Raw genomic sequence first — 72,089 nt, forward strand, 5'->3', positions numbered from 1 at the left:
AAGGTCTCCAGTGAGGTAATGCAGAACCTGCCTAAAATAGAGTCCAGAGTTCCAGTACAGGCAGGTCCTGACAGGAACCTGCTCAGCCTCACTTAAGCTCTCTTGCATGGCTGCCTGTAAAGCAAAGGAGCTTACAAAATCCTTCTGCTGACATTCACAGCCCTTCACTCCTCTGCTCCTCACTACATTTCTTCACTGGTCTCCCTGCTCCTCACTACATTCCCTCACTGGTCTCCCTGCCCCTCACTACATTCCCTCACTGGTCTCCCTGCCCCTCACTACATTCCCTCACTGGTCTCCCTGCCCCTCACTACATTCCCTCACTGGTCTCCCTGCCCCTCACTACATTCCCTCACTGGTCTCCCTGCCCCTCACTACATTCCCTCACTGGTCTCCCTGCCCCTCACTACATTCCCTCACTGGTCTCCCTGCCCCTCACTACATTCCCTCACTGGTCTCCCTGCCCCTCACTACATTCCCTCACTGGTCTCCCTGCTCCTCACTACATTCCCTCACTGGTCTCCCTGCTCCTCACTACATTCCCTCACTGGTCTCCCTGCTCCTCACTACATTCCCTCACTGGTCTCCCTGCTCCTCACTACATTTCCTCACTGGTCTCTTTGCCCCTCACTACATTCCCTCACTGGTCTCCCTGCCTCCTCACTACATTCCCTCACTGGTCTCAATGCCCCTCACTACATTCCCTCACTGGTCTCCCTGCTCCTCACTACATTCCCTCACTGGTCTCCCTGCTCCTCCCTACATTCCCTCACTGGTCTCCCTGCCCCTCACTACATTCCCTCACTGGTCTCCCTGCCCCTCACTACATTCCCTCACTGGTCTCCCTGCCCCTCACTACATTTCCTCACTGGTCTCTCTGCCCCTCACTAAATTCCCTCACTGGTCTCCCTGCTCCTCACTACATTTCCTCACTGGTCTCTCTGCCCCTCACTACATTTCCTCACTGGTCTCTCTGCCCCTCACTACATTCCCTCACTGGTCTCTCTGCCCCTCACTACATTCCCTCACTGGTCTCCCTGCTCCTCATTACATTCCCTCACTGGTCTCCCTGCCCCTCACTACATTCCCTCACTGGTCTCCCTGCCCCTCACTACATTTCCTCACTGGTCTCTCTGCCCTTCACTACATTCCCTCACTGGTCTCCCTGCCCCTCACTACATTCCCTCACTGGTCTCCCTGCCCCTCACTACATTTCCTCACTGGTCTCTCTGCCCTTCACTACATTCCCTCACTGGTCTCCCTGCCCCTCACTACATTCCCTCACTGGTCTCCCTGCCCCTCACTACATTTCCTCACTGGTCTCTCTGCCCTTCACTACATTCCCTCACTGGTCTCCCTGCCCCTCACTACATTCCCTCACTGGTCTCCCTGCCCCTCACTACATTCCCTCACTGGTCTCCCTGCCCCTCACTACATTCCCTCACTGGTCTCCCTGCCCCTCACTACAATACCTCACTGGCCTCTCTGCCCCTCACTACATTCCCTCACTGGTCTCCCTGCTCCTCACTACATTTCTTCACTGGTCTCCCGCTCCTCACTACATTCCCTCACTGGTCTGCCTGCACATTCCTGGTCGTCTCCTCCGCTCCTCTCAAAGCCTCCGTCTGTTTAAACCATCCACACCCACTGCGCTCTCTCGACTTAACCCTTTCTAACTTGCTGCTCCTTCCCTCTGGAACTCTATCCCTGAATCCCTCCGTAGGGAAAACTCACCCACTCTCTTGAAGAAAAAGCTCAGCTGTTACCTTCTGGAGCACTAAAACATTATTTTGCCCAGTCCTGCGCTTAAGGGCAAATGCCCATACCTGGTGCCTCTTACCTTCCAATTTGTGCCTGTATGTTACCCAACCACTTAGATTGTAAGCTCTATGGGACAGGGACCTCCTTCCTACTGTGTCTCATACCACATGGCACTTATATATATATATATTTATTGTATTTATGTATTATATCACATGTCCTCCCTGTATATAGTTTTGTATTCTGTAAGACTGTACAGCGCTGCGTACCCTTGTGGCGCTTTATAAATAAAGTTATACATACATACAGTACATGCACATATACAGGCTGATAAAAGCTCCGCCCCTCAGGCCCCAGTCAGAAGCTTATTGGCAATAATATCCTGGTTATCTATTGGGCATGATGGGCTCTGTAAGTCTTGTTGCCCAAATGTTGGTCCCCAGATGAACCACGCACAGGCTTGTAAAATTGGACAAACATCTACCCATTTGGGGACCTTGCCAAACAGGTGGATCTTTAATGGCCCCCATCCCCTATCTGTTTCCCCCACTAGAGGCGCTGCCTAACAGAGCCAGATGGGGAAATAATAGTATTTATAAAAGAATTTAATCCTATTGACCAAACAAGTTCTACAAAAACACACGCTTTTCCCATGGTTGGGATGGGGGCATCAGACACACAAAAGGCCCCAGTGTTTGTGATACCAAAAGACAGTTCCACAAACAAATAACCACTAGAAGCAAGTGTGACAGAAGCCCAAGTATTCAGGGGGGTGGGAATGATAAATTATAATGTATATGAATGGGGGGAGATGAAGCAGCCTCACCTTTCTATAAAGGATTCCAAAGAGATTATGGATAAACTGATGGGCCGTGCAAAAGAACTAGTAAAACCTGGGGTCAGAAATAATAGGATAATGGAAATAAATGTGGAATTTTGCCGCAAATCCATGATTGATGGGAAAAAATTCTCTCATCACTGTGTTTAAAGGGATTCTATCATGATATTTATGGGGCTGTTTATCTCTAAATGACACTGTTACACAGCAAATAATTCCCTCTGCCATTTAACCTTTTATTCTTCAACCAACAAATGTATTTGTAGCTGTAATATTGGTGTGTAGGCGCCATCTCAGTGCCTTGTGCCTGAGTCTGAGCTTTCAGCCAGCGCTACCCATTAGAACTGCTTTCAGCTAACCTATTGTTTCTCCTACTCCCATGTAACTGGAGGAGTCCCAAGCCGGACTTGGATTTCTTACTATCGAGTGCAATTCTGATACCTACTGGGAGCTGCTATCTTGCTCCCTTCCCATTGTACTGCTGATCGGCTGCTGGGGGTGAGGGGGGGATATCACTCCAACTTGCAGCGCAGCAGTAAAGTGTGCCTGAGTCTGAGCTTTCAGCCAGCGCTACACATTAGAACTGCTTTCAGCTAACCTATTGTTTCTCCTACTCCCATGTAACTGGAGGAGTCCCAAGCCGGACTTGGATTTCTTACTATCGAGTGCAATTCTGATACCTACTGGGAGCTGCTATCTTGCTCCCTTCCCATTGTACTGCTGATCGGCTGCTGGGGGTGAGGGGGGGATATCACTCCAACTTGCAGCGCAGCAGTAAAGTGTGCCTGAGTCTGAGCTTTCAGCCAGCGCTACACATTAGAACTGCTTTCAGCTAACCTATTGTTTCTCTTACTCCCATGTAACTGGAGGAGGGGGGATATCACTTTTTTTTAGTAGTATGTGCTATTGGGTAATCCTAAATAGGAAATGGCCATTTTAAGAATTAAACAAGCCAAGGAACACATACGTGCTAGGCCCCATCAGACAATGAATGGACAGAGCATACCCCAACTGTCCCGCTTTCCGTGGGACAGTCCCAGTTTTTATAGTGCATCCTTCTGTCCCGGATAGTTCAATGAATGTCCCGCATTTCCGTAATAGATTACGGAAATGCGGGACATTCGTTGAACTATCCAGCACAGGCACTCCGGCTTCTTCTGTTGCTCTGCTCCTTATGCGATGGCGACAGGCCCTTTTATAAGGTTGCACCCCATGTGTACGTGTGACGTCAGTATGCACGGGGTGCAACCTTATAAAAGGGCCTGTCGCCGCTGCAGAAGCAGAGCCGCAGAAGAAGCCGGAGCCTTTAGGGGGAACTTTGTATGGGGGCTACTGTGTATGGGGGCTACTGTCTATGGGGTCAATTGGGGGCACTATCTATGGGGTCAATTGGGGGGCTTTCTATGGGGGCACATGTACGGTATATGGGGGCTATTTGGGGCACTTTCTATGGGGGCATTGTGTATGGGGGGTACTTTCTATTGGGGCATTGTGTATGGGGGGTACTTGCTATTGGGGCACTGTGTATGGGGGCTACTGTCTATGGGGTCAATTGGGGCACTGTCTATGGGGTCAATTGGGGGGCTTTCTATGGGGGTACTGTCTATGGGGGCACGTTCTATGGGGGGTACTGTCTTTGGGGCACGTTCTATGGGGGGTACTGTCTTTGGGGCACTGTGTATGGGGGGCACTGTGTATGGGGGCACTGTTTATGGGGGTACTGTGTATGGGGGGTACTGTGTATGGGGGTTACTGTCTATTTGGTCATTGGGGGCACTGTGTATGCACTGTGTATGGGGAGAAAAAACTGGTACATAGTTATAACTCACTTATAACTAATTGCCTTCTCTCTATATTTGTATTTTATATGTAGGAGTTGCTATATTGTTTTCCATAGGTAGTACAGTATGAGGGTATAGCACATTTTGCGTCTGATCCCACCATTTCAAGTATATAAAAGTAGTACTTTTTTTTCTTTAATGAGGTGTGGTAATTGGGGCGTGCCCACAAAAGCGGGCGTGGTCAATAAAATTTCCTGCGCTGCACGCACCAAATCTTTTTGTCCCTCTTTCCATTTTTCAAATGTTGGGGGGTATGGAAGTGAGTGTTGCTGTTTATTGCATATAAGGATGATTTTACCCTGCAGCCTAAATGATTTACTGAGTAAATGATCCCAGAACAGGCTGCTTGTTAGTTATGAGGAATCAGACTGGTACAGTGCATGGCTATATTTCCATTACTCTGTTACTCACCACTCTCTTATTTCCATTATACTGTATAGGTCCCAACTGTCCTGCTTTACACGGGACAGTTACAGTTTTTGCCCGCTATCCCGGATACTTACCAAAATGTCCCGCAGTGCCTTTAAATGTCCCGCTGGTCTTTGGGTCTTCTCGGATTTGTTCGGCTCCTTCCGTCACCGATGTGTTCGGATCTTCGCGGCTTCTTCCTGCACATTTGTTTTTGGCTCTTTCCGGCTCCTCCAGGCGCTTCGGGTCATTTCGGTGCTTTTCGTCATTTTCTGAATGTCTGCAAGTCTATGGCATAGCAAGCCATTTCACTTCAAATTCAGAATGAATAGGGTGGGTGCCGGTGCTGCTCAGGCCGTGGGTCACAAAAGTTACGCTGGTGCCGCTGTGCCTTTATCTACTACTCTACAAGCTCTACTTACTGCTCCATTTTTTAATAAACCAAGCTTGGTGAGTCCCTGACTGTAACAATGGTGTTTATTAATAATTAATATGAATTATTTATTAATTAATAAACACTCATGTTACAGTCAGGGACTCGCCAAGCTTATTTTTTTTTAAAAAAAACTAAGATATAACTAAGATAATAATAAGAAGCCAAGAAGACGAGCAGTTAAAGGCAAAACAGGACATTTCAGTAAGTATCTGGGACAGCGGGACGGTGTACAAAAATGGGGCTGCGCGCAGCAAAATATTTTGTCCCTCTTTCTCATTTTCAAATGTTGGGAGGTGTAGGGACCCATAGGGTTAAGCTCCCTATGGTATTATCCCTTATTTAATCTCATCTGTACTGTTATAGGGCAGAGCCCTCTAATCTCAGATTACAGTTATTAGGCTACCCCCTATAGGTTTAGCCAGGTTGAACACTCCCCTTGGCAGACTATATAGTGTCTTGCACAAGGGAGTGTCTTCCTCTCTGGCTGCTGTTGTCTCAAGGCTTCACGTAATTGAGCCTGAGGCATAAGGCCCCAGTAAGGAGAACCTGCCATTTCTAAAGTCGGGGACAGGGCCCCGTGAATGAGAACAAGCCAGCACAGTCAGTTATATGTAATAGCGCCCTCTAGGAGTGGTGAGCATAGATAGCTTATTTAGTAAGGGCAGCACTAGCCCCATCAAAGGAGACTGTAAGGGTTTAGTCTAACCCAGGCTCTGTATGCCTTGCTGTAGGGACCACAGTTAAGACGTAGGATTCAGGCAGTTCCTCACCCTGAACCATAGTTGGCTGGAGGGGATCCGTTCCAGTAAAGGGCATCCATTCCTGGTATACAGCTAATACTCTGCATATCCTCCAAGTGGGCTATACTGTTCCTTAAGTGTCACATCTGCTGTTATTCTCTGTGACCATCCAATCTGCTGTGTCTGGGAGTATAAACCCTGCTGCACTATTAAGTTGTGCCTTGTCCAATAAACTTGTACTATAGTTCATGAGCAAGAACCTTTCTGGCGTCCATTATTCTATCTGCACCACACAAGCTCTATTTGGTTGTAGTTCAACAACACCCTCAGCTCCAATAGTACCTCCCACTTAGCGGAGGCTCACTCCTGTGTATTAAGGTCGCATGTAACACATGCTCTATACCTATCACTAGCCTGGGTTTTGCCATATCCTAGCCAAACAAGTGTTACAGAGGTATGACAGAGCTCTGCTATTAACTCCCACACTACTTCCTGTTAGAGCTGCATTATTTCTGGTCAGCTGATCTCTGAGGGAGCACACAGCTCATCCCAAAATGGCGGCTCAAGGGAAAAGGTGCAAAAGCCCGTTGCCTTTATACAAAATAGAACAAAAGTCCTGCACTTTATCTCCCCATTATTGTTATAGACAAATACCCAAGCAGCGTTTCAGAGCTTCCCACCCCTTTGTTAAGCTACAAATGTTCAAAACATTGCCACATTTTTCCAGCTCCTCCCCCACACCCACCCCTCAGTGGGACCTAATGGGTTAACCCTTACCTTATCCTTTTCTACATACCCCCATATCAATAACATATGTCCTAGTGCAATAGAACCAGGTACAGTTTAGATGACTTATAGGTAATTCAAAATCACGTTATGAATAACCATACATCACAGCAGTAATGTAAAATATGAATTAATATAAAAAATAATTTATAATCCATAATGATATCCTATAAGATTTTACCGGAAGCTTGATGAACGCAGGAAGAGTCTTTTAATCCTTTAGGCATAAATGTAATATAACAAACTAAGTACAGTTCTTAATTGGAACATAAAATAAGTTATTCTAAGGTGCCCGGCCTATTATCTTTAGTGAATTTCCGCGTTTCGCCATTGGCGGATTGTTTCGTGCAACGGCTGAAAAAATTCGCCACGGAAAAATTCGTCGCACATCCAAAAATTGTCGCCGGCATCAAAAAAGAATTGTCGCCGGCGTCAAAAGAATAGCTGCGCGACTAAATAATAGCCGCGCGACAAAATAATAGCCACGGGCGACGAAACAATAGCTGCGGACGACGGAACAATAGTCGCGCGACAAAATAATAGCCAGAGGCGACAATTTTTTTGGTCACACGACAATTTCGCCATTTCACTCATCACTAATTATGATATATGACCCAATGTTGGAGGGTTCTGATGTTGTGATGTTCCTGTTGGAAGTATCTTCTCTCCCACCCTCTCCCCTCACAAATACAAGTAAGGCTTCGCTTTATACAGGTTTAGATCATATTCCACTTAAAACCCACCCATTTGCCAGTAATATATATTATATTGTCAGGGATTGGTTACTATGGACATGGCTATGTATCAGCACAACCTTGTATGTAGGAGGTGTTACTGCACCACAGACTCACTACTTGTTGTGTAGCAAAGTCTAACAATAGCCTACAGGGATGCGGGTTCCCCTTGTCTCTCTCTGTTACAGAAGGCAAATTCCTATGACAGGCAAATGTACTGAACTCAAAAGACCCAATACTTGAACTGAAAGGTATGAATTGAGAATATGATCTAAGTGCATTTGTGTGATTCAGTTGAAAGGGCTGGAGGAGAACTGGGATATAGAGGAAAGAGCAAGATTTGCTGCCCTTGAGCACTGGGATATCTCCCTACGGCACGGCCAGAAACCTGTCCCAAATCCAGTTAAACCTCGTGAAAAAGAATTCAATGTTTTTTACGCTGCCAGGAAATGTGAATCTGTAGGAAATTCCTGTAAGTCCTGTTTTTGTTTGCTCAAAACAAAAGATAAATAGGGAAAATTAAATACATTTAATGGAAAATATTTTCAATAAAGAAGAGATAAAAAGCAAATTTCCTTATACAATGTTAATAAATATTTAATTTTCAAACAATTTAAAGGTCAATTTTTATATTTGACTTTTAATATATTTGACCATATGTTCCTGAGTATTCTCAATGCATGGTATGGGATCTGTTATCTGTTGTTTTTTTATCCAGAAAACTCCAAATTACAGTAAGGCCATTTCCCATAGACTCCATTTTAATCAAACAAATCCATTTTTAAAATTGATTTCCTTTTTCTCTGTAATAATAAAACAGTACCTGTACTTGATCCCAACTAAGATATAATTACCCCTTATTGGGGCAGAACAGCCCTATTGGGTTTATTTAATGGTTAAATGATTCCCTTTTCTCTGTAATAATAAAACAGTACCTGTACTTGATCCCAACTAAGATATAATTACCCCTTATTGGGGGCAGAACAGCCCTATTGGGTTTATTTAATGGTTAAATGATTCCCTTTTCTCTGTAATAATAAAACAGTACCTGTACTTGATCCCAACTAAGATATAATTACCCCTTATTGGGGCAGAACAATCCTATTGGGTTTATTTCATGGTATTTCAAGCACTGAGATCCAAGTTATGGAAAGATCCCTTATCCGGTCCCATTCCTATATCTTCGATTACAGCTCTTCCCATTGGGTTGTGCTGCTGAGGGATAAGGAATATATGTGTATCTGTGAGTATGGGATGAAAATAAGATACCTGGGGTAGAAGGGTCCTGTTCTGCCTTCTGACATTGGGATTCCGATCAAACAGGTCCGGTCACTTGATCTGGCCACTTGGCCACTCCCCCCAGGAATGGTACATAAGGAGGAGCCAGGTGGGAGGGGAGGCAGGTACTGCAGGGGGAGAAGAAAGAAGCCGGACATTAACTCGACCCACTGACAGGTAGAGATGATCCTATTCCCCTTACAATTCTGTGCTCATATCGTGTATATAGCTGTTTGTATATAGGTACTGGGGTATTTACTGTAATGTATATACTGACTGATACTGACCTGCCATGCTCTGGGCACCATACAATTATTCACTCAATAACTTGTATCCTCATCCCCCCAGTGAGTGATATTTACGTGGGGATTATGGGCGCCGCATGTGAATATTGATCTATTGGTGGGAATTGTATTTGGGCAAATACTGGTGTATAGATAATTAGTTACTGATGGAAATATCATTATATTCATATCTGTAACATGATATACAAATGGAAAGAGTCAGTACTGACCAATGAACAGCTGAATATAAACATATCTATAGTAAGGGAGTAGAAGAGGGTCAGGGAGTAGAAAGAAGGGGGAGGATAGTTATAGGGTTAATTTAGGTTAAAACAAGACAACTGTCCATCAAGTTCAACCTTTCCCTCTGGTCCCCCAGCAGCACTGACCCACATGTACAGATGGAGCGGAGGCTATCCCAAAACTTAACCAGTTACAAATTAGCCAGCCTGTGTTATCTCGCGTTATCTCTCTGCAGTCACCAGGAAAAAAATCCTCCTTTGCTTGCAATATTGCTTTTGGACAGCAGGTGGCGCCTGGAGGAATGTGAACTTGCACAGCGAGGGATTCAGCGTTTCTTTGAAGACTTCTCCTGCCTTATCTTTTGTTAGAGCCTGATAAGAACAGGACATAAATTACTGCTCCTTGTATACTCTGTAGATCTGGTGTGAAATTTGAGAGAGGAGAGGGGGAAGGCTTGGGGGGGTGTGGGCTAGTGCAGAAAAGAGTTTGTGCCTGACCCACTTGCAGTCCTCAAACTATGAAAATAAAGTACAAAAACATCCTACTTGCAGCTTTGAAGTTTTTCTGGCCTACACCTCTAATAAACTCTGCAACAAGAGGAGTATCCTGGGGGGCTGCAATTAGGGTATCATTTCACAGTTTCACAGTTTTTTCCTGTTATCATATTTTTCAGTGTGGCCTACCAATATGTAAGGTATCAGACAGGAATTTTTAACCAGCTGCTTCAAAAAGGTCTTGGTAGCCTTGTGGTTATGGTGTTTGCCTGTGGTGCGGTAGGTTGTGAGTTCTAATACCGTCTGAGCTGAAATTTTAAAAGCTATTTTTTATAATATTAAAGTGTATAATAATCATTTATGATGGATTAGCACAACATTTTATATCACATACACATATGTGTGTTGTAAGTCCACAACGTCAAAGAATATTGTTTCATTATTTAATGCAAAGCCATCAACGTTTCAGTTCTGGTCTCGTTGTAAAGATGCTTAACCACACAAGAAAATATTTCATAAAGTTTCAAACTTTAAAAAAAGCATGTGACATTCCCAGCCAGTCAGATGGTCCAACTTTCTACCCTCCTTTCCCCTGTATCCCCAGCCTAGGCAACCACTATGCTCAGGTGACATACAGTTATAATAAAACTCCCAATATTGATGTATTGCTATTACACCTAAATAAAAATAAAACTCCTATCTAAAACTTTAGGGCAGGTATTGGACCCCAGGGAATATACGTGAGTATAAGCCGATCCAAATATAAGCCGAGGTACCTAATTTTACCTAAGAAAACTGGAAAAACTTCTTGACTCGAGTATAAGCCTAGGGTGGGAAATGTAGCAGCTACTGCTAAGTTTGAATAATAAAAATAAAAACCAGTAAATTACATTAATTGAGGCATCAGTGGGGTATATGTTTTTAAAATATTTATTTAAAAGAAAAACCATAAACTAGCTCTGTAAGCGGAGAAGAGGGTCAACAAAAACAATATGAGTACTACCCCAGGCTCATTGCACATTGGCACACTGGCAGCAGACGCAGTCCTGGACAACACGTAAGGGGAAATAAGTATTGCTAGTGGGAACCTAGGCCGGGGCACTGGAGGGTCTGGTTGCGGGGGGCCTAATTTGCACACAAAGGAGAGAGGGTGCTAGTCTAGAGGGACCCATGGCACCCGACTCAGGTATAAACCGAGGGTGACTTTTTTAGCACATTTTGGGGGCTGAAAAACTAGGCTTATACTCGAGTATATATAGTAAGTATATAGTTGCAACTTGTAGACAGTTATGTAAGGAATTCTTACATGGGGCAAATACTGGAACCCAAGGAACATTGCGCAATATAATAAAACCAACAAGTGCTCACAATGTTTACAGCCGGGGTGCACACTACAGATAACAGCAGTTTCACAGCAGCATTAGGATCACAACTATCTACAGTGTGACCTGTTTGCCAGTCTTGTATTCCATAGAAAAGCCGTGTCGTGTTAATGTAACATAGTGATGTTGGGCAAAACTGTGCATCCATCTTTTAGAGCCACAGTCTAGAGAAACAACTGCATAGAGCAGGAAAGCATAGAGCATTATAAGTTGTAAATGATGCTGACCCCTGTGCCTAGTTTGATAAAATGCATCCTTTACAAAAAGTTGGGAAAAAGTCCATAGAATGGTTAATCTATGGGAGAAGCACCTGCTGTATACACACATAGATATCATTTGGATTGTGGCCAAGACCAATACTGGAGATAGTTTATTTATTTAAAACTGATATTACAAAAAACTACATTCTGAAAAACGTAATTGCTTTTATATAGTTTCCCAAAACACGCCCCATTGTTTTGCACCACTTATATTTCAGGAATTTTCCCTTCGAGAGATGGAGATGCAAAAAAATTAGAGACGCGCTTAATGCCCTTTTGCGAATGCCACGTTGGACTCATTGGCGTTCTATAGACTAAATTGTTTACATTTTATAATACTGTAGTTTTTGCATGTGCGTGTCCCTTCCTGATTTTACTGGTAATGTTTTAGGTTTATATTTCTTTACTGAAAATAAAAGTGTTTACCTACTACACTATAGCGTCTATTTTAACGCAAAAAGGCATGCGATAAAAATGAACGCACTTTAGTGAATCAACGCTATAATGTAAATGGCACACTAAGCATTTTTTCTGATTGGAGTGGATGTACTCCAAAAGGCCTGTTTGCACACACAGGAGGGTTGATTCACTAAAGTGTGTTAAAATGTGCGCGATTTATAGCGTGCGTTAAAATTTTTATTGCGTCTAAATTTTCACGACTTAACGCACAATTCACTATAAGCATACTTGCGGCAATTTACATGCGATGCTGCATGCTGTATTTTAGTCGTGAAGACTATCTTCGTGCGGTATTACCTCAACGCACATTAACTAATGTGTGTGCTACTTTTCGCATGCATGCTAATTAATGAACACGCGGTATTTTCCGTATACGCGCTAAATAACGCACGCGCACTGCGATAAATACCACATACGCACTAATTAATGCACATGCAGTGTGGTACTTTTCGCGCGCACACTAATTAACGCACGTGCGGTACTTTTTGCGTGCACGCTAATTGTTGCTCATGACTTGACGCACACGGCAATTACTACGCAACTTGATGCACGTGGCAGCATAAAACTGGCGCAATTTTGCGCAGGGAGAGCACAAAAGTGCTATTGAAAGCTATTTTTATGGAAAAAAAAAGGATGGAGAGCACTATGGGTGGGAAAAAGGTGGGCAAGAAGAGGCTGCACCTACCGACTATAGTGTCACCCAGCTCTGGCAGTGACACGGAAGAGAGGCCTGTGTACCTGGGTAGCCCTGACGCTGAGGGCACAGACAGGGAGCGAGGAGCTTCCCCCCCTCATCTGGACCCTCATCTTCAAAAAGGAAGAGGCAGGAGAGCAGGCTGCGTAACATCAAATTCAGCGAATTTGAAAATGAGGCACTTATAGAGTGGGTGGTGTCAGTATATGAAAAAATAATTGGCAAATATGCCGTGAAGACACCCACAGCCCAAAAGAACCAGGCCTGGAAGGACATTGCGGAGCGCGTTAACAGCGTGGGGGTCTGTCTCCGACCAACACTGCAAAAAATGCTACCAGGACATCAAGAGGGTCCTTTAAAAAAAGCTGGCAGAGGCCTCCAGATACAGGTAAATATCTTACATTCATCTTTCTATTTAACACTCGCTCATCTGCTTTTCTACTCAACTGGCTTTTCCTTTTGGCTTACTGACTTTCCTTCCTTTTTGCCTTCTTTCCTGCTTACTTTACTTGTATGTAATGTATGTATGGCCGCCTATTATTATGTGTGTAGCTTATGTAGTACAACATCAAATTAGGCCAGTAAATAGGGGGGGCATTTAAGAACTATTTTGCCAAATCCTTAGGTGTCCGTTTGCTAAAGTGGCTTAAATTAAGTGGGAGATTTTAGACACAGAATAAATGGCAAATATGTTATGGGCACTTTATTAAACGGGGACAAATATAATATTGCAATTATTCTGGCAACAAAACATTGGATTGGCAGTTATCCCACTCGCCAGAAAATACGCTACGTACTAATTAGCGCAAGTTTTACTATTCAGCAAAATGGGCTAAAGGCAGAATATTTGCAAACATGTAACCCATATAGCATATTGATGTGTTACTGATAAATGTAAGAGTGTAGGGGAAACTACATGAAAGTATAGAATACTATATCAAGGAAGGCAAAATAATTAGACATTACTCAGTTCAAAAGTAGAAAAGTAACAACTTTTATTTTAAGAATAACATTTTAGAAAATTTTGGAAAAATAGAAAAAATAAAACTTAGGCCTTGCTGGCCTTGATTTTGTCCATGTCCCGCTGGAGCTAGGCCAACTGGGCCTTGATGGTGTCCAGATCCTCCTGCATTGACCGAAGTGTGGGGTCAGTCCACCCAGGTGTTGTTTGGGTCCCCACATCTTTGGTCTGTCATCTTGCAGGAGGACCTGGTGCCCAGTCTTCAGCCTGGGGAGAGTCCGGGGCCTGCGGAGAGAACTCCAGGGCCTGGGGAGAGTCCAGGGGAGGATCAGAGGACACAAAAAAGAACAGAGGGGGCAATAAAAAAGGCACATGAGGATCAAAGGGGCAATCAAAGGGCACATAAGGATCAAGGGGGCAATGATAAAGGCGCATGAGGATAAATTTCCTTTTTTTTCAACAATAAATGTGTACTATATTATTCTTCATGGAAAAATAAGACATCCCCTGAAAATAAGTCCATATTTTGGAGCTCAAAAAAAAAAAAGACAGTGTCTTATTTTCGGGGAAACAGGGTAGCAGCAACTTGCAGCATTTTAGTAGGGTTTGTGTCAGAGCCTTAGTATTGTTACACTTGAAAGTAAAGGGAATTGATTGGGGCAACAATGAGTAACAAAAAGTGACTGTGTTGTTATGGCTTGCTTATTGGAGCCAACACAATAAAACCATTTGTATATTTTCTTTAGATCTGGAACTGGAGGAGGCCCTGGCAAGTGGGTGCATTTGACCCGATTTGAGGAGCTGCTGCTGCCTTTCCTCCACAGGGAGAGCGTGACTGGTGTGTCTGGCACCTTTGAAACAGACAGAAATGTTGGCCAAGGTAGGTGTAATGACAGTAATTCAAGTGTATTTACTCTTGCAGAGAAGTTTAAGATTAAGGTTGAACAATCTTTTCTCCAACAGATTCATCTTTCTCTCCACCTGGGCCGAGCAGACACAGACAAACGGCGTCTGCTCCCATTCCAGGTATTATTCATAACAAATTTGGTTCGACCTGTGTTTTGTGTTAGGCTTGTGCAGTGGCATAATAATGAATTGTGTCTGTGTATATTGCAGCTGTTTCAGTTCCAGGAGTGCAGTGTATTGCTAATAAGATAGGGGTGTTATTGGTCAAGTGTGTCTTGCTGGGTTAGGTGCAGTCAGTTCATCTTGGACTTTTGGACAGTCAATCTTTTCAACTTGATTTAACCTTTTTGCCTCATTTGGAATGAATCAATGTCCACAAATTTTTTTGGACAAATAAACTTGGTCATGTTTGAACAAAACTGACAATCAGTGTCCATGAAGTTTGTTTTGCATCATGAAGATAACCAAAAATTAAATAAAGTTTTTTCTTCTTTTTTTCAAAATGTGGATGCTCCTCATCTGGGCTCCACTCCCCATGGCGCCATCCTGAAATGCAAGGCGAAACATTTAGTGGGGAGGCAAGTGAGAGAGGGTCACACGTCGGTGGCAGCGACGTGGCCTTCTTCTTGGATAAGGAGCCGGCCAACATTCCCCAGCAGCAGCAGCAGCAGCTCCAAACCCAGGCCACAGGAGAGAACGTGGCCCCCAAGGAACCGCTAAAAGACACAAAACCCTAATCAGGAACCACAAAGCGCTGATGCACAAATTAGAACTGGTGCATACCGACTTGTGTGTGGCCAGTAATGCCTACAATGAAGGTCAGGCACGCCAAGCCACACACGAGTCGGCAATGCTAAGCCTCCATGAGGCAGACACGGCCCGTAAGGCGCAATACGAGGCTGCCATGTTGAGCCTGCAAGAGGAGAAGGTAGAGCTTAAAAGGCAACAAGTGGCTCTGTTGGCTATACTCAAATTCACTCATAAAACAACAAATTGCTGCCCTCCAGCAACAGGGCCAAAAGCCAACAGAGCCAACAAGCTCAACCAGTGCAGCTCCCACTCCTGCAGGTTCAACAAGGCAGCTTCACAAACGAAAATAAATTGTGCAGATTAGGGTTTTGTGGAACCTATCTTATGTTAGGCCTATGGGTTTTTTTTCTTTTGTTTTTTTTTTTTGTTTGTTTGCGGGTGTTAAAACTGGTTAAAAAACACGATTTGGGAAGTGTTCCCTGCAAATAAAGCTTTTTTTTTTTTTTTTTAAACGTTGTTTGGTATTTCTTGTGTATGGGATTAAAGATTGTAGGTACTTACAGGCAAAGTAATTGGTAACAATTTGTCCCCGGACTTGACTCCCTTGGGCATCCGCACGTTGGACAGGATCTGATGGATGGACGGGGTCCTCAAGGTCATCGGCCACATGCCCTGGTAAGCCATGCCAGTTTGCAAGATTGTGCAGTACAGCACATGCACCGACAATGTTGGCACCTTTGGAGGGGCTGTACATGAGGCAGCAGAACCACCTTTTTAGGACCCCAAACGTCCGCTCAATCACAGACCGCGCTCTCACTTGGTCTGCTCGGTTAAAAGCACGCTGTGAATGGGTGTTATGAGCCACTGACAGCACGGGTAGCCAGCATCTCCTGAAATAAAATAAGATGGAATAAGATGGTGCAAACAAATAAGCTGTTTCCAGTCTCCCTGTGTCAAAACAGGGCCCTTTTGCAGCAGATGTGACAGTGTGAGACTGATAGGTGACACTACAAGCAGCTACTTTGACTCTCCCAGTGGCAAAAGAGGGCATTTTACACATTGCATAACAAGCTTATGGCAGGCAGGGACTGGCAAATGTGGGCAAGTTGTGCTAGATAAGTGACACAAATACTTACCTTACTGTGAGGCATTTGTCCTGTCTCAAAAGATTGGTAAAGTGCGGACTGCCTTATGGTGTAAGCATCATGAGAGGAGCCGGGGAACCCAGACACGATGCTCAAGATGTTCATCTTGCCATCGCACACCACTTGCACATTGAGGGAGTGGTATCCCTTTTGGTTCCGAAAAATGTACTCCCTGTGTTGGGGGGGTTGAACGCCACATGGGTGCAATCAATTGCACCCAACACATTGGGGATGCCACTTACCCCATAAAAATCCCTCTTCACGGCGTTCCACTCGTTTCCGATGTTGTGGAAATGAGATGAAATTCCTGGACACCAAGGGGATGGCGTCCAGGACCTGGCCAAGGCACCGTGAAAAGGTGGGCTGTGACAACCCCCCCATAAACCCCCCCCGACCCTCTGGAAACTTCCAGTGGCCAAAAAGTGCAGGGAGCACAGCAGTTTTACCATCCAGGGCACAGCACGGCTTAGGCGAGTCAGTGGTTCAAGGGAAGGCTCAAGCGGCTCATACAGGCTGGATATCGCTGCCCTATTGAGCCTGTACCGCCTGACTACTTCATCCTCACTTAAGCCCTCTAATGTGGCCCTTTGGCAAAAAAGCCGAGGTCACATCACTCGGGAAGGCTGGGAGTCTTGCTGCTCCTCCTCCATATCCTGCAAAAACCCAATTGCATACTCCATTTTGATTGTAACACTCAAAAGTGAAAAATGTGCTCTGCCCAAGGCCTCCCCCAATCAGGCGCTAAAATACGCACACATTCGCGCACTAATTAACGCACTTAACGCTTTATGTGCTTTTGTGAATCATTCGTTTGCATTCTTTTCATTTGCTAATTACCACATTGCGTTAAAATGAACACATGCGGTTGCACGCAAATTAACGCATGCGATGTGCGACTTAACACACGGTAATACTGTTGTGAATTGCGCGCTAATTTTTGCGTCTATTTTAACGCAAAAAAGCATGCGATAATAATTAACGCACTTTAGTGAATCAACCCCATGGAGTGGATTTTATACGTTTGAATTTATGCACCACAATCTGTTCCATGTGAGTGCCCACAGTCTGATGCAGCGCCGGCCAGTGCACTTAATGCAAGGAGTGGTTGGGTGCAGAGCCACTCAGATCACTTTCTCTGTGCATGCAGTTGCTATGTTGTCCAGCAGCAATCTGGTACCTAGTCCCGCTGTGAGGTGGCTGAGCCGATGCAACCCACCCCCACTCCCCTGTGGCGCATCACTAGTGCAAAAGGCACAATAGTGCTCTCTGCACTAGAAAAGCCAAAATTCCAGTTTTAAGAGCAGAATTTTGGCTCTAAATGTTACGAGGAATGGCTTTTTGCCACCCCTGGTAAGAGTTTCTCATACACTTCATGGCAGCAGCACCCCCTATTTACTGTCAGACGCTAACAAGAAAAGCACTGTACAATATATGGCACAGCCACAGTGGCCCCCTCTCCATTCACCTCCTCCTATCTGTAATCCCCCAAATTGTCTTGTCCTGCATAATCTGTGGTGCCTAATTAAATCACTCACACAAATCAAACAATAATTAATTAATTAGTTTTATCTTGCTTTATATCTAGACAATTCTTTTATGTAAAGCATAAAAAAGTCCATTGTGCTTTTTTCATAATTTTTTGTCTTGAGAAACTAAATATAGTTTTATTTGGAATCAAACTCTAGACTCGCAGTCCAGCAATTCACCAACCTTACTTGCTGAGCTATTGCTCCCTTCCCAATCAAGACTGTGACCTTATCAGCATGGTAAAAGAGTGAAGAAAAACATTAAAACTAGTTATATGCACGATATGAAGGGAACCCCAGTAAAGCAGAGTGTGGTATCTCCTTTAACTGGTAATTACGTGATTGTATATTCTTCATTCAAATGGCACATGTAAATTGTACATATACATATAAAAAAGGCATGGCACCAATAGGCATCTGACTGTGGTGCCAAGTGCTATTTATTGTAAACTCACAAGCCAGGGCTCAAGCTGTGGGAGATCAAAGAAGCAGCACAGCAGCAGTGCTCATACTATTTCCCCTCCTGAGATAAGCATTGGGTGCAGAGAAACTAAACTCACTGGGGACACCTAGTGGCCACTCTCTTTATAGCTGTGTATGTAAAACAAAGGAATTGCACTGTGATATCATGGCTGGTTGTAACTAGACACATTATGGGAAGGCCTCCGCTTCATGTATATATGTATTTATATAGACCCCAACAACCCCAACCCTGACAGTCTAACCTCATACTTTAACTCTTCCATCCCCTGTACCAGTTTAGTTGCAGTCTCTGCACTTTCTCCAGCTCATTAATATCCTTCATAAGGACTGGAGCCCAAAACTGCCCCCATACTCCCTATAACTGCCCCCCATACTCAAGGTGAGGCCTTACGAGGGACCTATAAAGGAGCAAAACTATGTTTCATCCCTTGAGTCAATGCACTTTTTATACAAGACAGCACTTTATTTGCTTTAGTAGCCACAGAATGACACTGCCTGGAGATGAAAAGTTTGTTATCTAGAACAACCCCCAAACCCTTCTAAATTATAGAAATGAGGAGAGATGGGCAGAGAGGTAAGTGGACCCTGTGTATAAGGTGCCCCTTTATGTCCCACCTCACTACTAAACCCAAAGGGCTGGCAGAATACTGAGCAAGACTCACTGAGTAAGACTCATGGAATGATGCACCGACCATTACAGCCTCCATAATCATAAAATGGGAAATCTAGAGCCCAATTTGGAGGGCAGGGGCTGCTTTTATAAAGCCGCACAAACCCCCAGCTTCTGTAGCCAGTGAGTAAGGAGTTGCTGTTTGTTACAGCAGGGGGTGCCCCCAATGTACAGAAATTATATCTCAACTCAAAGGCTCATAAATAAGGTATCTAGGTGCTGTCTCTCTATTTATCACTGTCTCTGTATTTATCACTGTCTCTCTATTTATCACTGTCTCTCTATTTATCAGTGTATCTTGTCTCTCCCCCATTAGTATGAAGTGTTTTGTGGTCCTGCTGGTTTGCATCTCCATTGGGTGGGTCCATTCTCGCACAATCTTTCAGAAAGGTAGGAGAATATTCTTGATTCAGCACCCAGATATATCCCTGTGCCCTAATGTGCGTATGATAAAATATCGACTCCTCTTATTGAGCCAAGAATGAAGCAACTGTGGCCCAATGTGCAGGGTTCCCATTATAAATAATTAGCTCCACCCCCTACAGCGCTTAATAGGCCCCCATAGCGTCAGTAATAATATAACAGCCGGTGACTGTGTGTGCCTGGCATTGTTCTAGAAGGAAAGTCACTAATAGTATTTTATTCTTTAGCAAATACTCTGGTAAAGGGTGATGTATCAGATTGTATCAGAGATAATCACATGATGAGACACTCATGTACCCACACTGCAAATATGTACATTGCTATAGTATTCCCCCCTAAGTAATGTCTGTACATACAGGCCTTGTGTTTGTCCAACCCCTCCCCTAGCCAAAATGACCCATGTTCTGATGCTTATAATTGAAATCAGTGCTGTCCCTGTGTGTGGCCCCCACCTGTCTGGCTGCTTTGATGGCTTACCTTTCTGTAAACTTTAAATGGTATCAGTACAGAGACTAACTGCCCCCCTGCATGGTTCCACCTCAGATTCAGGCTGTAACCCCCCTGTATTGTTTAAACATGTAATCTCCATTTTAAGTCCTGCATTGTTCACAGGGCCGGAACTAGGGGTAGGCAGAAGAGGCAGCTGCCTAGGGCGCAACAATTTGGGGGGCGCCAGGCAGGAGCCTCTCCTGCCTAACCCTAGTGCTACTTTGTCATTGCCTCCGCCACTTGTCATTAGAGCCGGAGGCATTGACCGATCTAATCGCCCCACCCCCCCCCCTGCACCACCTCCTGTGCTTTGGCGTGCATGCGCCGTTTGGGGGGGCGGGGAGGTGGGCGGAGTTGGACGACCGGGTTGCCTAGGGCGCCCGGTCGGCTTGGCCCGCCCCTGATTGTTCACACCTCAGGCTCAGACTGTAAGCCCCAGCATTGTTCCCCTGTTCACACCTCAAACCTCAAAGACAGACTGAAGGAGCAGTGCCAGTATTGTGCCATTGTATGTACTGCCTTCCCTATTCCATACACACAGGCAGCATAGGGCATGCAGAGTATGGCACAGACAGGTGGCATAGTGCAGGCAGAGTATGGCACACATAGGCAGTGTAGAGCAGGCATAGTGTGGCACACACACATACTGTGTGTGCCATACTCTGCCTGCACTATGCCACCTGTCTGTGCCATACTTTCCCTGCCCTATGCTGCCTGTGTGTGCCATACTCTGCCTGCCCTATGCTTCCTGTCTGTGCCATACCCTGCCTGCACTGTGTCAACTGTATGTGCCATACTTTTCCTGCCCTATGCTGCCTGTGTGTGCCTTACTCTGCATGCCCTATGCTGCCTGTGTGTGCCATAATCTGCCTGCCCTATGCTGCCTGTGTGTACCAGACTCTGCCTGCCCTATGCTGCCTGTGTGTGCCATAATCTGCCTGCCCTATGCTGCCTGTGTGTGCCATACTCTGCCTTCCCTATGCTGCCTGTGGGAATTTGTTAGCATTTGGAAATTGTCATTATATGGTCCTTAAGGTGTGTAATTAGGTGCTATCCACAGGGGAGGAGGAGGCATATGGATTTAGTTTATGTTTAATATGACATAATATAATTCTTTCACATACTAATGAAGGGTTATATCCTATAACATATACCTATACTAAGCCCCAAATGTTTGGGTTTCTGTTGCATTACCACCATTAATATGGGTAAAAGCTCTTGTGATAACATGGGTGTGGTTTAAAAAAGGGGAGTGGTCAAAACTAGTTTCCATTATCGACCCTCCACCATGTAGGCCAGAAAAATTCCTGCCCTCTGTACCACAGACGTTGGACAGCACTAATTTATATAATAACATAGTAGCCATAATTCCCAAGACAAATCAGTCCTTTATCAACCAATCACTGCATTGGCTCCAGCACCACTGTCCCCTTGTAGAGAAGCCATCTTTTATATTGGTGTCTCCATCTGTGTTGAGAAGAACCAGAAGAAACAGATGAAACCCCAATGTTTATAGTAACGTATCCCACTGATCTGCACATCAATAAGGACCTGCTTGTAATGAATAATGACATTTTGTTGGCAGATAATATTGCAAGATCGGGAGAAGCCACACAGAGCTCAACATACAGACCCGAGTACAACGCTGCCGCCGCTATTGATGGTAATACTGACTCTAATATGAGGTACGGCTCATGTTCCCTCACTGGTAATGACAACCCGGCTTGGTGGCGGCTGGGCCTGAAGAAGAGGTACAAGGTGGACAAAGTGCTGATAGTGAACAGAGGGGACTGCTGCAGCGAGCGCCTGTTGGGAGCCGAGGTCCGGGTTGGAGATTCAGCCGATAATAACAACCCAGTGTGAGTCCCATACTCATCTGTCATCTTCCTTCCATTGTTGCCTTTACTTACTCCTTCAGTTTGTGCCCAAGTGAATTCATTGTACAAGAGCCAACTCTGTGCCTGGGGTGTAACTGCACCACAATGATCAGCAATAAAACTCATGTACACACTGTATCAGGCACTGTATCTCCTTAGTACTCAGCCTGGGGGTTAGACAGCCAACCATTATACAGTAAGGGTTAGAGAAAGCCTGACACCCCTGTAACTGTCCTCGGATCCTTGAAAGACTTTAAGAACATACCACTGGTACAAAAATAACTTTCTTTATTGGTAACATCATCAGGATAGGGAATCAGGAACAAAGATGATCAGTTTTATTAATATTGTTGCGATATACGTGCAGTAAGTGCGCATAGAATGCGGTAGAATGTGGTAGAAAGTGGTAGAACTAGGGGCAAACATACAAAAGAAGTATTCAGTATATTCTAACATATAATCAATAACATTGTCATTAGCAGCATTAATCAGAATACATAAACAAAGATAGCTCACCTATTTTCGCCTCATAGGATCTTACGGGCAGTTTCTTTACTCTGACATACTCTCTGAAGATTCTGTCTCTAAGATGGCTGCTGGCTGTCTGGCTAGGTTCTAGAGCTCCCAGAGTGAGGCTGGGTTCTGATTGGACTAGACTGTCAGGTGACTAGAGTACTCAGATTGACCCTGTAATGACCTGTGCTTAGCTGGCTATATTAGCTGATGCTGCTGGCTGTTACTCTACACACAAATGAACTTTAACAGCAGGACTAACTTTTCTGCTTACAATACAACAGAGCATATAAAATTATATATTGTTCTGTACTGCAAATTTGCACTAAGTTGCTATAAACTTCTCTTACATTAACAGTCACAATGAATTATGCAGCTCAAATGTTAGGTTGGCTTGGGCGGGCAGCTACACTCCCACCAAATTACCTTTAATTTATGCATTCATTGTTGAGTTGGTTTGCATAGATTAAGGGAATTTTACTTATTATTATTATTCTCGATAAGAACGACCAGTTTTTGGATAGGACGTTCTAGGATGAGTGGAGTAGTGAGACGTTCTCCTCTCTTACTTAATTTGGAATCTCCCATCTGTAATTTCACTCTTCTTACCAATCCGTCATTGTCTTTCTGAACTTCAAGAACTTTAGCAATTCTCCATCGATTTCTGGGTATGTCCTCTTCTTTAACGATCACTATGTCGTTTATTTGAACATTTCTCCTAGGAGTATGCCATTTTTGTCTGAGAGTGAGATTAGCTAGGTACTCCCTCCTCCATCTGTTCCAAAATTGTTCGGTCAGATATTGCACACGTCGCCATCTCTTTCTGGCATACAAATCTTCCTCGAGGAACTTGCCGGGTGGTGGCTGTATGGGAGTGGACTTTAGGTGAAGCAGATGATTTGGAGTCAGAGGATCTAAACTTGTTGGGTCATTGATATTATCAACTGTCAATGGACGACTGTTCACAATGGACATAGCTTCATAAAATACAGTCCTCAGAGAAGCATCATCTATTCTTCCAGCACTCTGCTTTAGTACTGAACTCAGAACATTCCTTGCGGTTCTTATCTGACGCTCCCAAACACCTCCCGTATGGCTTGCATCTGGAACATTCATGTGAAAGTCACATTGTCTCTCTGCCAGAAACATGGTTATCCTTTCTTTGTCTACTTCTTCTAAAGCCTTTCTCAACTCATTCTTAGCTCCAACAAAGTTAGAACCTTGGTCAGATCTGATTTCTCTTACGGTGCCTCTAATGGCTATGAAGCATCGAAGAGCATTGATGAACACATCAGTTGACATATTCTCCAACATCTCTATGTGGATTGCTCTGGAGCTTAGACACGTGAAAAGTAGACCATATCTTTTGTGCTCCTTACGATCTTGCTTGGTGTAGAATGGACCAAAACAATCCATGCCACAATAAGAGAAGGGAGGCGATGGTTCTACACGATCCATGGGTAAATTTGCCATTCTTTGGTCTTCTGTCGGCCTTCGAGTCTTCCGACACAGTACACACTGTTTTATGTGTTTAGCTACAGTTTTACTGCCATTCACAATCCAGTAACCACCATCTCTCAAGTAGCTCAAGGTTAGACCTCTGCCTTGATGTGAGGACCTTGTGTGATGATGATCAATTATCAGGCTTGTAAGGGTAGAATCCTTGGGAAGAATCGCTGGATGCTTCACTCTGAAAGATAAAGGTGCATTTTCCAATCTTCCTCCCACTCTTATTATACCATCCTGTAGGATAAGATTAAGTTGATGCAAAGGGTGGTTGTTGGGGATCCTTCCAGGTTCTTGACTGAGCATCTTTAATTCTTCTTTGTAAAATTTCTGATGAATGAGTTTTATAACTGTATCCTCAGCTCTCATTCTTTCTTCAACGTTCAAGGGTTCAAACTTCCTAGTTCGTCTTGCCAGACGCTGAATTCGAGCAACTACATTTACTACTGTAGTCCAATTGGAGAATCGTGATAGTCTTTCGAGCATATCGTCCTGGCACTTGGTTGTTGTGTTTAAGGCTTGAATGACCTTCACTTCAGGATCACACATTGATAGCTCTAGGCAATTTTTGATGGGTACTATTTCCCTTTCCCATAGGAACTTTGGGCCTGTAAACCAATTTGAGTCCTTCATTTCTGAAACTTTAAGACCTCTTGAAGCATGATCAGCTGGATTCCTTTCTGACTCAATGTAGTACCACTGGTCTGGATCAGTAATTTCTCGAATTCTTTGAACTCTGTTCGCCACAAAGACATGAAATCTTCGAGCTTCATTATTTATGTAGCCTAGAACCACCTGTGAATCTGTCCAAAAGTACTCTTCATCTACCTTGAACTCTAATTCGTCTCTCAGGAACTTGCTCACTGAAGCAGAAACTACGGCAGCTGATAGTTCCAGTCTTGGTATTGTGAGGACATTGGTAGGTGCAACTCTGGTCTTGGCCATGACAAGGGAGCAATGTACCTTTTCATCTCTTATCACCCTGATGTAGGAACATTGGCCATAACCGTAACTACTAGCATCTGAGAAGTGATGCAGTTCAATTCTCTCATACTTTCCAAAATCGTGGGGTGCAAAGCACCTTGGTATTCTGACTCCGTGCAGATGTTGTAAATCCTTGATCCAACTCTCCCACCTTGGCCTCAGTTCTTCTGGCATAGAGTCATCCCAACCTAGCTTCTGTCTGCACAGCTCTTGGAGTATTCCTTTTCCTCTGAGGATTACTGGGGCTAAGAAACCCAATGGATCATACACAGAAGCTACCGTGGAGAGAATATTGCGTCTTGTTGCTGGTTTCTCTTCAATAGAGACCTTAAAGAAGAACTCATCATTTTCAACATCCCATCTCAGGCCAAGTGCATTCTGGACTGGAAGATCATCGTAGTTGAGGTCTACGTTTTCCATTGCTGATGCACGTTCAGATTCACAAATGGATTCCAACACTTCTCTGCTGTTTGAGATGAACTTGTGAAGGCGCAGATTTCCCTTTGCGCACAACTCTTGAGTTTCTTTCACTAATTTGATTGCTGAGTCAGCTGATTGCAGGCTTACAAGTCCATCGTCAACATAAAAGTTTTTCTTAATGAAGTTTGCTGCTGATGGATAGTTTCCTTCATTTTGATTGGCAAGGTGTTTCATACCGTAATTGGCACAACCTGGGGATGATGCTGCTCCAAACAGATGAACCTTCATGCGATATTCTACAGGCTCTGTATTAGTGTTTCCATTCTCCCACCATAGGAACCTCAGGAAATCTCTATCTTCCTCTTTCACATGAAACCTGTGGAACATCTTTTCAATGTCACACATGACAGCAATGGGGTATTTCCGAAATCTACTGAGAACACCAGACAGCATATTTGTGAGGTCTGGTCCCGTTAACAGATAATCGTTCAATGCAACACCATCATACCTTGCTGAGCAGTCAAACACCACTCTTATCTTGTCTGGTTTCTTCAAGTGATAGACACCTTGATGTGGAATGTACCAAACCTTCCCCGGGTCTGGTTGATGGTCGGCTCTTTCTGCATCTCCGTCTTGTATGATGCCTTCCATAAACTTGGAATAGTCGCCTTTGAACTTTGGCTCTCTTCCCAGCTTCCTCTCTAAACGTCTTAGTCGTACTAAGGCAAGATTCCTGTTGTATGGAAGGTCAGGGCGTTTTTTGAAAGGTAAGGGCATCTCTAGATGGCCTTGTTGGTTTTGCTGAATGCCTCCTTCCAAGATGTGTAGGAAAGTTATGTCTTCTTGAGATATACTCTTTTCCTTTGAGCTGGTGTCTGCAAAGTCGGACTCAAGAATCTTGATCACTGCAGCAGGACTTGGGGTTAGTGACGTCTTGACAGATATGCGATGACATAACCCAGTTACTTGTCTTGAGCTTGCAGCCTGTTGTGGTCCTCCAATAATGCTCCATCCCAAATCAGTTTTGATGGCATATGGTTCATCATCACCTCCTGTTATTATTTGTCGTGGCATCAATGCTTTAGAACAGTCATAACCTATCAGGAGCCCCACACGGTACTCCTTCAGAGGGGGTATTTCATGAGAGATGACTGATAGGTGCTTCCACTTTTTGGCTGTTTCACAGGTAGGTATGTGTTCACGATCAAGGGGTATGAAGTCTCTTGTATAGACCGGAGGTAGATCTATGGTGACATCTGAGCAAAGTCCCTTGACTTTTACTCCTGTGACTCTTTGACTATCTTCCAATGAGTCTTTTCCCATAATCGTTGAGAGCTTCAGCTTCACTGGCTCCATTGCCACTTGCAATTTCTCACAGACCTCTTGGTCAATAAATGTGTTACTGCTTTGTGTGTCTAGTAATGCATAAGCAAGTACCTCCTTGCCTTCTGTTCCTGGAGATGAGATACACACCGGGATGATCATTGACGTATTCTTACTCTCACTTTTAACCATACAGCAAGATAGTGTGGATATGATTTCTCCCTCAATGAGTGTACTGTGTGTTGAAGCTCTATCCCTTTTTGGGCGATCCTCATGTAACGGGGTTGGGTGACGTCCTTTACAAATGCCACAGGTGGCTCTTCTTTTACAGTCCTTGGCACTGTGTCCCTTTCTTAGGCAACCAAAACAGAGTTGGTTATCCAGTATGAATCTTTTCTTCTCCTCTACCGGCCTTTCCTTCATTTGTTGACATTTGTAGATGGAGTGGTTCTCTCCACAGAACATGCATTGAAGAGGTGTGTGACTCTCTGTCCGTGCTTTCTCTCTATTCAGTACATCAATGACCTTAGTCTTACTCTCATTGGTATCATGGTCTTTAGTCATTGTATCGACTGCAAATGAAGTGACCTTTGCACGTTTTATTTCTCTCGTTGGCTTTCCTTCCAAAGGTTTCAGAATGTGGAGGGATGACACTGGATTGCATGCTATACGTGCTTCTGAATTGACAAATGAAGAGAACTCTTCAAAACTGGGATACTCCTTTCCTTGGTCTAACTGTTTAGTTACATGACGATTCCATCTTGAGGTCACCCAATCAGGCAGCTTAAGTAACATTTTCTGATTTTCTTCACAGTCATTCAGTACTTGCAAACCCTTTATGTGAGGAATGGCGTTGCTACATGCTTGCAGGAAGTCACCATACTCTCTAAGCCTAACATACTCTTTAGAGCCTATCTTTGGCCAACTGTTAAGTCTTTCTCTAAAGGCTCGCTGTACTACAAAGGGATGACCATACCGTGTTTTCAGCTTCTCCCATGCTTGTTTAAAGGCTTCTTCATCCTTCCTGTAGAAGCTACCTTCAAGAGCACTCTTTGCTTCTCCACTAACATACTTCTGTAGGTAGAACAACTTGTCTGCTGGATTGGAGCAGCGACGTGCAATAAGTGCTTCAAAGCTTGTACTCCACTCTATGAACTTCAATGGGTCTCCTGAAAATACAGTTGGTTCAGGAGTTGGAAGTCTTGTAAGAACCATTGTCTCATGTATTGCTTGAGCAATAGCTGCAACATTTCCTTGGTCACTATGATGACTAGTGGGGATAGAAGGACAGGGATCTGTTCTCTCACTATACACTGACTTAGATTTCTTTCTGTTTTCTTCAGTGAGGATAGAAGGACAGGGATCTGTTCTCTCACTACACACTGCCTTAGATTTCTTTCTGTCTTCCTCAGTGAGGATAGAGGGACAGGGATCTGTTCCCTCGGGAAGTACTGCTCTGGATCTATCACCATTTTCTTTTATTTCCTCTTCAGCATATACTTTAAGTTTAGCTTCTATGACCTCGATGTCTCTTTGGTTTTTCAACTTTTTTAATTGTTGACGTTGTGCTTCGATAACAGCTTCCATCTCAATCTCAGCTCTTTTAGCGGCAAGTTGTGCAGATGCTTCTACTCTTTTGGCTGAGGTACTGGTGCACTTAGATAAGTGGCTAGAATGTTTGCTAGAAGATGCTACTCTTGAAACTGTGGACCCATATACGGACTTTGCATAATCCCTTTTATAAAGTTCTAGTAGCCTTGTTCTCTCTGTCTCTGCGTCAAAGTCGTTTTCAATTGATCGTATTCTCATAAGCCCTAATAAATCTGCTGTTATTGCAGTGCATGTATCGATCTTCCTTTTAATGTCCTGGGAGGGTACTGTGTGAGACCTTAGCTCCTCATATGTTGTCTTCATATCTAACTCGTGTTTCTCTACAGCATCCATCATGTTGGATAATTCATCCTCTGTACACTCTTGTTTTAGCTTCATGCGAACCTCATTAGTGTGCGTTTTCCATTTTATGTACATTTGGTTGAATTTCCTTTCTCTGTGTGCAGCCTCTTGTTGCATATATTCTAGCATTTTTGGGGTAGGTCTTCTCTCACGAGATGACTGTCTCAACTGGCTTATCTGCTCTGAGACTGCTTGAGACTCCCTAAGCTCAGCTTCTAATTTCTCTATCTTAGACAGGTACTCCTTTATGTCACAATTTATCCTTTCTATCTCTTCAGGATTTATCTCTGACTTTAAGGTTTCCCTCAACTCTAATACTTTCTGCTGTAGGGAATATCTCTCACTATTTAACACTTCCCCCTCTATCAATGGCATTGAATCACTATAAACAGACATTTTGACCTGAAAGAGTTAAGGTTAAACACAAAGGAATAAATAACTTTATTCAAATTCACATAAAGTCCCTATATTGCAAATATCTCTGGATTCTTTCAAAGTTCTTATTACCTTTTAGTCAATACCTCTTAATGTGTCAAAGTCAGCACATGACCATCAATAAGGAATAAACAGGATACCTTGACCTTAATGTGAAGAGCAGGATACAGTGACTTGGCTTGCTGATTCAAATTAAGCGTCTCTCTATAGAATTTAGGAATCACTCAGGATCAGTCTTTGCAGAAGTAGATGCAAGGTAAGGGACTTTGGCTTGCTTGCAGTTGCTTACAGGATGCTGACGGTCTGTGTGTTTACTTGCAGAGATGCAGCTGTGAATGTCTGTGGCTTGCTTGAGTTACTTTCCGAATGCTGTCTGTGACTTTACTAGCCGAGATGCAGCATTCAGGATTGTTGCTCTGCTTGTGTGCGATGTCTCTAGGTGAATTGCAGCATGTGGTTGTTTCACTCTGGTCGGTAACACACTTGTCGATATGTGCGCTCTCGCTGTGGCAATGCTCTGACTCTGAAGGCCGCAGGAAAGGCATACATCTACTTGGGTGCAATACTGGGCTCTATTTGTACTTCTTCTGTGGTATTTTGTCAACTCTTTGGCCACAGAAAGGGCAGGTTAGCTTTACAGTGCTGTTTAACTTTTTAGTGCACTGTCTCTTTAAGGGCTTGAAATTACACTCTGAGGCACACTTGATATGACTTCTGCTGTAGCTCTGATGAGGTGCGTCTTCTCGCCTCCTCAGAGGGGAATAGTTCTACTGTAACTGTCCTCGGATCCTTGAAAGACTTTAAGAACATACCACTGGTACAAAAATAACTTTCTTTATTGGTAACATCATCAGGATAGGGAATCAGGAACAAAGATGATCAGTTTTATTAATATTGTTGCGATATACGTGCAGTAAGTGCGCATAGAATGCGGTAGAATGTGGTAGAAAGTGGTAGAACTAGGGGCAAACATACAAAAGAAGTATTCAGTATATTCTAACATATAATCAATAACATTGTCATTAGCAGCATTAATCAGAATACATAAACAAAGATAGCTCACCTATTTTCGCCTCATAGGATCTTACGGGCAGTTTCTTTACTCTGACATACTCTCTGAAGATTCTGTCTCTAAGATGGCTGCTGGCTGTCTGGCTAGGTTCTAGAGCTCCCAGAGTGAGGCTGGGTTCTGATTGGACTAGACTGTCAGGTGACTAGAGTACTCAGATTGACCCTGTAATGACCTGTGCTTAGCTGGCTATATTAGCTGATGCTGCTGGCTGTTACTCTACACACAAATGAACTTTAACAGCAGGACTAACTTTTCTGCTTACAATACAACAGAGCATATAAAATTATATATTGTTCTGTACTGCAAATTTGCACTAAGTTGCTATAAACTTCTCTTACATTAACAGTCACAATGAATTATGCAGCTCAAATGTTAGGTTGGCTTGGGCGGGCAGCTACAACCCCAACCATTGGCTGGGAAACATGATAATACAAGTATTGGCTGACTTGCCTCACTGTTCTTCCTCCCCAGGTCCAGTTGCCAATTAAACCTTCTGTTATTCTCTTTTCTCTAAGATGCGGCACTGTAACCGACGTCTCTGAACTATACATCACTGTCTCCTGTCATGGGAAGGAGGGTCGGTATGTCTCTGTGGTTATTCCCGGGCGTGAAGAAACTCTCCAGCTCTGCGAAGTGAAGGTCTATGAGTCAGAAATTCCCTCTATTTCACTGTTCCGCCTAATTCGTATTGGTTAAAGAAGTGGTTAAAGAAGACTTTTGCTCATTAACCTGAATGAATCTGCTGTGAAACAATAAATACAAATGCAGGTTCAGATTGTGTAATTTGTGTGATTGTGATACAGACAATTCTAGTTGGTTTGGTGTTTCTCCTTAAAGGGTAAGTTCATCTTTGTACAACTGCCCATCCACCTATGGCCCCACCCCCTGCCCTGCCGGTACAGACTTTATAAAGAGGTGACAACCCCAGTGTTTATTAAACTTTCTACTGTCTTAATGTATCTTAGAAGGGCCTCCCAGGCTCCTCTGCTGAGTGGGAGAAAGATATTTGGGAGATGCACATATACAGGCCGATAAAAGCTCCTCCCCTCAGGCCCCAGTCAGAAGCTTATTGGCAATAATATCCTGGTTATCTATTGGGCACGTTGGGCTCTGTAAGTCTTGTTGCCCAAATGTTGGTCCCCAGATGAACCACGCACAGGGCTTGTAAGATTGGACAAACATCTACCCATTTGGGGACCTTGCCAAACAGGTGGATCTTTAATGGGCCCCATCCCCTATCTGTTTCCCCCACTAGAGGCGCTGCCTAACAGAGCCAGATGGGGAAATATTAGTATTTATAAAAGAATTTGCATCCTATTGACCAAACAAGTTCTACATTAACACACGCTTTTCCCATGGTTGGGATGGGGGCATCAGACACACAAAGGGCCCCAGTGTTTGTGATACCAAAAGACAGTTCCACAAACAAATAACCACTAGAAGCAAGTGTGACAGAACCCCAAGTATTCAGGGGGGTGGGTGTAGTAACCTGCTTGTGTAGACCTTTTGGTTAATGATGATATTCCTGCACTTTCCCCATTATTGTTATAGACAAATACCCAGGCAGTGTTTCAGAGCTTCCCACCCCTTTGTTAAGCTACAAATGTTCAAAACATTGCCACATTTTTCCAACTCCTCCCCCACACCCACCCCTCAGTGGGACCTAATGGGTTAACCCTTACCTTATCCTTTTCTACATACCCCCATATCAATAACATATGTCCCAGTGCAATAGAACCAGGTACAGTTTAGATGACTTATGTGTAATTCAAATGTCATGAATAACCATACATCACAGCAGTAATGTAAAATATGAATTATTATAAAACATAATTAATAATCCATAATGATATCCTATAAGATTTTACCAGAAGATTGATGGAGGGAGGGTACTCTCTGGGAACCCTCAAAATCCAAAAGTAAACATGGGTATTAATACAGGAAGAGTCTTTTAATCCTTTAGGCATAATTATAATATAACAAATGAAGTACAGTTCTTAATTGGAACATAAAATAAGTTATTCTAAGGTGCCGGCCTATTATCTTACATGACCTGATGTTGGAGGGTTCTGAGGTCTTGATGTTCCTTCTGGGAGTCTCTTCTCTCCCACCCTCTCCCCTCACTAATACAAGTGAGCCTTTGCTTTATACAGGTTTAACAAAGATCATATTCCATTTAAAACCCACCTATTTGCCAGTAATAGATATTTATTGTCAGGGATTGGCTACTATGGACATGGCTATGTATCGGCACAACCTTGTATGTAGGAGGTGTTACTGCACCACAGACTCACTACTTGTTGTGTAACAAAGTCTAACAATAGCCTACAGGGATGCGGGTTCCCCTTGTCTCTCTCTGTTACAGAAGGCAAATTCCTATGACAGGCAAATGTACTGAACTCAAAAGACCCAATCCTGTGGTTTATATAAAATGACATTGACAATATCTCTAACATAGAATTTCACAAATAAAAACTAATACTAACTGTAAATATTCATATATACATGTATGAAAGGATGATTTCAACCTCTATCTTGCAAGGATACCAAAATCATTCGTCTTCCCCAAATGCCCCCTGTCACTCCTTATTCCCTAGTAACTAGGGGTTATATGGTTAATCAAGGTTAATAGTTATATAAAGTTCATTAGGGCTCTATGAATTCTAACAAGTAATCATTATATTATTAAATAAGTGAGATTGTCTGGTTAGGGCAGATTTGGGTTCTAAAACTTTGGCCCCAATTCAGAAAGGCAGTTCCCCTGTTTACAGTGCAAACAGTATTCCCATATTATCAGAACCTCGTATGTTACACACACACATATCCAGGGAGTAAATGTGCCATTAATGGTTACTATACAGGCCTCACAGAGTATGCAGCCTCCCTTATTATGTACCCTTATGGGTTACTGTGTGTAGGTGAGACAGTATTATTATTATTATTATAATTATTATTAACATTTATTTATAAAGCGCCAACATATCCCCCAGCGCTGTACAATAAGTGGGTTACATACATTGGACATACAGAGTAACATATAAAGCAATCAGTAACTGAGACAGTACAGGATAAGTCAATATAAATCTACTTCTGGTACCAGTAATCTGACATTACCAGTACCAGCCCATTCCGTTGCTAATAGAGGCCATACGCCCACCGAGGGGACAATAGGCTTCTATATTTCCAAAGGCAGGAGGAATTTTGGATATATACTTTATAAAGACTTGAACTGAAAGGTATGAATTGAGAATATGATCTAAGTGCATTTGTGTGATTCAGTTGAAAGGAGTGGAGGAGAACTGGGATATAGAGGAAAGAGAAAAAAAACATTTGCTGCCCTTGAGCACTGGGATATCTCCCTACGGCACGGCCAGAAACCTGTCCCAAATCCAGTTAAACCTCATGAAATAGAATTAAATGTTTTTTACGCTGCCAGGAAATGTGAATCTGTAGGAAGTTCCTGTAAGTCCTGTTTTTGTTTGCTCAAAACAAATGAAAAATAAATGGGAAAATTAAATACATTTAATGCAAAATATTTTCAATGGAGAAGAGCTTAAAAGCAAATTCCCTTATACGATGATAAAAATTATTTAATTTTTAAAAAATTTGAAGGTCAGTTTTTACATTTGACCTTTAATATATTTGACCATATGTTCCTGAGTATTCCCAATGCATGGTATGGGATCTGTTATCTGTTATTTTTTATCTAGAAAACTCCAAATTACAATAAGGCCATTTCCCATAGACTCCATTTTAATCAAACAAATCAATTTTTAAAATTGATTTCCTTTTTCTCTGTAATAATAAAACAGTACCTGTACTTGATCCCAACTAAGATATAATTACCCCTTATTGGGGCAGAACAGCCCTATTGGGTTTATTTAATGGTTAAATGATTCCCTTTTCTCTGTAATAATAAAACATTACCTGTACTTGATCCCAACTAAGATATAATTACCCCTTATTGGGGGCAGAACAACCCTATTGGGTTTATTTAATGGTTAAATGATTCCCTTTTCTCTGTAATAATAAAACAGTACCTGTACTTGATCCCAACTAAGATATAATTACCCATTATTGGGGCAGAACAGCCCTATTGGGTTTATTTCATGGTTAAATGATTCCCTTTTCTCTGTAATAATAAAACAGTACCTGTACTTGATCCCAACTAAGATATAATTACCCCTTATTGGGGGCAGAACAGTCCCATTGGGTTGTGCTGCCGAGGGATAAGGAATATATGTGTATCTGTGAGTATGGGATGGAATGAGATACCTGGGGTAGAAGGGTAGAGGGGACCTGGGTGGGAGATCCCAGTGAAGAGCAAGTCCAAGAGTAGGGGGGACATTAAAACATTACAGTAGAGTTTGTGCATATCAGTATAAATTAGCAAACAGTTTGCACTTATGATCCCCACAGGCACTTTATCCCCCGATAACCTCTAAAACCACAGAGTAAAGAAACATCTTCCAGTTCTTAAAGGGACTATCAGGAATGGGACCCAGAATTCAGAACAGGCGCCAAGGGTCCGGCCACGGTTCGCGCTTCTGCCTATAACAGCCGCCTCTCACGTCGGGAGGAGCCCTTCGCTACTGGGATGTCGCCAGGACTTATAGTGAGAGACCCAAGGAGAGAGTTCTGAGCAGGCAGGGGAACCAGAACCGTGTGGCAGGAAGAAGGGGAACGGGTCAGTGTAGTCAGGGCACAGGCCGGGTCAGCACCGATCAGCGCAGTACAAAATCAGAATCCAGAAGAATAGTCAAAACAGGTAAAGGTCGGTTTATGCAGCAATACAGGAATAGTCAGGAATGGGCAGGAGTCAGAACACAGCAAAACAGTACAAAGAACCCACCCAGGAACTATCAGGAATAGACCCACGTTGGGCAATGAGTACAATGCAGAAAGAGCTTTAAATATTCAAAATTTGCGCCAAAAAGATGACGCACACATAGAGGACATAGATGGCGAGTGTCCCTGCCGCCCCCCCCATACCACCAGGTATTGTTACAGGGACATTCAAATTATGCCTTAGTATATGCCCCCCCCCCAAGCTCTAAGGTGGCCATTAATGGACAGATTTAAACTGCTAATTCGGGTCCTTCATACCAATGTAGCAGCTCATCTGCCCGTGTATGGGGACCCCAGACTGGCCTACCCTTTCTCCTGTATAAATGGTCTGGGGAGAAATCCTATCACTTTGATTCAAAATGACAATAATGAAATACATTCCTACAGGGCAACCTAAGGGCAAAACCAGTGTAACTGTCACATATGTCTACTTATCCTGCAAAACAGGAATCAGAAATGGCACTTAAATGTAATTATAGGTGTTTGTATGTATAGGAATAAAGCCTACATTCCCAGATCTGTGGGGAATGCTAAGCAACAGGTTCCCCCTTTCCTTGGAACCCCCAGCTCAGATGCCCCAGGGGGGGGGGGGGCAGTATTACAGCTGTCAGTGATCATCATAATCACAGTCCTGTTCTGCCTCCTGATATTGGGATTCCAATCAAACAGGTCCGGTCACCTGGTTGGGCAACTCGGCCACTCCCCCCAGGAATGGTACATAAGGAGGAGCCAGGTGGGAGGGGAGGCAGGTACTGCAGGGGGAGAAGAAAGAAGCCGGACATTAACCCAACCCACTGACAGGTAGAGATGATTCTATTCCCCTTACAATTCTGTGCTCATATAGTGTATATAGCTGTTTGTATATAGGTACTGGGGTATTTACTGTAATGTATATACTGACTGATACTGACCTGCCATGCTCTGGGCACCATACAATTATTCACTGAATAACTTGTATCCTCATCCCCCCAGTGAGTGATATTTACGTGGGGATTATGGGCGCTGCATGTGAATATTGATCTATTGGTGGGAATTGTATTTGGGCAAATACTGGTGTATAGATATTTAGTTACTGATGGAAATATCATTATATTCATATCTGTAACATGATATACAAATGGAAAGAGTCAGTATTGACCAATGAACAGCTAAATATAAATGTATTTATAAAGCGGCACAAACCCCCAGCTTCTGTAGCCAGTGAGTAAGGAGTTGCTGTTTGTTACAGCAGGGGGTGCCCCCAATGTACAGAAATTATATCTCAACTCAAAGGCTCATAAATAAGGAATCAAAATACTGTCTCTCTATTTATCAGTGTATCTTGTCTTCTCCCCCATTAGGATGAAGTGCTTTGTGGTCCTGCTGGTTTGCATCTCCATTGGGTGGGTCCATTCTGGCAAAATAAAGCCGAAAGGTAGGAGAATATTTTTGATTTAGCATTCATTTTAAATTTTTATTTATATAACTCTGTAAGGAACTCCTTCTACCCAGATATATTCCTGTGTCCTAATGTGGATATAACAAAATAATACTGACTCCTCTTATTGAATACCTAAAAACTTTGCAACTGTGGCCCAATGTGCTGGGTCCCCATCATAAATATTTATCAAATATTTCAATATTTAATCCTTAATTAGCTCCACCCCCTACAGCGCTTATGAGGCCGCCGTAGCGTCAGTAATAATATAACAGCCGGTGACTGGCATTGTTCTAGAAGGAAAGTCACTAATAGGGAGCAACTGCCACACAAAGCTCCACTTATAGACCTGAGTACTCGGCTGAAAAAGCCATTGATGGTATCAGAGATAATCACATGATGAGACACCCATGTACCCACACTGCAAATATGTACATTGCTATAGTATCCCCCCTAAGTAATGTCTGTACATACAGGCCTTGTGTTTGTCCAACCCATCCCCTAGCGAAAATGAGCTGCCCCAAACCCCGGTTCTGATGCCTATGGTTTAAATAATAACATAGTAGCCATAATTCCCAAGACAAATCAGTCCTGTATCAACCAATCACTGCATTGGCTCCAGCACCACTGTCCCCTTGTAGAGAAGCCATCTTTTATATTAGCTTCTCCATCTGTGTTGAGAAGAACCAGTTCCTACAGATGAAACCCCAATGTTTATAGTAACGTATCCCACTGATCTGCACATCAATAAGGAACTGCTTGTAATGAATAATGACATTTTGTTGGCAGTTAATATTGCAAGATTGGGAGAAGCCACACAGAGCTCAACGTACAGACCCGAGTACAACGCTGCCGCCGCTATTGATGGTGATACTGACTCTAATATGATGGCGGGATCATGTTCCCTCACTGGTTATGACAACCCGGCTTGGTGGCGGCTGGACCTGAAGAAGAGGTACAAGGTGGAGAAAGTGGTGATAGTGAACAGAGGGGACTGCTGCGGCGAGCGCCTGTTGGGAGCCGAGGTCCGTGTTGGAAATACAGCAAATGTGAACAACCCGACGTAAGTCCCATACTCATCCTTCATCTTCTTTCCATTGTTGCCTTTACTTATTCTTTCAGTTTGTGCCCAAGTGAATCCATTGTACAGGAGCCAACTCTGTGCCTGGGGTGTAACTGCACCACAATGATCAGCAATAAAACTCGTATACACACTGTATCAAGCACTGTATCTCCTTAGTACTCAGCCTGGGGGTTAGGCAGCTAGGTATTATAACGCAAAGGTCAGTGCCACCCTGATATCGCAATCATAGGCTGGGAAACATGATAATATACTGTAGTTATTGGCTGAATACTTCACTGTTCTTCCTCCCCAGGTCCGTATGCCAATTAAACCTTCTGTTATTCTCATTTCTTTTAGATGTGGAGCCATAACCGACGTCTCCAAAGAAGCCATCACTGTGGTCTGCCATGGAAAGGAGGGTCAGTATGTCTCTGTGGTTATTCCTGGGCGTGAAGAATATCTCCAGCTCTGCGAAGTGGAGGTCTATGGGAAAGAATATAGAAAACCAAACCATGACAATTCAGATGACTCAGTACTGGAAGACATAGGCAATTTATTCAATTAGAGGCTGAAGAAGACTTTTGCTCATTAACCTGAATGAATCTGCTGTGAAACAATAAATACAAATGCTGGTTCAGATTGTGTGATTTGTGTGATTGTGATACAGACAATTCTAGTTGGTTTGGTGTTTCTCCTTAAAGGGAATAATGACCTTTGTACAACTGTCCAGCCTAGGTCAGTAAACACATTTCCCAGTAAAGAGGTTCAGGACTAATTCATAACTGTGCCTCCCTCTGTTCTGCCTCATTTCCATATATTTGATTGGTTGGAAAGATTCAGCCAATCAGAGAAAGGATATTTCCTGCACACAATACAGGTGGAGGTGTGTGCGACCCCCTGCCTTAGGGGGGGGGGCAGAGAGACTTTTACCCTCAGTCATGCACAGCTTATGTAGTGTGTATCTGGAAGGCTGAATATGTTAAAGAAACTTGTCTGAAGGTGAACTTCCCCTTTAATAGCCAAGTAGGATTCTCTGAGTTTCTGACAAGGAGTGGGGACTATAACTCAAGTCATATTTATAAAAAAATATATTTTGCAGTAGAGAGATATATCTATGATGAAAAAGAAATGAGGGGTATCTGGCACCTTAACTGGGAGCTATTTACTGGGTCTCCCATCCACTTCCCGGCCCCGGGCCCCTCTTCAGAGAGATCTGCCAGGTAAGTTCCATATAGTGACATTCAGGGAACCCTACACATTAAAGAAGCTGTCACATGATTGGCTTCTGCTTCTTTAAAGAACAATTTGATAGGCCAGAACGTGATTGGTAAGAATTGTCTGGGCAAAGGGTGACGCTTGATGGTATTTTTTTATTCCCAACTATAAAAGTGCTGAGGAGAGGGCTGGGGTAGCAGTTAAACGGCATTTGTTCCCTCCCTTGTGAGCGAGACATGTTTAATGTTTGTTAGGTGACTCCTCCCCCACATACTTAGCCTATGATGTCACCACCCATCCACCTATGGCCCCACCCCCTGCCCTGCCGGTACAGACTTTATAAAGAGGTGGCAACCCCAACTTTCTACTGTCTTAATGTATCTTAGAAGGGCCTCCCAGGCTCCTCTGCTGAGTGGGAGAAAGATATTTGGGAGATGCACATATACAGGCCGATAAAAGCTCCGCCCCTCAGGCCCAAGTCAGAAGCTTATTGGCAATAATATCCTGGTTATCTATTGGGCACGATGGGCTCTGTAAGTTACATAGTTACATAGTTACATAGTTACATAGGGTTGAAAAAAGACCATTGTCCATCAAGTTCAACCCATCCGAGTAAACCCAGCACACAACCTATACTAACCAATCTATACACTCACATACATACACTATATATATACAACCAGTAATACTAACTGTAGATATTAGTATCACAATAGCCTTGGATATTCTGCTTGTTCAAAAACTCATCCAGGCCCCTCTTAAAGGCATTAACAGAGTCTGCCATTACCACATCACTAGGAAGGGCATTCCACAGCCTCACTGCCCTCACTGTGAAAAACCACCTACGCTGCTTCAAATGGAAGCTCTGTTCCTCTAATCTATAGGGGTGACCTCTGGTGCGCTGATTGTTTTTATGGGAAAAAAGAACATCCCCCAACTGCCTATAATCCCCTCTAATGTACTTGTACAGAGTAATCATGTCCCCTCGCAAGCGCCTCTTTTCCAGAGAAAACAACCCCAACCTCGACAGTCTAACCTCATAGCTTAAATCTTCCATCCCCAAGTCTTGTTGCCCAAATGTTGGTCCCCAGATGAACCACGCACAGGCTTGTAAAATTGGACAAACATCTACCCATTTGGGGACCTTGCCAAACAGGTGGATCTTTAATGGGCCCCATCCCCTATCTGTTTCCCCCACTAGAGGCGCTGCCTAACAGAGCCAGATGGGGAAATAATAGTATTTATAAAAGAATTTCATCCTATTGACCAAACAAGTTCTACATTAACACACGCTTTTCCCATGGTTGGGATGGGGGCATCAGACACACAAAGGGCACGCAAGTGGGAAAGAACCCCAAGTATTCAGGGGAGATGGGAATGATAAATTATAATGTATATGAATGGGAGGAGATGATGCAGCCTCACCTTCCTATTAAAGGGTTCCAATACGATTATGGAAAACGGATAGGTCGAGCAAAAGAACTAGTGAAACCTGGGGTCAGAAATAATAGGATAATAGAAATAAATATGAAACTTCGCAGCAAATCATGCCTGATGGAAACAAATTTACTCATCACTGCATTTAAATATCATGATATTTATGGGGCACTTTTTATCTCTAAATGACACTGTTACACAGCAAATAATTCCCTCTGCCATTTAACCTTTTATTCTTCAACCAACAAATGTATTTGTAGCTGTAATATTGGTGTGTAGGCGCCATCTCAGTGCATTGTGCCTGAGTCTGAGCTTTCAGCCAGCGCTACACATTAGAACTGCTTTCAGCTAACCTATTGTTTCTCCTACTCCCATGTAACTGGAGGAGTCCCAAGCCGGACTTGGATTTCTTACTATTGAGTGCTATTCTGATACCTACTGGGAGCTGCTATCTTGCTCCCTTCCCATTGTTCTGCTGATCGGCTGCTGGGGGTGAGGGGGGGGATATCACTCCAACTTGCAGCGCAGCAGTAAAGTGTGCCTGAGTCTGAGCTTTCAGCCAGCGCTACACATTAGAACTGCTTTCAGCTAACCTATTGTTTCTCCTACTCCCATGTAACTGGAGGAGTCCCAAGCCGGACTTGGATTTCTTACTATTGAGTGCTATTCTGATACCTACTGGGAGCTGCTATCTTGCTCCCTTCCCATTGTTCTGCTGATCGGCTGCTGGGGGTGAGGGGGGGGATATCACTCCAACTTGCAGCGCAGCAGTAAAGTGTGCCTGAGTCTGAGCTTTCAGCCAGCGCTACACATTAGAACTGCTTTCAGCTAACCTATTGTTTCTCCTACTCCCATGTAACTGGAGGAGTCCCAAGCCGGACTTGGATTTCTTACTACTGAGTGCTATTGTGATACCTACTGGGAGCTGCTATCTTGCTCCCTTCCCATTGTTCTGCTGATCGGCTGCTGGGGGTGAGGGGGGGGGATATCACTCCAACTTGCAGCGCAGCAGTAAAGTGTGCCTGAGTCTGAGCTTTCAGCCAGCGCTACACATTAGAACTGCTTTCAGCTAACCTATTGTTTCTCCTACTCCCATGTAAATGGAGGAGTCCCAAGCTGGACTTGGATTTCTTACTACTGAGTGCTATTGTGATACCTACTGGGAGCTGCTATCTTGCTCCCTTCCCATTGTTCTGCTGATCGGCTGCTTGGGGGGAGGGGGGGGATATCACTCCAACTTGCAGCGCAGCAGTAAAGTGTGCCTGAGTCTGAGCTTTCAGAAGGAGCCAGCGCTACACATTAGAACTGCTTTCAGCTAACCTATTGTTTCTCCTACTCCCATGTAACTGGAGGAGTCCCAAGCCGGACTTGGATTTCTTACTATTGAGTGCTATTCTGATACCTACTGGGAGCTGCTATCTTGCTCCCTTCCCATTATTCTGCTGATCGGCTGCTGGGGGTGAGGGGGGGGGGATATCACTCCAACTTGCAGCGCAGCAGTAAAGTGAGACTGAAGTTTATCAGAGCACAGGTTACATGGCTGTGGCACCCTGGGAAATGAAGAATATGGCTAGCCCCATGGGAAAAAATGATTACAATTCAGGATTCTGCTGGAGAAGCTCTATTAACTGATGGGTTTGGAACAAAAAGGTTTTTCCATGACAGGATTCCCTTAACTCTAATAAGCTGTGAACCTGACTCTGACTTTCATTTCTGTGGGGGGTGATTACTGGTATTTAGTAAAAGACTATAACGATTGTTCTCTTTCACATGTAAATCTCTATGCAATCTCCCATTTTTCAATATCACACAAGTATCCAAAAATGTAATTCTAAAAAAAAATCATATGGCACAGTGAACGTAAAACGCAACCATCAATGTATCCAACGCAGCCCTGCCTCCCTGCAAACATATCGCCCATATAACACCAGCGATATTACACATCCTGGCCCCTGGCACCCTTCCAAATCCTGAGGCTGGCGTAGTAGGGTGAAAATGCCCATACCTGGTGCACTCTTACCTTCCAGTTTGTGCCTGTATGTTACCCAACCACTTAGATTGTAAGCTCTACGGGGCAGGGACCTCCTTCCTACTGTGTCTCATACCACATGGCACTTATATATATATATATATATATATATATATATATATTTATTGTATTTATTTATTATATCACTCGTCCTCCCTGTGTGTAATTTTGTATTCTGTAAGACTGTACAGCGCTGTGTACCCTTGTGGCGCTTTATAAATAAAGTTATACATACATACATACAAGTGGCGACTTTCTTGTTAAGGTTCAGCTTTTAACTGTACTGTGAATGCGCTAATGGCACGAAGGCAGAAGAGGGAAGAGAATCACTTGGTCACAGATACCCCAGGCTGGTACAGGTTTCTGCTAACAGGGGCACCAGCCTGGGGTATCAGGTAAGTAATTACAATCACTGGGGGGTTCCTAACATTTTGACATCCCTCAGCGATCGTAACTTTCCTTCAGGCCATTCCCTGGGATCATAGGAGTCACGGTGCACACAAACAAGCCAAGGCACACATACATGCTAGGCCCCATCAGCCAATGAATGGGCAGAGTTCTGTTATTTACTCTCACACTACTTCCTGTTACAGTAAGAGCTTCAATATTTCTGGTCAGCTGATCTCTGAGGGAGCACACAGCCCATCACAAAATGGCGGCTCAAGGGAAAAGGTGCAAAAGCCCGTTGCCTTTATACAAAATAGAATAAAAGTCCTGCACTTTCCCCATTATTGTTATAGACAAATACCCAAGCAGCATTTCAGAGCTTCCCACCCCTTTGTTAAGCTACAGAAGTTCAAAACATTGCCACATTTTTCCAGCTCCTCCCCCACACCCACCCCTCAGTGGGACCTAATGGGTTAACCCTTACCTTATCCTTTTCTACATACCCCCATATCAATAACATATGTCCCAGTGCAATAGAACCAGGCACAGTTTAGATGACTTATGTGTAATTAAAAATCACTTCATGAATAACCATACATCACAGCAGTAATCATTATATTATTAGTAAGTGAGATTATCTCGTTAGGGCAGATTTGGGTTCTAAAACTTTGGCCCCAATTCAGAAAGGCAGTTCCCCTGTTTACAGTGCAAACAGTATTCCCATATTATCAGAACCTCGTATGTTACACACACACATATCCAGGGAGTAAATGTGCCATTAATGGTTACTATACAGGCCTCACAGAGTATGCAGCCTCCCTTATTATGTGCCCTTGTGGGTTACTGTGTGTAGGTGAGACAGTACAGGATAAGTCAATATAAATCTACTACTGGTACCAGTAATCTGACATTACCAGTACCAGCCCATTCCGTTGCATCTCCTTGGTTTTTGCTAATAGAGGCCATACACCCACTGAGGGGATAATAGGCTTCTATACTTACAAAGGTGGGAGAAAGTTTGGATATATACTTTACAAACACTTGAACTGAAAGGTATGAATTGAGAATATGATCTAAGTGCATTTGTGTGATTCAGTTTAAACGAGTGGAGGAGAACTGGGATATAGAAGAAAGATTATATATACTGTATATATATATATATATATATATATATATATATATATATATATATATATATATATATATATATATATATATATATATATACATTCAGTTATATATATAGGATAAATGGATGCCGCACTCACAGGTCTTAGTGTGAAAATAAAGAAAAATTTATTTTGTCATGCAGGTTTCTCAGTAATAATAAAACAGTACCTGTACTTGATCCCAACTAAGATATAATTACCCCTTATTGGGGCAGAACAGCCCTATAGGGTTTATTTAATGGTTAAATGATTCCCTTTTCTCTGTAATAATAAAACAGTACCTGTACTTGATCCCAACTAAAATATAATTACCCCTTATTGGGGCAGAACAGCCCTATTGGGTTTATTTAATGGTTAAATGATTCCCTTTTCTCTGTAATAATAAAACAGTACCTGTACTTGATCCCAACTAAGATATAATTACCCCTTATTGGGGCAGAACAGTCCCATTGGGTTTATTTAATGGTTAAATGATTCCCTTTTCTCTGTAATAATAAAACAGTACCTGTACTTGATCCCAACTAAGATATAATTACCCCTTATTGGGGGCAGAACAGCCCTATTGGGGTTATTTAATGGTTAAATGATTCCCTTTTCTCTGTAATAATAAAACAGTACCTGTACTTGATCCCAACTAAGATATAATTACCCCTTATTGGGGGCAGAACAGTCCCATTGGGTTGTGCTGCCGAGGGATAAGGAATATATGTGTATCTGTGAGTATGGGATGGAATGAGATACCTGGGGTAGAAGGGTAGAGGGGATCTGGGTGGGAGATCCCAGTGAAGAGCAAGTCCAAGAGTAGGGGGGACATTAAAACATTACAGTAGAGTTTGTGCATATCAGTATAAATTAGCAAACAGTTTGCACTTATGATCCCCACAGGCACTTTATCCCCTGATAACCTCTAAAACCACAGAGTAAAGAAAGATCTTCCAGTTCTTAAAGGGACTATCAGGAATGGGACCCAGAATTCAGAACAGGCGCCAAGGGTCCGGCCACGGTTCGCGCTTCTGCCTATAACAGCCGCCTCTCACGTCGGGAGGAGCCCTTCGCTACTGGGATGTCGCCAGGACTTATAGTGAGAGACCCAAGGAGAGAGTTCTGAGCAGGCAGGGGAACCAGAACCGTGTGGCAGGAAGAAGGGGAACGGGTCAGTGTAGTCAGGGCACAGGCCGGGTCAGCACCGATCAGCGCAGTAGAGAATCAGAATCCAGAAGAATAGTCAAAACAGGTAAAGGTCGGTTTATGCAGCAATACAGGAATAGTCAGGAATGGGCAGGAGTCAGAACACAGCAAAACAGTACAAAGAACCCACCCAGGAACTATCAGGAATAGACCCACGTTGGGCAATGAGTACAATGCAGAAAGAGCTTTAAATATTCAAAATTTGCGCCAAAAAGATGACGCACACATAGAGGACATAGATGGCGAGTGTCCCTGCCGCCCCCCCATACCACCAGGTATTGTTACAGGGACATTCAAATTATGCCTTAGTATATGCCCCCCCCCCCAAGCTCTAAGGTGGCCATTAATGGACAGATTTAAACTGCTAATTCGGGTCCTTCATACCAATGTAGCAGCTCATCTGCCCGTGTATGGGGACCCCAGACTGGCCTACCCTTTCTCCTGTATAAATGGTCTGGGGAGAAATCCTATCACTTTGATTCAAAATGACAATAATGAAATACATTCCTACAGGGCAACCTAAGGGCAAAACCAGTGTAACTGTCACATATGTCTACTTATCCTGCAAAACAGGAATCAGAAATGGCACTTAAATGTAATTATAGGTGTTTGTATGTATAGGAATAAAACCTACATTCCCAGATCTGTGGGGAATGCTAAGCAACAGGTTCCCCCTTTCTTTGGCACCCCCAGCTCAGATGCCCCGGGGGGGGGGGGGGCAGTATTACAGCTGTCAGTGAAGATCATAATCACAGTCCTGTTCTGCCTCCTGATATTTGGATTCTGATCAAACAGGTCCGGTCACCTGGTTTGGCCACTTGGCCACTCCCCCCAGGAATGGTACATAAGGAGGAGCCAGGATAGAGGGGAGGCAGGTACTGAAGGGGGAGAAGAAAGAAGCCGGACATTAACCCGACCCACTGACAGGTAGAGATGATCCTATTCCCCTTACAATTCTGTGCTCATATAGTGTATATAGCTGTTTGTATATAGGTACTGGGGTATTTACTGTAATGTATATACTGACTGATACTGACCTGCCATGCTCTGGGCACCATACAATTATTCACTCAATAACTTGTATCCTCATCCCCCCAGTGAGGGATATTTATGTGGGAATTATGGGCGCCGCATGTGAATATTGATCTATTGGTGGGAATTGTATTTGGGCAAATACTGGTGTATAGATATTTATTTACTGATGGAAATATTATTATATTCATATCTGTAACATGATATACAAATGGAAAGAGTCAGTATTAACCTACGAACAGCTGAATATAAATGTATTAATATAGACCCCAACAACCCCAACCCTGACAGTCTAACCTCATAGTTTAACCCTTCCATCCCCTTTACCAGTTTAGTTGCAGTCTCTGCACTCTCTCCAGCTCATTTATATCCTTCTTAAAGACTGGAGCCCAAAACTGCCCCCCATACTCACTGTTACTGCCCCCCCATACTCACAGTCACTGCCCCCCCATACTCACTGTTACTGCCCCCATACTCACTGTCACAGCCCCCCATACTCACTGTTACTGCCCCCCATACTCACTGTCACTGCCCCCCATACTCACTGTTACTGCCCCCCCATACTCACTGTCACTGCCCCCCATACTCACTGTCACTGCCCCCCCCATACTCACTGTCACAGCCCCCCATACTCACTGTCACTGCCCCCCCATACTCACTGTCACTGCCCCCATACTCACTGTCACAGCCCCCCATACTCACTGTCACTGTCCCCCATACTCACTGTCACTGTCCCCCATACTCACTGTCACTGCCCCCCCATACTCACTGTTACTGCCCCCCATACTCACTGTAACTGCCCCCATACTCACTGTAACTGCCCCCCCATACTCACTGTTACTGCCCCCCCATACTCACTGTAACTGCCCCCATACTCACTGTAACTGCCCCCCCCATACTCACTGTAACTGCCCCCCCATACTCACTGTTACTGCCCCCCATACTCACTGTAACTGCCCCCCATACTCACTGTAACTGCCCCCCATACTCACTGTTACCGCCCCCCATACTCACTGTTACTGCCCCCATACTCACTGTAACTGCCCCCCATACTCACTGTAACTGCCCCCATACTCACTGTAACTGCCCCCATACTCACTGTAACTGCCCCCCATACTCACTGTAACTGCCCCATACTCACTGTCACTGCCCCCATACTCACTGTAACTGCCCCCCATACTCACTGTAACTGCCCCCCATACTCACTGTAACTGCCCCCATACTCACTGTAACTGCCCCCCATACTCACTGTAACTGCCCCCATACTCACTATAACTGCCCCCATACTCACTGTAACTGCCCCCCATACTCACTGTAACTGCCCCCATACTCACTATAACTGCCCCCATACTCACTGTTACTGCCCCCCATACTCACTGTAACTGCCCCCATACTCACTGTAACTGCCCCCATACTCACTGTAACTGCCCCCCATACTCACTGTAACTGCCCCCATACTCACTATAACTGCCCCCATACTCACTGTTACTGCCCCCCATACTCACTGTAACTGCCCCCATACTCACTGTTACTGCCCCCCATACTCACAGTCACTGCCCCCCATACTCACTGTCACTGCCCCCATACTCACTGTTACTGCCCCCCATACTCACTGTCACTGCCCCCATACTCACTGTAACTGCCCCCATACTCACTGTAACTGCCCCCCCATACTCACTGTTACTGCCCCCCCATACTCACTGTAACTGCCCCCCATACTCACTGTAACTGCCCCCCATACTCACTGTTACTGCCCCCATACTCACTGTAACTGCCCCCATACTCACTGTTACTGCCCCCCATACTCACTGTTACTGCCCCCCATACTCACTGTTACTGCCCCCCATACTCACTGTAACTGCCCCCATACTCACTGTAACTGCCCCCCATACTCACTGTAACTGCCCCCATACTCACTGTAACTGCCCCCATACTCACTGTAACTGCCCCCATACTCACTGTAACTGCCCCCATACTCACTGTAACTGCCCCCATACTCACTGTAACTGCCCCCATACTCACTGTAACTGCCCCCATACTCACTGTAACTGCCCCCATACTCACTGTAACTGCCCCCATACTCACTGTAACTGCCCCCATACTCACTGTAACTGCCCCCATACTCACTGTAACTGCCCCCCCATACTCACTGTCACTGCCCCCCATACTCACTGTAACTGCCCCCATACTCACTGTAACTGCCCCCCATACTCACTGTTACTGCCCCCCATACTCACTGTTACTGCCCCCCATACTCAAGGTGAGGCCTTACCAGGGACCTATAAAGGGGCAAAATTATGTTTCATCCCTTGAGTCAATGCCCTGTTTATACAAGACAGCACTTTATTTGCTTTAGTAGCCACAGAATGACACTGCCTGGAATTAGACAACTTGTTATCAACAAAAACCCCCAGATCCTTCTCCATTAAGGAAACCCCCAACTCACTCCCATTCAGTGTATAACTTGTATTTATATTATTTCTACCAAAGTGCGTAACACTGAACCTTCTTTGCCAGTTTGCTGCTCAGTTGCCAGTTAGAAAATGGGGTTTGAGTAGAGGGGGAAGAATTAGGGAATAGAAAGACAAATGGAGAGAGATGAGAAATACTGAAAGGGGGGGGGGAGAGAGATGAGTATCCATAATCATAAAATGGGAAATCTAGAGCCCAATTTGGAGGGCAGGGGCTGCTTTTATAAAGCGGCACAAACCCCCAGCTTCTGTAGCCAGTGAGTAAGGAGTTGCTGTTTGTTACAGCAGGGGGTGCCCCCAATGTACAGAAATTATATCTCAACTCAAAGGCTCATAAATAAGGAATCAAGGTGCTGTCTCTCTATTTATCGCTGTCTCTCTATTTATCAGTGTCTCTCTATTTATCACTGTCTCTCTATTTATCACTGTCTCTGTATTTATCAGTGTCTCTCTATTTATCACTGTCTCTCTATTTATCGCTGTCTCTCTATTTATCGCTGTCTCTCTATTTATCAGTGTCTCTCTATTTATCACTGTCTCTCTATTTATCGCTGTCTCTCTATTTATCAGTGTCTCTCTATTTATCACTGTCTCTCTATTTATCAGTGTCTCTCTATTTATCACTGTCTCTCTATTTATCAGTGTCTCTGTATTTATCACTGTCTCTCTATTTATCAGTGTCTCTCTATTTATAATTGTCTCTCTATTTATCACTGTCTCTCTATTTATCACTGTCTCTCTATTTATAATTGTCTCTCTATTTATCACTGTCTCTCTATTTATAATTGTCTCTCTATTTATCACTGTCTCTCTATTTATCACTGTCTCTCTATTTATCACTGTCTCTCTATTTATAATTGTCTCTCTATTTATCACTGTCTCTCTATTTATAATTGTCTCTCTATTTATCACTGTCTCTCTATTTATCACTGTCTCTCTATTTATCAGTGTCTCTCTATTTATAATTGTCTCTCTATTTATAATTGTCTCTCTATTTATCACTGTCTCTCTATTTATAATTGTCTCTCTATTTATCACTGTCTCTCTATTTATAATTGTCTCTCTATTTATCACTGTCTCTCTATTTAGCACTGTCTCTCTATTTATCACTGTCTCTCTATTTAGCACTGTCTCTCTATTTATCACTGTCTCTCTATTTATCGCTGTCTCTCTATTTATCACTGTCTCTCTATTTATCACTGTCTCTCTATTTATCACTGTCTCTCTATTTATCAATGTCTCTCTATTTATCAGTGTCTCTCTATTTATCACTGTCTCTCTATTTATCACTGTCTCTCTATTTATCGCTGTCTCTCTATTTATCACTGTCTCTCTATTTATCGCTGTCTCTCTATTTATCGCTGTCTCTCTATTTATCAGTGTCTCTCTATTTATCGCTGTCTCTCTATTTATCGCTGTCTCTCTCTTTATCGCTGTCTCTCTATTTATCGCTGTCTCTCTATTTATCAGTGTCTCTCTATTTATCGCTGTCTCTCTATTTATCGCTGTCTCTCTCTTTATCGCTGTCTCTCTATTTATCACTGTCTCTCTATTTATCGCTGTCTCTCTATTTATCGCTGTCTCTCTATTTATCAGTGTCTCTCTATTTATCGCTGTCTCTCTATTTATCGCTGTCTCTCTATTTATCGCTGTCTCTCTATTTATCACTGTCTCTCTATTTATCGCTGTCTCTCTATTTATCGCTGTCTCTCTATTTATCACTGTCTCTCTATTTATCGCTGTCTCTCTATTTATCGCTGTCTCTCTATTTATCAGTGTCTCTCTATTTATCGCTGTCTCTCTATTTATCGCTGTCTCTCTATTTATCGCTGTCTCTCTATTTATCGCTGTCTCTCTATTTATCAATGTCTCTCTATTTATCAGTGTCTCTCTATTTATCACTGTCTCTCTATTTATCACTGTCTCTCTATTTATCACTGTCTCTCTATTTATCGCTGTCTCTCTATTTATCACTGTCTCTCTATTTATCACTGTCTCTCTATTTATCGCTGTCTCTCTATTTATCGCTGTCTCTCTATTTATCAGTGTCTCTCTATTTATCAGTGTCTCTCTATTTATCGCTGTCTCTCTATTTATCGCTGTCTCTTTATTTATCACTGTCTCTCTATTTATCAGTGTCTCTCTATTTATCACTGTCTCTCTATTTATCAGTGTCTCTCTATTTATCAGTGTCTCTCTATTTATCGCTGTCTCTCTATTTATCGCTGTCTCTTTATTTATCACTGTCTCTCTATTTATCACTGTCTCTCTATTTATCGCTGTCTCTCTATTTATCGCTGTCTCTCTATTTATCACTGTCTCTCTATTTATCACTGTCTCTCTATTTATCGCTGTCTCTCTATTTATCGCTGTCTCTCTATTTATCAGTGTCTCTCTATTTATCGCTGTCTCTCTATTTATCGCTGTCTCTCTATTTATCGCTGTCTCTCTATTTATCGCTGTCTCTCTATTTATCAATGTCTCTCTATTTATCGCTGTCTCTCTATTTATCGCTGTCTCTCTATTTATCGCTGTCTCTCTATTTATCGCTGTCTCTCTATTTATCAATGTCTCTCTATTTATCAGTGTCTCTCTATTTCACTCTCTCTATTTATCACTGTCTCTCTATTTATCGCTGTCTCTCTATTTATCGCTGTCTCTCTATTTATCGCTGTCTCTCTATTTATCGCTGTCTCTCTATTTATCGCTGTCTCTCTATTTATCACTGTCTCTCTATTTATCAATGTCTCTCTATTTATCAGTGTCTCTCTATTTATCACTGTCTCTCTATTTATCACTGTCTCTCTATTTATCACTGTCTCTCTATTTATCGCTGTCTCTCTATTTATCGCTGTCTCTCTATTTATCGCTGTCTCTCTATTTATCGCTGTCTCTCTATTTATCGCTGTCTCTCTATTTATCACTGTCTCTCTATTTATCGCTGTCTCTCTATTTATCGCTGTCTCTCTATTTATCGCTGTCTCTCTATTTATCGCTGTCTCTCTATTTATCGCTGTCTCTCTATTTATCGCTGTCTCTCTATTTATCAATGTCTCTCTATTTATCGCTGTCTCTCTATTTATCGCTGTCTCTCTATTTATCGCTGTCTCTCTATTTATCGCTGTCTCTCTATTTATCACTGTCTCTCTATTTATCAATGTCTCTCTATTTATCAGTGTCTCTCTATTTATCACTGTCTCTCTATTTATCACTGTCTCTCTATTTATCACTGTCTCTCTATTTATCACTGTCTCTCTATTTATCAGTGTCTCTCTATTTATCAGTGTCTCTCTATTTATCGCTGTCTCTCTATTTATCGCTGTCTCTTTATTTATCACTGTCTCTCTATTTATCACTGTCTCTCTATTTATCACTGTCTCTCTATTTATAATTGTCTCTCTATTTATCACTGTCTCTCTATATATCAGTGTATCTTGTCTCTCCCCCATTAGGATGAAGTGCTTTGTGGTCCTGCTGGTTTGCATCTCCATTGGGTGGGTCCATTCTGGCAAAATCAAGCTGAAAGGTAAGAGAATATTCTTGATTTAGCATTCATTTTGAATTTTTATTTTTATATATATAAAACTGTATGGAACCCAGATATATTCCTGTGTCCTAATGTGGATATAACAAAATAATACTGACTCCTTATTGAACACCCAAAAACTTTACAACTGTGGCCCAATGTGCAGGGTCCCCATCATAAATATTTATCAAATATTTCAATATTTAATGCTTAATTAGCTCCACCCCCTACAGCGCTTATGAGGCCGCCGTAGCGTCAGTAATAATATAACAGCCGGTGACTGTGCGTGCCTGGCATTGTTCTAGAAGGAAAGTCACTAATAGTATTTTATTTATTAGCAAATACTCTGGTAAAGGGAGCAACTGCCACACAAAGCTCCACTTATACATTACATTAACTTTTATTTATAAAGTGCCAACATATCCCGCAGCGCTGTACAATAAGTGGGTTCCATACACTGGGCATACAGAGTAACATATAAAGCAATCAGTAACCGATACAGGAGGGGAAGGGAGCCCTGCCCAAAAGAGCTTACAGTCTACAAGGAGTAACATATAAAGCAATCAGTAACCGATACAGGAGGGGAAGGGAGCCCTGCCCAAAAGAGCTTACACTCTACAAGGAGTAACATATAAAGCAATCAGTAACCGATACAGGAGGGGAAGGGAGCCCTGCCCCAAAGAGCTTACACTCTACAAGGAGTAACATATAAAGCAATCAGTAACCGATACAGGAGGGGAAGAGAGCCCTGCCCCAAAGAGCTTACACTCTACAAGGAGTAACATATAAAGCAATCAGTAACCGATACAGGAGGGGAAGGGAGCCCTGCCCAAAAGAGCTTACACTCTACAAGGAGTAACATATAAAGCAATCAGTAACCGATACAGGAGGGGAAGGGAGCCCTGCCCCAAAGAGCTTACACTCTACAAGGAGTAACATATAAAGCAATCAGTAACCGATACAGGAGGGGAAGAGAGCCCTACCCCAAAGAGCTTACACTCTACAAGGAGTAACATATAAAGCAATCAGTAACCGATACAGGAGGGGAAGGGAGCCCTGCCCAAAAGAGCTTACACTCTACAAGGAGTAACATATAAAGCAATCAGTAACCGATACAGGAGGGGAAGGGAGCCCTGCCCCAAAGAGCTTACACTCTACAAGGAGTAACATATAAAGCAATCAGTAACCGATACAGGAGGGGAAGGGAGCCCTGCCCAAAAGAGCTTACACTCTACAAGGAGTAACATATAAAGCAATCAGTAACCGATACAAGAGGGGAAGAGAGCCCTGCCCAAAAGAGCTTACACTCTACAAGGAGTAACATATAAAGCAATCAGTAACCGATACAAGAGGGGAAGAGAGCCCTGCCCAAAAGAGCTTACACTCTACAAGGAGTAACATATAAAGCAATCAGTAACCGATACAAGAGGGGAAGGGAGCCCTGCCCAAAAGAGCTTACACTCTACAAGGAGTAACATATAAAGCAATCAGTAACCGATACAGGAGGGGAAGGGAGCCCAGCCCAAAAGAGCTTACACTCTACAAGGAGTAACATATAAAGCAATCAGTAACCGATACAGGAGGGGAAGAGAGCCCTGCCCCAAAGAGCTTACACTCTACAAGGAGAAAGGGTTGAGACACTAGGGGGCTGATTTACTAACCCACGAATCCGACCCGAATTGGAAAAGTTCCGACTTGAAAACGAACATTTTGCGACTTTTTCGTATGTTTTGCCCCAAAGAGCTTACACTCTACAAGGAGTAACATATAAAGCAATCAGTAACCGATACAGGAGGGGAAGGGAGCCCTGCCCAAAAGAGCTTACACTCTACAAGGACATTTTGTTGTTAGATAATATTGCAAGATTGGGAGAAGCCACACAGAGCTCGACATACAGACCCGAGTACAAGGCTGCCGCTGCTATTGATGGTAATACTGACTCTAATATGATGTCGGGCTCATGTTCCCTCACTGGTAATGACAACCCGGCTTGGTGGCAGCTGGACCTGAAGAAGAGGTACAAGGTGGACACAGTGGTGATAGTGAACAGAGGGGACTGCTGCAGCGAGCGCCTGTTGGGAGCCAAGGTCCGGGTTGGAGATTTAGCCGATAATAACAACCCAGTGTAAGTCCCATACTCATCTGTCATCTTCCTTCCATTGTTGCCTTTACTTACTCCTTCAGTTTGTGCCCAAGTGAATACATTGTACAGGAGCCAACTCTGTGCCTGGGGTGTAACTGCACCACAATGATCAGCAAAAAAACTCATATACACACTGTATCAAGCACTGTATCTCCTTAGTACTCAGCCTGGGGGTTAGACAGCCAACCATTATAAAGCAAGGGTTAGATCCAGCCTGACACCCCAACCATTGGCTGGGAAACATGATAATACAAGTATTGGCTGACTTGCCTCACTGTTCCTCCTCCCCAGGTCCAGTTGCCAATTAAACCTTCTGTTATTCTCTTTTCTCTCGGCACCGTAACCGACGTCTCCGAAGAAACCATCGTTGTGTCCTGTCATGGGAGGGAGGGTCGGTATGTCTCTGTGGTTATTCCCGGGCGTGAAGAAACTCTCCAGCTCTGCGAAGTGGAGGTCTATGGGCAAGAATATAAACCTGTTGTACCAAACCATGAAGAATCAGACGATGAATTTGTAGACAATTTATTTAATTAGAGGCTGAAGAAGACTTTGGATTATTAACCTTCTGGCAATGAATCTGCTGTGAAACAATAAATACAAATGTTGGTTCAGATTGTGTGATTTGTGTGATTGTGATACAGACAATTCTAGTTGGTTAGTTGTTTCTCCTTAAAGGGGATATTGACCTTTGTACAACTGTCCAAATTGGAGCAGCCTAGGTCAGTAAACACATTTCCCAGTAAGGAGGTTCAGGACTAATTCATAACTGTGCCTCCCTCTGTTCTGCCTCATTTCCATATATTTGATACAACTGGCTGGAAAGATTCAGCCAATCAGATCAAGGAAACTTCCTGCGCACAATATGAGAGGCGGACTTTTAGCATCGGCCATGCGCAGCATGTATGGTTTGGATCTTGAATAGGTTAAAAAAAAAGTTCTTTTTTTAACAAATTTGGACAATTGTCTGAAAGTGAACTTCCCCTTTAATAGCCAAGTAGGATTCTCTGGCTTTCTGGCAAAGTGGAGAGATATAAATCCATGATGAAAATAAAGGAGGGGTATATGGCAGCTTAAAGAATAAGTAAACAGCCTCCAGAATTACCTACCTTTGTCCCAGCATTCTGTCTGACCTGGCTCCTCAGTTAGAAGTTGATAGTTTCCTTTGATTCCTTGTGCAGAGTGAAGCCCCGCCCCCCCACTTCCTGTTCAGTTCCTTCATCACTTCGACTACTGTAGTCGAAGTGGAGAGCCTTCTGCGCATGCTTGGAGGCAGCAGGAGCCAGTCTGTGTATGAGCAGGTTTTTTTGTTTTATGAGGGAACTGAACAGGAAATATGGGCGGGGCTTCACTCAGCTTCTCCAGCTCTTCCTCTGGGGGCCTTCATTCCTGTCAGCTTCTCTCCCAGCTCTTCCTCTGGGGGCCTTCATTCCTGTCAGCTTCTCTCCTAGCTCTTCCTCTGGGGGCCTTCATTCCTGTCAGCTTCTCTCCCAGCTCTTTCTCTAGGGGCCTTCATTCCTGTCAGCTTCTCTCCCAGCTCTTCCTCTGGGGGCCTTCATTCCTGTCAGCTTCTCTCCCAGCTCTTCCTCTGGGGGCCTTCATTCCTGTCAGCTTCTCTCCCAGCTCTTCCTCTGGGGGCCTTCATTCCTGTCAGCTTTTCTCCTAGCTCTTCCTCTGGGGGCCTTCATTCCTGTCAGCTTCTCTCCCAGCTCCTTCTCTAGGGGCCGTCATTCCTGTCAGCTTCTCTCCCAGCTCTTCCTCCAGGGGCCTTCATTCCTGTCAGCTTCTCTCCCAGCTCTTCCTTCGGGGGCCTTCATTCCTGTCAGCTTCTCTCCCAGCTCTTCCTCCGGGGGCCTTCATTCCTGTCAGCTTCTCTCCCAGCTCTTCCTTCGGGGGCCTTCATTCCTGTCAGCTTCTCTCCCAGCTCTTCCTTCGGGGGCCTTCATTCCTGTCAGCTTCTCTCCCAGCTCTTCCTCTGGGGGCCTTCATTCCTGTCAGCTTCTCTCCCAGCTCTTCCTCTAGGGGCCTTCATTCCTGTCAGCTTCTCTCCCAGCTCTTCCTCTAGGGGCCTTCATTCCTGTCAGCTTCTCTCCCAGCTCTTCCTCTAGGGGCCTTCATTCCTGTCAGCTTCTCTCCCAGCTCTTATAAGGTCGGAGAGGTTTATAAGGTATATACAGGTATATAAGCTGTTTATATATAACGCTACCAATAATACTTCCCCTTGAATTTACGGAAGACTCTCCAAATGTCGTAACAATTGGGAAGTATCTTTAGTATGAGATCTTCCTGCTGGACAAGAGGAGGTGCTTATGGATTTATAGATCGTAAAACATATAAAACATATTATATAACCAGGCCCGGATTTGTGGCAAGGTCGGTCGCTGATGGGTTTTCTCCCCCCCCCCCCCCCCCCGGCAAAAACCATTTGCTGCCCTTGAGCACTGGCACAGGCCAAACCTGCCCCCTGTCCCAAACCCAGTTAAACCGGGTGAAAAAGCATCAACTGTGTTTTATGTGCCGGAAATAACAACGTGAGTCTGTAGGAAAAAAAACGTTTTTACTGGAGAAGAAAAGAGTTAAAAAGCAGGATTCTAAATACATTCTTAATAAATACCCCAGTCTATAGATATTAAATACCCCAGTCTATAGATAATAAGTACCCCAGTCTATAGATATTAAATACCCCAGTCTATAGATAATAAGTACCCCAGTCTATAGATAATAAGTACCCCAGTCTATAGATAATAAGTACCCCAGTCTATAGATAGTAAGTACCCCAGTCTATAGATAATAAATACCCCAGTCTATAGATAATAAGTACCCCAGTCTATAGATAATAAGTACCCCAGTCTATAGATAATAAGTACCCCAGTCTATAGATAATAAATACCCCAGTCTATAGATAATAAGTACCCCAGTCTATAGATAATAAATACCCCAGTCTATAGATAATAAGTACCCAAGTCTATAGATAATAAATACCCCAGTCTATAGATAATAAGTACCCAAGTCTATAGATAATAAATACCCCAGTCTATAGATAATAAGTACCCCAGTCTATAGATAATAAGTACCCAGTCTATAGATAATAAGTACCCCAGTCTATAGATAATAAGTACCCCAGTCTATAGATAATAAGTACCCCAGTCTATAGATAATAAGTACCCCAGTCTATAGATATTAAATACCCCAATCTATAGATAATAACTACCCCAGTCTATAGATAATAAGTACCCCAGTCTATAGATAATAAGTACCCCAGTCTATAGATATTAAATACCCCAGTCTATAGATAATAAGTACCCCAGTCTTTAGATAATAAATACCCCGGTCTATAGATAATAAATACCCAGGTCTATAGATAATAAGTACCCCAGTCTATAGATAATAAATACCCCAGTCTATAGATAATAAGTACCCCAGTCTATAGATAATAAGTACCCCAGTCTATAGATAAAAAGTACCCCAGTCTATAGATATTAAATACCCCAGTCTATAGATAATAAGTAACCCCAGTCTATAGATAATAAGTACCCCAGTCTATAGATAATAAATACCCAGGTCTATAGATAATAAGTACCCCAGTCTATAGATAATAAGTACCCCAGTCTATAGATAATAAATACCCCAGTCTATAGATAATAAGTACCATAGTCTATAGATAATAAATACCTCAGTCTATAGATAATAAATATCTCAGTCTATAAATAATAAATACCCCAGTCTATAGATAATAAGTACCCCAGTCTATAGATAATAAATACCTCAGTCTATAGATAATAAATACCCCAGTCTATAGATAATAAATACCTCAGTCTATAGATAATAAATACCCCAGTCTATAGATAATAAGTACCCCAGTCTATAGATAATAAGTACCCCAGTCTATAGATAATAAATACCTCAGTCTATAGATAATAAATACCCCAGTCTATAGATAATAAATACCTCAGTCTATAGATAATAAATACCCCAGTCTATAGATAATAAGTACCCCAGTCTATAGATAATAAATACCTCAGTCTATAAATAATAAATAACCCAGTGTATAGATAATAAGTACCCCAGTCTATAGATAATAAATACCCCAGTCTATAGATAATAAATACCCCAGTCTATAGATAATAAGTACCCCAGTCTATAGATAATAAATAACCCAGTGTATAGATATTAAGTACCCCAGTCTATAGATAATAAATACCTCAGTCTATAGATAATAAGTACCCCAGTCTATAGATAATAAATGCCTCCGTCTATAGATAATAAATAACCCAGTGTATAGATAATAAGTACCCCAGTCTATAGATAATAAATACCTCAGTCTATAGATAATAAGTACCCCAGTGTATAGATAATAAGTACCCCAGTCTATAGATAATAAGTACCCCAGTCTATAGATAATAAATACCTCAGTCTATAGATAATAAGTACCCCAGTCTATAGATAATAAATATCTCAGTCTTTAGATAATAAATACCCCAGTATGTAGCTAATAAGTATCCCAGTCTATAGATAATAAGTACCCCAGTCTATAGATAAGTACCCCAGTCTATAGATAATAAATACCCCAGTATGTAGCTAATAAGTATCCCAGTCTATAGATAATAAATATCTCAGTCTATAGATAATAAATACCCCAGTCTATAGGTAATAAATACCCCAGTCTATAGATAATAAATACCTCAGTCTATAGATAAGTACCCCAGCCTATAGATAATAAATACCCCAGTGTATAGATAAAAAGTACCCCAGTCTATAGATAATAAATACCCCAGTGTATAGATAATAAGTACCCCAGTCTATAGATAATAAATACCCCAGTCTATAGATAATAAGTACCCCAGTCTATAGATAAGTACCCCAGTCTATAGATAATAAATACCCCAGTCTATAGATAATAAGTACCCCAGTCTATAGATAATAAATACCTGAGTCTATAGATAATAAGTACCCCAGTCTATAGATAATAAATACCTCAGTCTATAAATAATAAATACCCCAGTCTATAGATAAGTACCCCAGTCTATAGATAATGAATACCTCAGTCTGTAGATAATAAATACCCCAGTCTATAGGTAATAAATACCCCAGTCTATAGGTAATAAATACCCCAGTCTATAGATACGTACCCCAGTCTATAGATAATACGTACCCCAGTCTATAGATAATAAATATCTCAGTCTATAGATAATAAATAACCCCGTGTATAGATAATAAGTACCCCCATTCTATATATGCCAAATACCCCAGTCTACAGATCAGCCTAATATATATTCCCCTGCAGAGTAAATGGCTACAAATGCACACGTGTATTGCCCCCACAAGTCACTGAGTGCATACAGTGACACACACAGATGTAGTAGAACTACACTAGTAACTATACACCTGTATAATAGGTCTGGGAAGAAATCCTTTCACTTTGATTCACATCTCACACATCAACTGATGAAAATAAAATACCTTCCAACAATAGAAACTAAGGGCGAAACCAGTGCAATAGGAATAAAACCTACATTCTCAGACCAGAACAGAATGCTGAGCAACAGGTTCCCCCTTTCCTTGGAACCCCCAGCTCAGATGCCCCGGGGGCATCAAACAGGTCCGGTCACCTGGTCTGGCCACTTGGCCACTCCCCCCAGGAATGGTACATAAGGAGGAGCCAGGATAGAGGGGAGGCAGGTACTGCAGGGGGAGAAGAAAGAAGCCGGACATTAACCCGACCCACTGACAGGTACTGGGGTATTTACTGTAATGTATATACTGACTGATACTGACCTGCCATGCTCTGGGCACTTTGTATTGAAGCATAGAATTATTCAGGGCCGTACTTTCCATGTAGGCACTCGAAGGCTTGTGCCATAGGATGGCAGTTTTGGGGAGGGGTGGCCTTGTATATGGTAAATACAATTCTTTGGCAGAAAAAAATCCCTTTTAACTGCCAGCGAATCCTTTCCTATGAAATCCACTAGCAGCGGTGGGGAGGGTAGGGGGTACCTGTCCAGTTCCCCTCTGGAAGTGACGTTATGTGCCGCACCTTGCGCAATGACATGGCTTCTGTCTGGGGCGGCAATGCACTGCAATACAGTCTCAGTATTATTGTTCTTCCCCCAATAAGGGGTAATTATATCTTAGTTGGGATCAAGTACAGGTACTGTTTTATTATTACAGAGAAAAGGGAATCATTTAACCATTAAATAAACCCAATAGGGCTGTTCTGCCCCAATAAGGGGTAATTATATCTTAGTTGGGATCAAGTACAGGTACTGTTTTATTATTACAGAGAAAAGGGAATCATTTAACCATTAAATAAACCCAATAGGGCTGTTCTGCCCCAATAAGGGGTAATTATATCTTAGTTGGGATCAAGTACAGGTACTGTTTTATTATTACAGAGAAAAGGGAATCATTTAACCATTAAATAAACCCAATAGGGCTGTTCTGCCCCCAATAAGGGGTAATTATATCTTAGTTGGGATCAAGTACAGGTACTGTTTTATTATTACAGAGAAAAAGGGAATCATTTAACCATTAAATAAACCCAATAGGGCTGTTCTGCCCCAATAAGGGGTAATTATATCTTAGTTGGGATCAAGTACAGGTACTGTTTTATTATTACAGAGAAAAGGGAATCATTTAACCATTAAATAAACCCAATAGGGCTGTTCTGCCCCCAATAAGGGGTAATTATATCTTAGTTGGGATCAAGTACAGGTACTGTTTTATTATTACAGAGAAAAGGGAATCATTTAACCATTAAATAAACCCAATAGGGCTGTTCTGCCCCCAATAAGGGGTAATTATATCTTAGTTGGGATCAAGTACAGGTACTGTTTTATTATTACAGAGAAAAGGGAATCATTTAACCATTAAATAAACCCAATAGGGCTGTTCTGCCCCAATAAGGGGTAATTATATCTTAGTTGGGATCAAGTACAGGTACTGTTTTAATATTACAGAGAAAAAGGAAATAATTTTTAAAAATTAGAATTATTTGCTTAGAATGGAGTCTATGTGAGATAGCCTTCCCATGATTCAGAACTTTACAACAAATACATAAGATACTGTCTGTGAATGTGTTGGTATGGGATCCTTTATCCGTAAAGTTCCAAATTAGGGGTAGGTAATCTCCCATAGACTGTATTTAAATAAAATATTTTTTTTAAATGATTCCCTTTTCTCTGTAATAATAACAAAGTAACTTGTACTTAATGGTAATTAAACTATCCTGGATCCTTATTGGAGGTAAAATAATCCTACGATTTTTTGTTTTCACTTTCATAGATGTGTTCCTACTAATATTTCCCCAATGATCTATTTTTTCCCTAGGATGAAGTGCATTGTGGTCCTGCTGGTTTGCATCTCCATTGGGTGGGTCCATTCCTGCAAACCCAAGAAAAATGGTAGGAGAATTCTCTTGATTTAGCATTAGGTTTTAATATTTAATACATAACTCTATGTGGAAATAATTGCACCCAGATATATTTCTGTGCCCTATGTGGATATTATGAAATATCACCCATGTTGCAACTGCTGTCCAATGTACATGTTCCCATCATAAATCACTAATAATTAGCATTTTGTTTTTTAGCAATTAATCTGGCCTACGGAGCAGATGTCAAGCAAAGCTCCACTTATGGATTAGGGTTCTCGGCTGACAGAGCTATTGATGGCAGTAAAGATAATAACATGTTGAAACGCCCGTGTACCCAAACTCAGAAAGACAGTCCCGCTTGGTGGCAGGCGGACATGATCAATATTTACAAGGTCGAGACGGTGGTGATTGTGAACAGGATGGACTGTTGCAGTGCGAGACTGTTGGGAGCCGAGGTCCGTGTTGGAGACTCCCCAGATAATAACAACCCAGTGTGAGTCCCATACACCTACCTTATACAGTATATAGTGACCCCCCTTAAGTGCCCCTTCCCCAGTGTAACCAATCCCAACTGGGCCAGCCTTTCCCCATAACTGAGCCCATTCCCTTTATCAGCTTAGTCGCTCTTCCCTGTACTTTCTCTATTTCATTACTGCCCCCCCTTATATATTTATATATAGTGACCCCCCCTTAACTGCCCCTTCCCCAGTGTAACCAATCCCAACTGGGCCAGCCTTTCCCCATAACTGAGCCCATTCCCTTTATCAGCTTAGTCGCTCTTCCCTGTACTTTCTCTATTTCATTACTGCCCCCTCTTATATATTTATATATAGTGACCTCCCCTTAACTGCCCCTTCCCCAGTGTAACCAATCCCAACTGGGCCAGCCTTTCCCCATAACTGAGCCCATTCCCTTTATCAGCTTAGTCGCTCTTCCCTGTACTTTCTCTATTTCATTACTGCCCCCTCTTATATATTTATATATAGTGACCCCCCCTTAACTGCCCCCCCCCAGTGTAACCAATCCCAACTGGGCCAGCCTTTCCCCATAACTGAGCCCATTCCCCTTTATCAGCTTAGTCACTCTTCCTTGTACTTTCTCTATTTCATTACTGCCCCCCCTTATATATTATATATAGTGACCCCCCCTGTAACTGCCCCCCCCCCCAGTGTAACCAATCCCAACTGGGCCAGCCTTTCCCCATAACTGAGCCCATTCCCTTTATCAGCTTAGTCGCTCTTCTCTGTACTTTCTCTATTTCATTACTGCCCCCCCTTATATATTTATATATAGTGCCCCCCCTTAACTGCCCCCCCCCCCCCAGTGTAACCAATCCCAACTGGGCCAGTCTTTCCCCATAACTGAGCCCATCCCCTTTATCAGCTTAGTCGCTCTTCCCTGTACTTTCTCTATTTCATTACTGCCCCCCCTTATATATTTATATATAGTGACCCCCCCTTAACTGCCCCTTCCCCAGTGTAACCAATCCCAACTGGGCCAGCCTTTCCCCATAACTGAGCCCATTCCCTTTATCAGCTTAGTCGCTCTTCCCTGTACTTTCTCTATTTCATTACTGCCCCCCTTATATATTTATATATAGTGACCCCCCCCCTTAACTGCCCCTTCCCCAGTTTAACCAATCCCAACTGGCCCAGCCTTTCCCCATAACTGAGCCCATTCCCTTTATCAGCTTAGTCGCTCTTCCCTGTACTTTCTCTATTTCATTACTGCCCCCCCTTATATATTTATATATAGTGACCCCCCCCCTTAACTGCCCCTTCCCCAGTGTAACCAATCCCAACTGGGCCAGCCTTTCCCCATAACTGAGCCCATTCCCTTTATCAGCTTAGTCGCTCTTCCCTGTACTTTCTCTATTTCATTACTGCCCCCCCTTATATATTTATATATAGTGACCCCCCCTTAACTGCCCCCCCCCCAGTGTAACCAATCCCAACTGGGCCAGCCTTTCCCCATAACTGAGCCCATTCCCTTTATCAGCTTAGTCGCTCTTCTTTCTCTATATTATTATATATATTACAAAGCTTTAGATTTAGTTCCAGTAAAGTCTCAGGGAAGAGAAGGATGTGTATGTAATTAGATACCATTGGCACCTCAACCAGATTATCATTGGTTACTAAATGATTAATAATTTGTGCCAAACAAAAATTCTTAACCTTCCCCAAAGAAATGTAAATACCTGATGTAGGGTTGAGGTTTCCAAAGGATTGATCAGCAATAAAACCTAAATGTTGATCTTAAGGATTTTTTACCATCTTCTACATAAAATAACCCCATAATTTAATTACCCCTAGATGCGGCATCATCACTGACGTCTCAAAATCCACCATCACTCTGTGCTGTAATGGGCTGGAGGGCCGCTATGTGAGCGTGGTGATTCCTGGGCGTGAGGAACATCTCACCCTCTGTGAAGTGGAGGTTTATGGGGAAGAAGTTCCCGGGAAAGGTAAGGGCTGCCGGGGGCAACAGGATATTTTACAGTTATCCAATGGCTTTTCTTGTGCTTTCCCTACACTGGGTTATCCAATGGGGAACTATCACAAAAATGTCATGGAAATAAGATATTTTGGCTCTTTCCCCCTCAGCAGTCTGTCTGTACATTGAAGAGACTGCTCTAACCAATCCTTTGGCCAAAATGAACCTGTGATTTAATAGGGATAAGTATAAATTTAAAAAAATGTCTTCACCACAAGCCTGCGTGCCGAGGGACAAACTACTGAGAGGGGGATCGTGAATTCCTATTTCCATGAGATGATGTAGGTGATATATTTGCTTTCATGATAGTTCCCCTTTACAGTACCATATTATGAAATAACACTTGTATAAATGTGTTATTTACACTGATTCTTGTGTATGTAAAGCTCTTGGCAATCTGTCTCTTTACAAGTCTGGTTTTGGACAGTTACAACTGCCTTTTTCAAAGATGTGACTCCGACACAAAGCCAGCATGTAGAGAGACAGAAGGGACACACAGAGATGGGTCATGATGTGCTCTCTCCATGCTGCTTTCTATCCAATATCTTCTGTCACTAAGGTTGCCAACTTGCTGGTATTTAACTGGCCAGCAATGCAACTGCCGGTAAATCTGTAATACTCCTAAGATTGGCCCCTGACCCTCCCCCGATCTGCCCAAATCTGACAATAACTCCTCTTATTTCCTCCTGGATGTGCTCCTTATCCCTCTGGGCATCACCACTACTCCACCCATTTGACGTCATCAGTCTGCCCCTTTTGTGCCCGCCCCCTAGCTACAGGTAAAATTAAGTCAGAAAGGTGGCAACCCTATCTGCCAGTCTGGGCCTATGGCAAGCATTACATCTGACCAATACCAATGCTTAATGAATCTGCCCCTGTGTTTCTCATACACTGACCCTGATTATTTATAATTATGGATTGGAAGGGCAATGCCATTGTACAGTGTGTGGTTCATCCATGGTAACATTTATACCCATGGGATATTACTGTAGTGATGGTTTAGGTCCCTATTGAGTTTATATGGCATTAAGTTTAGTTGGGGCTGCTTATGAAGTTGCTGTGTTGTAATTTAGAATTATTATAATTAAATGTCCTGCTCAAGAATGGACCCAATCAAATCTAACATTATGAGCCTTATTTGATGTCCTTCTGCTATAATCCAAATCAAGCTCTAGGGAAAATATTTTTTTGTGGTGGGGGGGTAAGTTTTGCTGCTGCGCTGAACATTTATTTATTCACTTTCTGACTGCCGCCCTGACTTTTCCTATCAGCTTTGGGAACCAAGGTGGAACATTCAAGGAGGTGCAGTTTTTTCCTACCCAAAGCCTTTGATCCATATAATAAAATAGTAGCCATAATTCCCAAAGCCACATCAGTCCTTTATCAACAGATCACTGCATTGCCTCCACCACCCTGTCCTCTAAGCCATCTTTAATATTAGCTTCTCCCTGTTGAGAGGCAGAAGGTTCCTTCCAGATGGAGTCCAATTGTTTGTTCCCATGTTAATAATAATCTCTGCAACACCAATGAGGAACATTTTATAATGAATAATAACATTTTGTTGGCAGTTAATGTGGCAGTATTGGGAGAAGCCACACAGAGCTCAACCTACAGACCCGAGTACAGCGCTAGTAACGCTAATGATGGCGACGCAAACACAGATATGAGGTACGGCTCGTGTTCCCACACCGGTAATGACAACCCGGCTTGGTGGCAGCTGGACCTGAAGAAGAGGTACAAGGTGGACAAAGTGGTGATAGTGAACAGAGGGGACTGCTGCGGCGAGCGCCTGTTGGGAGCCCAGGTCCGCGTTGGAAATACAGCAAATCTCAACAACCCACTGTAAGTCCCATACTCATCCTTCATCTTCCTTCCATTGTTGCCTTTACTTACTCCTTCAGTTTGTGCCCAAGTGAATTCATTGTACAGGAGCCAACTCTGTGCCTGGGGTGTAACTGCACCACAATGATCAGCAATAAAACTCATATACACAGTGTATCAGGCACTGTATCTCCTTAGTACTCAGCCTGGGGGTTAGACAGCCAACCATTATAAAGCAAGGGTTAGATCCAGCCTGACACCCCAACCATTGGCTGGGAAACATGATAATACAAGTATTGGCTGACTTGCCTCACTGTTCCTCCTCCCCAGGTCCAGTTGCCAATTAAACCTTCTGTTATTCTCTTTTCTCTCAGATGCGGCACCGTAACCGACGTCTCCGAAGAAACCATCACTGTGTCCTGCCATCGGATGGAGGGTCGGTATCTCACTGTGGTTATTCCCGGGCGTGAAGAAACTCTCCAGCTCTGCGAAGTGGAGGTCTATGGACAAGTATTTAGAGCTTTTATACCGCCCCGTGATAAAGGATCGGACAGCCTGTACACTTTATTTAATTAGGACTTGTGTTTATTAACCTGCATTCAATGAATCTGCTGTTAAACAGTTAATACAAATGATGGTTCAGAGTGTGTGTTTTTGTGTGATTGTGTGGTTCATACAGAGGGAGGGATCTAAGCTGTAAATCCGCGCGAGTCAGTGCAGCTCCTCTAAAATGGCCGCCGGTTACTGTCTGGCACAGTAAGGTCATCAGTGGGCGGATCCCATCCAGGGCTGGAAGGAAGGACTCCTCCCAGGAAAGGAGGAAATAATAACGGGGGGGGGGGGGGCACTGAAACAGGAGTAAATTGCAGGCTTATTAACCCTCGCTGTTCCACACAGGACTTGTCATTTCCTGAGGGAGATAACGATCCACTCCAGGCCTTTTTGAGACCTTATTTCATGTTATAGTTTCCCCTCGTTGTCCCTCAGCACAAGGGGCTGGTTGGCAGCTCCGAGGCTACAACTGTGGTGTTTCCCTAATAGGAAAGTATCCCATATCCATACTGCTTCCTGTGTTATACACAGACTGTTCCACTGCACCCGCGGGGGGGTTCATTTGGGTGCCAGTATATCTCAATAAGGATAATTGTGATGCAGCATCGCACACTGAGTGGCACCAGTGCTACATTCCAACAGTATCCCCTTACCCAAAGGGCGGCCACCTTGGCCAGTGTGGAGGGGTGGAAATAAAATGGGAGGATTGTGAGGTAGGAAAGGGCGGGGCCATGATGTCATCGATATCGTGAGGAGGATTGGGGAAGGAGAAGAAGGAAGAGGAAGGGTAAATTTGGTGCAGCTTCTGGGCAGATTGGGGGCTTAAAAAAGAATTAACATAACTCAGACCGACATGCCGGCCAATAAACTCAACAACCAAAATCCCCCCCCCCCCAGGCCACTGGGGAAATGTCCTGATGAAGAACCTGACAAATGGACAAAAGCAGTTTCAGTCCTAGGTAGAGTCTATGCTTAGGGCAGCCAAGTAACTTGAAATAACGGCCGGATGGCAACCCTATTCTCCCATAATAATGTCCGCTGTCTCACACATTACTGTGAATATATATTCCCCCCAGGGTAACACAATTATATTCCCCCCAGGGTTACACAATTATATTCCCCCCAGGGTTACACAATTATATTCCCCCCAGGGTTACAAAATTATATTCCCCCCAGGGTTACAAAATTATATTCCCCCAAGGGTTACACAATTATATTACCCCCAGGGTTACACAGTTATATTCCCCCCAGGGTTACACAATTACATTCCCCCCAGGGTTACACAATTATATTACCCCAGGGTTACACAATTATATTCCCCCCAGGGTTACACAATTATATTACCCCCAGGGTTACACAATTATATTCCCCCCAGGGTTACACAATTATATTCCTCCCAGGGTTAAACAATTATATTCCCCCAAGGGTTACACAATTATATTACCCCCAGGGTTACACAATTATATTCCCCCCAGGGTTACACAATTATATTACCCCAGGGTTACACAATTATATTCCCCCCAGGGTTACACAATTATATTCCCCCAAGGGTTACACAATTATATTACCCCAGGGTTACACAATTATATTCCCCCCAGGGTTACACAATTATATTCCCCCCAGGGTTACACAATTATATTACCCCAGGGTTAAACAATGCACAAATCATCTGGGACTGTGACAGGGGAACGTTACAACATTTAGCACATATATTTTCTGCATACTCTATAATAGCAATTTAAATTGTGTTATTGTTCTTTGGTATATTGTTATATATATATATATATATATCTTGCTTTAATATTTAAATCATAGTCAGATCCCTGCTGATTGTTTGTTACACTTAATAAAGATGTAGCCCACTTTAGCGAATGTGCTGCTAGCTGCTGAGATCTAGTGGCGCTAACAGGATCCTGAGCCCCGCTTACTTTGGGGAACAGATGTTGCTGTACTATTTGGCGTGCCTCCACCCAGTATAGGGACAGACTGAACTGTAACTCCCTTCCTGAGAACTTGATATTATACTTCTGCTTGGGGACTCCCAGCCCTCCTGGCACCTTGCCCCCTCCCTGGGGTAGATTCTTACCAGGCAGAGTGGATCCTCCAGATAGTAAGATATGGGGTGCCGTTTGTCCAAAGTACATTTTGTCTATAAAAATACATTCTATATACAAAAAGCAATCCCCAGTAGACAGAATTAAAGTGTGGATATAAACACTGGTAAAAAATATACAAAAGGATATTATTATATTACAAACTCCATTCTTTAAATTTTAACAAGCTTTCTGTCTCACAAATGTATAACATCCATACAAAAAAAAGTTATGTGTAAAGTTGCTTACAGAATGAATAATGTAAAACAAAACTTTGACAAAATATATAATGGTGTAACTGGCTAGCATATTTCAGCTAGATTTTCATGACAAAATAGATGCGTGTAACAGAAAGCAATATTCTATAGCACAGAATTCATTCTATCAACAAAATGAATACACAGTTCCACAAAACTGATAAAATATCCGTTCTGTAAAACTTGGGGGGCAACACTTCCTCCCGCCCCGATTCATCAAAAGCAGGGGATGGGGGACCCATAAACTCCTCCCAATCTAGGTCGCGGGACCCCGAATAGCACTGGTGGAACTTGGTTTTGTCCCCCCATTTTGGCCAGGGCTTACGGAGACTCACCCGGGCTTCCTTCACAATCATGGGCCGTGATTCATCCAGGCCTTGCATGTCAACGGCCGCTGCCACCGCTAGAATGGGAATGGCGGGAGCGCCGATCTCCTCCTCGTCCGCCGCGGCTTCCACCACTGCAACTGCTTCAGTGGGAGCGCAGGCTTCCGCTTTGATATCTTGCGTTGGGCTCGGGTCCCCGGCCCCATCGTCGCTGATACCATCTTGGTTGTCAGTCTCCTTGTCGCGTTCGTCCACGTCCAAGGACATTTCCTCTAGCGCCTCATAGAGAGTTTCCCCCTCCTCAGTTCTCACCACCGGGGGATCCGCGACCACCGGCCCATACCAATAGGTCCGATCACACTTTGGGCACCTTGCCTCGGGTTGCGTCAGACACCCGACCGCCTCGGCACCACATCCCCCACACAGGGGTATCATCTGGCGAATGTTGCCATTCACCCTTCTCTCTCCGAAGTTTCCGGACCACATGTACCGCCGTCCAGGGTCCATCAGCATTGAATCCGGTTCCCCAGCTCCCACAGGATCGGGAGAGGGTGAGGGGCAAAGAGGCATCCCTTCACTGGTGGCCATCTTAGCTTTATCCATGAGGTCTCCTCAGACAATAAGCACACAGCTTCTCTCACTCGTGGCTAACAACTCTCTGCGATATTCCAAAAATGGCTGTGATGATGTCACCGGCCGTAGTCACGCCCACTCACTTTGGCGCACCTAAGGGTTCTGTAGGCTGCTCGCTCCAGGGGGCGGCACCCACCAATCAGTATGGAGCTGTCTCCTCCTCCTCACGAGGGCTCCCACGTTACCTCCCCGGTCTATTTGGCGCCACTGGCCTGCAATCCTATTGGCTCAGAGCCACTCCTCTGCTCTTTTCGCGCCAAATATCCCTCACTGGATACGGATTCAGGGGGCCCAAAATTCAACCCAGACGGGAGTCAGGCTTTTACGATCACACTAGGCCCAATTTTGGTATGGCCTTTCTGCCTTCTTTTCTGTCTCAGATCTCAGCAGTGCCTCCAAATGTAGCCCACTTTAGAGATTGTGCTGCTACCTGCTGAGATCTAGTGGCGCTAACAGGATCCTGAGCCCCGCTTACTTTGGGGAACAGATGTTGCTGTACTATTTGGCGTGCCTCCACCCAGGATAGGAACAGAATGAACTGTAACTCCCTTCCTGAGAACTTGATATTATACTTCTGCTTGGGGACTCCCAACACTCCTGGCACCTTGCCCCCTCCCTGGGGTAGATTCTTACCAGGCAGAGTGGATCCTCCTGATAGTAAGACACTGCACTCAGATGTTGTGATGAACCAAGTGATGTCTTTTATTGTAGCTTGACAGACAGGCTTTGCAGAAGTCACAGAACAATCAGGGAACACTCTCTTTCCTTAGGAGGCCCTCTCTCCTGGGATACCAGCAATACCCCTGCCAGGCGACCCTCTTTTGGGGTTCCCTCCGGTACTTCACACCAGAAGCCCCTCTCTAGGGCACTTCCCAGTACTCCCGCCAAGCGGACACCCCCTAGAGACCTCACCCCGGTAATATCCACCGGCTATGCCCTATGGATTAGGCAAACCTCCTATTCCTTCCACTTAGTTCCCTGACTCCAGCAAAGGGAGATCTTAATCTCATACAATCTCCTGTTGGGGCCAAGCTGCCCAGCTAAATAACCTGTCTACCACTCCTAGAGCGGCCTATAACAGTTAACTCTCTAACTATACCCTGGCCTGTCACTAGCCTCTATACCAAGAGGGGTCCCAGGCAGGAAGACCTGGCAGCACATTGCTGCACAGCCTTATATACTAAGTGTACCACCCTGTGGCCATAACCCTGAACTGCAGGGATACTCCCTTTCTTAACACAAAAACAACTAGGACCACCTTTAGGTGTCTAATTCCCTAAGGCCACCCTCTAGTGCCTGTCAAAGGAGAACCCATCCTAGGGGCCCAATTTTGGAGATCCCTACAAAGAAAAGGGATCTTATTGTTTACCATTATTGTGGTCAGTCATTGGGGTGTCACTGAGTGTGCTGGAGTTACCCATATATATTAGTGTCACCCAGGGGTGTGCTACATTGTTATGGGCTAAGGGGGCCCAGCCTGAAGGCCAGTTAGGGGGGGATTTGGGGTGAGTGCTTATTTGTGCCCTGGGTACCCCTGGAACTATAGCGGGGTGACTGTTACCCCAATGTTTCTATATATCTGTAACCTTGTTATGGGCTAAGGGGGCCCAGCCTGAAGGCCAGTTAGGGGGGGATTTGGGGTGAGTGCTTATTTGTGCCCTGGGTATCCCTGGAACTATAGCGGGGTGACTGTTACCCCAATGTTTCTATATATCTGTAACCTTGTTATGGGCTAAGGGGGCCCAGCCTGAAGGCCAGTTAGGGGGGGATTTGGGGTGAGTGCTTATTTGTGCCCTGGGTACCCCTGGAACTATAGCGGGGTGACTGTTACCCCAATGTTTCTATATATCTGTAACCTTGTTATGGGCTAAGGGGGCCCAGCCTGAAGGCCAGTTAGGGGGGGATTTGGGGTGAGTGCTTATTTGTGCCCTGGGTACCCCTGGAACTATAGCGGGGTGACTGTTACCCCAATGTTTCTATATATCTGTAACCTTGTTATGGGCTAAGGGGGCCCAGCCTGAAGGCCAGTTAGGGGGGATTTGGGGTGAGTGCTTATTTGTGTCCTGGGTTCCCCTGGAACTATAGCGGGGTGACTGTTACCCCAATGTTTCTACATTTAAGATATAATTACTTTCTATAACTATATTAGGGGACCATACAATAAACTCTCAGATCCTTTAATCACCATTAGGACCTTCCAGGAACACAAGGGAACCCATTCAGAGTAGAAGAAAGAAAGTTTCACCTTAAGAAGCAGAAAGGTATTTTTACAGTAAGGGATGTGAAGTAGTGAAATTCTCTCCCCGAGGCCGTTGTATTGCCAGATACACTGGATAGTTTCTAGAAAGGCTTAGGTGACTTCTTACATAGTTGCAAGTTTTTGCAATTACCGTAATTACCCCCCCCAGAGGCAAACTTCATCTGAATCAACTTGTAGTCAGACAGGCTGAACTTCATGGGCTTTATAATAACTCAAGCACTGGTGACAGAAAATGGTTTCATTTACACTGGGACCTCCATCGTTTTCTCTAAAGTTCTGTAACTTC

At 43.5% G+C, this 72,089-nt stretch overlaps 4 protein-coding genes across 4 annotated transcripts; 3 read left to right on the forward strand and 1 right to left on the reverse strand.

The window, feature by feature from the left end:
- Window positions 1–8,917: 8,917 nt before the first annotated feature.
- On the forward strand, window positions 8,918–30,849 carry LOC116411481 (fucolectin-3-like). Its single transcript, XM_031903615.1, has 4 exons — window positions 8,918–8,999; window positions 19,396–19,469; window positions 21,577–21,850; window positions 30,590–30,849. The coding sequence occupies exons 2-4, from the start codon at window positions 19,397–19,399 to the stop codon at window positions 30,768–30,770; spliced, it is 528 nt and encodes a 175-aa protein (XP_031759475.1). The 5' UTR covers window positions 8,918–8,999; window position 19,396; the 3' UTR covers window positions 30,771–30,849.
- On the reverse strand, window positions 22,140–30,465 carry LOC116411480. Its single transcript, XM_031903613.1, has 3 exons — window positions 30,066–30,465; window positions 22,385–29,961; window positions 22,140–22,280 (listed from the first exon to the last, which is right to left on the reverse strand). The coding sequence occupies exon 2, from the start codon at window positions 28,961–28,963 to the stop codon at window positions 22,859–22,861; it is 6,105 nt and encodes a 2,034-aa protein (XP_031759473.1). The 5' UTR covers window positions 28,964–29,961; window positions 30,066–30,465; the 3' UTR covers window positions 22,140–22,280; window positions 22,385–22,858.
- A 4,915-nt stretch (window positions 30,850–35,764) lies between the features above and the next one.
- On the forward strand, window positions 35,765–38,039 carry LOC100145533 (uncharacterized). Its single transcript, NM_001126970.1, is given in 4 exon segments — window positions 35,765–35,893; window positions 36,263–36,336; window positions 37,129–37,402; window positions 37,760–38,039. Coding segments are annotated over 3 exon segments (555 nt in total). The 5' UTR covers window positions 35,765–35,893; window position 36,263; the 3' UTR covers window positions 37,968–38,039.
- A 7,678-nt stretch (window positions 38,040–45,717) lies between these two features.
- LOC733712 (novel protein similar to X-epilectin) lies at window positions 45,718–54,610 on the forward strand. The gene is given in 4 exon segments (NM_001044489.1): window positions 45,718–45,754; window positions 51,783–51,856; window positions 53,708–53,983; window positions 54,331–54,610. Coding segments are annotated over 3 exon segments (552 nt in total). The 5' UTR covers window positions 45,718–45,754; window position 51,783; the 3' UTR covers window positions 54,534–54,610.
- Window positions 54,611–72,089: the final 17,479 nt, after the last annotated feature.

Source organism: Xenopus tropicalis, chromosome 6 (genome assembly GCF_000004195.4).
Source record: "Xenopus tropicalis strain Nigerian chromosome 6, UCB_Xtro_10.0, whole genome shotgun sequence".
NCBI classification, from domain to species: Eukaryota; Metazoa; Chordata; class Amphibia; order Anura; family Pipidae; genus Xenopus; species Xenopus tropicalis.

Coding starts and splice junctions, on each gene's coding strand:
- LOC116411480 (XM_031903613.1), bottom strand. CDS start 28,963: ATGTCTGTTTATAGTGATTCAATGCCATTGATAGAGGGGGAAGTGTTA.
- LOC116411481 (XM_031903615.1), top strand. CDS start 19,397: ATGAAGTGTTTTGTGGTCCTGCTGGTTTGCATCTCCATTGGGTGGGTC. Junction 19,470..21,576: donor TCGCACAATCTTTCAGAAAG/GTAGGAGAATAT, acceptor TTTTGTTGGCAG/ATAATATTGCAAGATCGGGA. Junction 21,851..30,589: donor GCCGATAATAACAACCCAGT/GTGAGTCCCATA, acceptor CTTTTCTCTAAG/ATGCGGCACTGTAACCGACG.